The sequence below is a fragment of the Mytilus galloprovincialis genome, chromosome 7 (assembly GCF_965363235.1).
Source record: "Mytilus galloprovincialis chromosome 7, xbMytGall1.hap1.1, whole genome shotgun sequence".
NCBI classification, from domain to species: domain Eukaryota; kingdom Metazoa; phylum Mollusca; class Bivalvia; order Mytilida; family Mytilidae; genus Mytilus; species Mytilus galloprovincialis.
In genome coordinates, this window is record NC_134844.1 from 74,487,752 (window position 1) to 74,559,840 (window position 72,089).

At 32.4% G+C, this 72,089-nt stretch overlaps 1 protein-coding gene across 2 annotated transcripts; it reads left to right on the forward strand.

Moving 5' to 3' along the window:
• The first annotated feature begins 8,000 nt into the window (after window positions 1-8,000).
• LOC143083647 (uncharacterized) lies at window positions 8,001-53,472 on the forward strand. Of its 2 annotated transcripts, none has more exons than XM_076259933.1 (5): window positions 8,001-8,255; window positions 46,841-46,935; window positions 50,029-50,139; window positions 51,594-51,738; window positions 53,009-53,472. In XM_076259933.1, exons 2-5 carry the CDS (start codon window positions 46,844-46,846, stop codon window positions 53,045-53,047), a joined length of 387 nt encoding a protein of 128 aa, XP_076116048.1. In that variant the 5' UTR covers window positions 8,001-8,255; window positions 46,841-46,843; the 3' UTR covers window positions 53,048-53,472. The 2 variants fall into 2 exon arrangements, with proteins under 2 accessions (XP_076116048.1, XP_076116046.1); XM_076259931.1 differs by lacking the exon at window positions 8,001-8,255 and adding an exon at window positions 8,278-8,396.
• The last annotated feature ends 18,617 nt before the right edge of the window (window positions 53,473-72,089 follow it).

The window sequence follows — 72,089 nt, forward strand, 5'->3', positions numbered from 1 at the left end:
ATAAACTTTACCATCCCCATTTCCTTGCTTTCTTACAAATAAAAGCGTACTGTTTGTCAAAAATATGTGCATAAGTATGTAATCAGTATTTTTCATAGATTTGTAATCCAGTAGTTGAATGGTTAAAGATATTTATTTTCTTTTTGTATGGCAACAACCTGTATGTATTTGCCAAATAAATGTTTCAGAAAGAGGGCAAAGAAAGATGTCACATATTTCCCCAAAATTGGACCCAAAGTAGAATTTCAATCCCCTTTTCTAAAACAGTTTACAACTTTACATATATCTATCAAGAGATCAAGAGTGCATTTTTTTCTAACCAAAGTTTGGTAAATGTTGTGTGCCGTTTGTTATAGTTTATTAAACGTAACAGAAGTAGAAACAAATGCATCGTTTGATTAGAGGGGATTAAATTTGGAGTAATTTTTGACAATGTTTTGAGTTATGACAAACAAGAACACGTTTAGATAATTGATTTAATGTTAAAGTTAGACGCATTTGCAGCGAGTGCATAGTTTGTCAAAGTTTATGCAAACTTGCAAAAGTATGTTAGAAACAAATGATCAAAACTTGTGCTCGCGGAACAGTTTGTATCGTTACTGTTAGAAAGAATTCGCACCAAATAAAAAATATTTGTCTTTCGTCTCATTTTGTAAGAAAGTACGTCAAAAAGTTCGAATGAAAAAAAAATGACTGTAAGGTAACCTGTAGTTGTTATTGATAATTTCTGTGTCATTTGGTTTCTGTGAAGAGCTGTCTCGTTGGCAATTGTACCACATCTTCTTTTTTATGCGACAAACATTTCTAGACAAACGGAAAATATGGACAAACAAAACAGAAAATAGCCCATTTAACAGGTAAAATATAATCTTGATGTTCTTATAAACCATCTTGAGAGATAACTTAGTCACCAGCAGTCTAACAATGAATATTATTGCACAATTTCATAAATAGAATGAAATTCAAAACAGTGTGGCTGTGGCCATTGATTGACACATTAAATTCATCCATTGACTGGGACAATTTGGGTGAACGTTTGTATGTAACGACCACTGCTCACTATGTACTTTTTAAAGACACTTAAACTATGGGTTCACTAAAGGTTCTCGACACCTTAATAAAGTAATTCGAAAAATTAATCAGAAATAACACGATGTTTTGATTTATATCAATTATATAAATCAAAACATAAAGGTTATTCCTGATTAATTTTTCGAATTATTTTATAATTAAAGGCGTTAAGAAACCTTTGGTGACCCCACAGTTTAAATGTCTATCGTAGGTACGTCGTGAACAGTGGTCGTTACAGACAAACGTTCACGTAAATTGTCCCAGTCAATGGATGAATTTAATGTGTCAATCAATGGCCACAGCCACACTGTTTTGAATTTCATTCTATTTGAAAAATCCGCCGGTGCCAAAATTGCAGGATTTTCTTCCCTTCAGGAACATCTGAGATCATCAGGTTTTATTGGGTTACGTGTAGCTAAGTTTTTAGTTATCTATTTTATGTGGACTGCTGTTTCTCTTCTCGTCGGTTACCGTTTTTTCGCTATGGCTGTGTCGGGTTGTTTTTGACCGCTGAGTTTGATTGTTCCTTTGGTTTATTTTGTCTCTCTATTAAAATGTTACCTCTCCTTGCAAAAGTGAAGACACGTACTGTACATGGAGGAATTTTTGTACAGTTAAAAATAATGTTGCTAATATATTTTTAAGCATAGTTATAAGAGTTAATCAGATCTGCACACACTTTTAGAGAATCGTGTAGCAGTCATGTGGTCTCGTGTATGGCCGAGTAGAGATCGAAAAGTGGTCGAATGTGGTCGCGAAGGGATCGGGTATTGGTCGAGTTGTTCTGGGATAATATAAATGTATAAGTCGCAGTGATCTTGAAGCGATCGGGCATTGGTCGGGTTTATCTGGAAATGATCGGCCATTAGTCGAGCAAAGGTCGAAATGATCGAGTACTGAATTTTTGTATTCCGACCAAACACGATCCTTTCCCGATCATTTCGACCGCTACTCGACGAATTCTCGATCTCTTCTCGAGTGACTTGCTTCTCGATCCTTACTCGAATGTTTTTTGACATGTCAAAAACTCTCGGGTAGTAAGTCAGATCAATGACGAGTAAGGTAGACTATCCCGAACATTCTTGTCGACTGAGTCAGACCAGTCTCCCGATCACGTAATTTGTCTTGATCGGGCTTGATCGAGTTGATCTGATCAGCAGTGTAAACCTAGCTTTAGGGTACGGACCATGACATTCTTCACGATCCTTTAGATTCTGGATCGGCAAATTGTCTGATTTTTCTATCTAAAAAACGCTAAACAAATAAAAAAATTAACTAATGGAGTTTGGACCAGTCTTCTTTAATTATTTCACCCTCCAATCCTCATTCAAAAACTAAAGGGAGGGGTGCGTTAAAAAATGTTTCAAAAATTTGTTTTATTGAAATTAGGTAAAAATAAAAAATTTAATAATGAGTTCAAAATTAAAATTAACGTTTCTGAACTATGTTATATTAACAAAACTGACAAAAGTCGAAAATATTGTAATTGTCGTAAAGGTAAAGTGAACATGGCTTTACAAAATATATATGGTTGGTGCTTGATATGATTATTTAAAAAGTATATGGTAAATTTTATCATTTACATTGTAGTCATATATGTTACATGCCGAGCAATGCGGGCATTTTTTAAAAATCTGTTATCATATGTGTCAAATAAAACATGTTTATGAACCTGTTCCATCTATATATCGACTGAAATAACATCAATTTATTAATTAAAACTGAACCGTAATTACACGATGTGTATGCCATTTTTCATATAAAGGGAACGTTCAAAATCGATGTCGATCTCCAATTTGATATTAGATACGAAACAAATGCATATCAGTTTCAAATTCATTACAAATCTGATCTACATTGAACCCAAACATTTCCAATGACAGTACATATCACTTTCTTTATCATGGAATGTAAAATTAATCTAAGTATACACAAACAGAAAAATATGTTTGTCTAGACAACAATGAAAAGCAAAATCACAAAAATATTGAACTCCGCAGAAAATTCAAAACGGAAATTCGCTAATCAAATGGCAAAATCAAAAGGTGAAAGACATCAAACGAATGAACTATAACTGTCATATTCCTGACTTGGTACAGGCATTTTTTTATGTAGAAAATGGTAGATTGAACCTTGTTTTATAGCTAGCTAACCTCTCACTTGTATGACAGTCAGTTCAATTTCCATTATATTGACAACGATGCGTGAACAAAGCAAACAGGAAAGAGTCTAGCGAATATATATATATATGTAGGACTCTTAAGTGCAATGGTACTCTAAAGTACGATTGTCACGCTAAAGTGCGATGGTCTACGCTAACGTACGATGGTGTATCACGCTAAAGTGCGATGGTTGTTTGTTTGCTAAAGTACGATGGAATATCACGCTAAAGTGCGATGGCCTAAATGGGTAATGTTAAAGGGCTAAAAATGTTTAAGAACACGGATGTTACTAGACATGTTACGAAAAGGTATATTCACGACACTGCGGTTGACAAATTACACTTTAAGTGTGGGGACTGTGCCAAAACACAAAAGATATTACCTGTGTTTACATTTAATATTATTTAAGAACTGGATTGATCCTTTTGGAGGCAAATCCGTATGGAACGAATATTCAATAACATTTGTACCTAATAAGAAATATAAGACATAGATACATGTATAAATAAATTGCATAATATTTTTAAGAAACTCTAATGAAAAAAAGGGGGCAACAGAGACACGGGTTACACACGTGTGTGAATTCTTCGGCAAGCCCTTAAAAGACCTTGCAAATAATTTTAGGTATTGTAATCTATTTTATACCTACTCGTGAATATATATGCAACGGTCATTTTTATATAGTTATGAAAAGCAAACAAGGGAATGTATGTATTTTGATCCAGTTGTTTGCCACCTAAATTTTTGTCTAACGGGGCCTTTTTTAAAACACCTAAAACACGATTCTTAAACAATGTCAACTTGAATATGTTGCATTATAGTTTTCGAAAATTTACTACCGGTCGTATAGCTTCGAAGGCATGTATTTTCTTCCTTTACTTTCATCCAAATTTGTCTTTTAAATTTAAACAGTTTCAGCTCAATTTGTATTTTTTTATAAGGGGTTTGTGATTGATTGATTGTTGGTTGATTAACGTCCAGTGGCAAATATTTCATGTATGTTCAGAACGATAAGAAGTTTGTGAAAAAAATGACTCACTACTGACCGGTTGAACATCCCTGAAGAATCTGCATACACACCTTAACACCATCTTATGCAGATACATTTGTAGACTGTATTTTATTAATTCCTTAAACGTTTTGTGGAAATTGGATTAAATTTGAAAAGGCAGGACAGGAGTTTTGAGTTAAAAAAAAAGGCAGAATGAGCAACTTGGCCAAAAAATAAAAAAAGCAGGATGACAATTTATCTAAAAACAAAAGCAGGATGAATAAATTAAAAAAAAAGGCCGGACAGAATAAGACGATAAAAAGACAGGAAATATATTACAAACATGTATAAGCCCGCAGTACTTTTCATTAGCCTGTCCTAAGTCAAGGGCCTGTAGTTCAGTGATTGTCGTTCGCTACTGTCTGTAATATGTGTTCTTCGTAAATGGTTTTGTTATAAATTATTTCACATTTTCGGGATCTTTTACAGCCGACTACTAGTATACGGTATAGGTTTTTCTCATTGTCAAAGACCTTATGATTGTTAATAGATAGATTGATAGATGTTTCATAGTCAATGATACCACATCTCATTATTTTTGTAAACTTACGCGGGGAAAATATGAAACCGCACTTTAATCCAACTGCTTTCACTATCACAAGACTCCAGAGTCACTCTCAGATCTCTAAGGACTTTCGGCATAGTTTTTTTTAATAAACTTGTAATACATCAGTTGATTTTCTCAAGATTAAGAGTTGTGCGTTTTCTCTTTTTATAAATAAATGCTTTGATTCCAATTCTTTGGGTAATATATGCCCTCAATATTTCTTGGCCAACCGTAGAAAATTGACGCCAACTGCGCGGTGGGTGGCATACATTACCCACAGCGTTAGCTGCAATCGACGGAACCTCTCATGCCATTTACAGACCACAGACTGAACCTCAAGAACAATTTTACTTCGGACACAGACACAGACATTGCATTCATACACGGGTGATTGTGGAAAACAGAAATCATATAAAGTTTATTCGAAGTGGTTTCCTAGGACATCAAAATGATGTTCAACAGTATACTTTATTGCATTTAATTGGACTAGGTTTTGAGTTAGATTTCCCCCAGAATTTTGTCATCTTAGCGGATAAAATTTATCTATGTCGATCGCCCCTTGTTACCCCTAAAGATGCCATCATCTAGGAGACAAACCACCAGCAGAAAGAAGAAAATATTAAAAAAAAAATGAATTTGAGTATAATATGATATCAGAGTGTCAGGTATATGTCTAACACGCTGTAAGGTGATGATATTACAAAGCAAATGCCATATAGGATGTTAAATGATGATGTTCTAGATAAATGTGATTTGAATTAACCAAGACGCACAGGATTTAAATTTTATCTAATTAAATCTATAATAAATGTTTTGACACCGTCCCCAAATTTAAAGTCGTATTTGTCAACCTCAGCGTCGAAAATATACCTTTTCGTAACATGTCTATTAAAAAGTCTTGTTTTGCAAAAGCTAGTATGCTAAGGTTTTATAACATGTGTGAAAGGCTTTATAATTACCGATAGGCTTTAGTGATTGTTTCAAAATTTAATAGTCTGACCATGTGAAAATTGTTAAAATGGTAACTTTTGTGTGACAAAATCTATATATTCTGTGTATGATTTTTTTAAATTCGGGCGTATCAAATATTTTGATAATTAGCGTAGCTTGCAGTTCACATGTAGTCTATCCCTTATGTGAACTTCTCCCCTTAAAGTCGTCATCGTAAGTTACAAATACAAAATTGGTTCATTGTGTAACATTTAATAGTTTAAATCTGAATTTAAAGGAAAAAGAAATGCAATGTTCCCCGGGCTTTCTTCTTTTCGCAGCGAGTACAAATACAGGTTGTATTTTCCTACAATGTACAAAGTAATGTTTTAGTTTAATTTATTATTTACCTATGAAAACATGTACCTTTATTTTACCGACTTTAATTTTCAATAAAATCGACAATATTTTAACGGGGACCGCAAAGTAAACTGCAACATAAAAAATGATTTCAATAAAAATTATCCGTTTAACTTAGCTTCTAATAGAGCATTTGCATTATTCACGTATCAGGATACGTGCACGGATCGAGCTATACGTATCGAACAGGTTTGTTTACAATAATGAGTTTACCCCGATCTCAATAAAAATGTAATGCATTATATAATATTTTCATCGGGACTAACTTGACTTAATTTATCTTTTCCTCATATACGTGTTATACGATACGTCGATACGGATACGCCAGCAAATACCTGATTAATGCAAATGCTCTAATAGAAATAAGATAAGGTATACTTATGCGTATACTTGTATATCTGTATAGCAAAATGGTCGACTTCAGGACACAAGTCCTTCTATCAGCACCACCCGAAAAAAAAAAAAAAAACATTTGCCTCAGCCGACAAAGCACGGTTAGGTTTAAATTAAGTAAGTCATGGACATTTCTTACATAAATATCTATAAGCCACGTACTATATAATGTTTTCAACATTTTAGACAGTTACCGTTATATCTAACTGATAGGCACATCTTCCTCCGCCTCATTTTAAATTACATTTGTATATTTTCTTTTTTATTTGTCTGAACATTTAATATGTAAGAACACTAGCTACAATTATCCACAATCCATTATTCTTTATAATCCAAAACGACGATTTAGTTCAACAATCACGCACAGTAAATTCGCATTTATTATTTTCTTTTGGAAGAGTTTTTTAATTTGATTTTCTCAAAATAAGACCACCAAGTTTACAAAAATCTATACATGTATTTTAAATTAGATTAGTAACGAAACATTCAAAACATTTATTTTTTTCTAAATTAACTGGTACATTCATCATCGAATTGCTTAGTTATATTCAAAAACTTTTATCAATTCTACAATCCATCACTGTTTTACATTGACATTGCAATATAAAGTTTGACGTGGTCGTATTTTAAATCTGCTTCTAAGCGCAGCAACCGAAATTATAGTGTAGGACGGCAGGATTTGATATCGACAGATGTGCTACTGATGGTCTGGATGTGAATTCCTTCATTTTGTATTCTTAAATGTTTAAGGCTATTTTTTCTTTTCTTATTTGTTAGCACCTCATTTTTCTATATTTGTCATTTGTTAGCACGTCATTTTTCTCTATTTTGTTTTTCCATCTCTTTTCTTTATATTTTCCCCCTTTTATTCTCTATTTTGTAATCTCCAAATCCCCCAAATCACATGATATTAACCCTCAGAGTTGACTAAATTATAACCATCACTGGACTTGCTCTGTACTATCATTTAAATCTTTGCGTATAAAAGGAAATATCAGCGTGGAAATAACTTATATTTAAATACAGTCAATGTAAAAATAAAAATTAAAGTTGTGGCTATTCTATTTAACAAATTTGAAAAGTAAATATAGTCTTTATGACAAATTCTATCTGAGCGGAGTGGAGAAAATTTAAAATACCAATACTGAAACTAAAGCAGTCTTCCACTTTTTTCATTAAAAAAACAAGAGACAGCCTTTTTCATACAACAACATACTCCCCAATTAATAAAAATGGAGATAGAAAAATCATGACATTGAAAGTCAGAACCACATAAAAAAACTTTCGTGCAAGAATTTAATTCTTTTATTCGCCCCTTCCATTTACATTACAAGAATGTCTTTCATTGTTCACACTTCATAGAGCGACACCTGCTGAGAAATAGTGACTTCGAAGTGAACAAAATGAAGAAAATATCGAATCGTATTGGATTTCAACAATAGAAAAACCCACCACGAAGACATCCAATGTAAAGTCAATGCGTCGATAGCCAAGATACTACGTACAACGGCACGCTAAAAAGTTAGATATAGTTAATCGATCTAAAGACAGGAATCGAAGACTGTGTAGAATCCGGACAAAACAAACTATGTTATGCTATACTCCTACTGATTGTAAAAAGGTTAAATAGTCCAAGCTTATCGTTTTGATATCAGGAATTTCTCTTCTTTCTGTACACCAGGTAAGTGTGTTTAATTGTAAAGCTTATATATATATATTGAATTAACTGGTGTCTTGTCTTAAACAAAATGTAAAGGTTGAGTATTACGTAGTTGTTCTTTTCTGTGACTGGAGATCAGTTATTTAAATGTTTGCTTTTCATGTAAGTATTTCTTAATTTTATTTTTAAAAACATACTTATATTTTCAGGTCTGTTTTACTTTGAAAATATGCTTTAATATTCAGGTCTATTTTAATTTGGAAATATACTTTTATATTCAGACGGATTTTATGTTTTAATGATACTTTTAAAACATATCTTATTTATTAAATTTGTAAAATAGGATTTTATCAAATTGTGTTTATAATTTCAATCTTAAAGTATGACACGTATACTTGTAAACGCCGTATAAGTAATGATATCTTAATGTATCGGAAAGTTGCATTTGAAAATTGAAAGCATTTTCATTTATTTTGGTGATTCATTGGAAATCGTCAAATTTATTAAATAGAGTAAGTGCATAACGTTTATTTCAAATCTTTGTTTTTAAGTTAAATATATGATCACTGTATACTAAGATTACCTACTGTTGTAATATATCATTTTCGTTACCTATATTTGCTATCATTATCTATAAAGATTAATTATTGTAGTAAATAAAACTGCAATGAAGATAACACAGAAATTTATAACACATACACAAAAATAAAAGTGTTTTCTATAAAGTAAATAGGTATGAAAACGTAACTCTTTTCATCGCGTATTATTGTAAAACAAAATTAGCTGTATTATAAAAAAACAATACGTATTTTTTTTTATTTTCCTCATAGTTTATTAGTTCATATTTTTAAAGTGAATTATACGAACAATAAATTCAATCTAACTTGTCTTATATTTTTGAGATTATAAACTAAAGAAGTCGTGAAGTCATTAAAGACAACTTTGAAAAGTACTTAACAATTCTATATATGTGCATTTTTTAAGTCTAGAGCCTGTATCTAAGTTAGTGTACTTCTTTGGTGTATGTTATATATGTTTTTCGTTTTTTTTAATGAAAACTAAGGTCATTTGTGTTTTTCATTTTTGTTTTACATTTTGTTAGGAGGGCTTGGTACGTTTTATAGATGACTTAACGGTAATGTTCCTCCCCCTTTATCATCTTTCTGTTAAAGCTTTATGGGTTTACTATTAGCCGTTTCAGAATCTAAAGAATCATGGGTAATTTCATTGTTCGTACCCCAAAATGAAAATAACGCCACGTCATTGGTTAAATTTCCATTGTTTATGACATTTTTAACCAATCAGGACGTTGTGGTGTACACTTTTGAAAATATTACCCAGGATGCATTAGATTCTGAAACGGCGAATTGGTACGCTTCATTTCTCATTGAAAACTATACCACAACTTATCTTACAATTTAGATGTTGGCAAATCGTTGTAATGCTGTCAATATATACAAGTCCGGATGCAGAGTTTTCTCTCTCTGTTTAACACCCATTGGTGACATTAAAGCCATTGTTCTGCTCTTAGTATAGGGTCTTGGTCTCTTACCATTCCTCGTTTTGATTTCACAATGTATATAATTTTGAAAATAGAAAATAAACTAGAATATGTACCTGAACAAGGTGTTATAGCATTCTTCATAGTCTACACGTCAAGTTGCAAATATAAAAAAGAAGATGTGGTATGATTGCCAATGAGACAACTATCCACAAAAGACCAAAATGACACAGACATTAACAACTATAGGTCACCGTACGGCCTTCAACAATGAGCAAAGCCCATACGTGCAAGTCTTCTAAATGATAAAAGTTTTTCATGTTGTGTTAACTTTGATATCAAAAAGACCTTTAAGTTGTGTATAGAAATAAGAGAAAATTATATTTTCAACTATTTTTAACGATAACACAAAAGTATATAAAATTGAAACTTGTTTGAAGAGTAACTGTTTCTATGAAGTTTTCCTCATTTATATTTCGTAATGTATCACTATGTAATATAAACAGGGAAAAATTCAACATAATCTAAGGGACATCAGACTCTGTTTTTAAATTTCAATAATTTAATTTTGGATGTAACGCTTCTTCTGATTGGCTGACGTTATTTTGTTATGAGCTCATAGACATAATTTAGTCATGTGACCGTGACGTCATCAACGTTTTTTCATGGTTTTCTACGGTTTTAAATGGAATTTAGAATTAAATTATAAGAAATGACTGTAATATTTTTTCTGTCTATTCGAGTTAACATAAAAAATGTGGTGCACACTGTTAAATAACCCGCTACTCGCGTTATTCAGTGTGCACCACATTTTTTATGTTATTGCTTCATAGACAGAAAAAATATTACAGTCATTCCTTAAATATAAGTAAAATTGTTGATTTAATTTTGCAAAAATGTACAATACCAATTTCTCTCTGTAATCATTATATTTGTAAGCAAAGATCACAAGAAAAAAAAAACAAGTTTGTCAGTTAAAAAACGAGCAAGAAAACAAATTTAAAATAGACTGTAATCTTCAAAAGCAAAAACATTATTTTAGCAATATTTTATTTTCAATCTATTATAAGACAGCGTCTTGAGTACACTCATCATATATATCAGGATTACATTTTTGTACGTCAGACATGAGTTTAGTCTCAAAAAGACTCATCAGCTACGCAAAGTTGAAGGGCGTTGAGGACTAAAATAAATCCCGAAAGGTTTTGCCAAATACAGCTTTATAGGTAGTCTACACCTTGGGTAAAAAGTCCTAGAATTTCCAACCAATCAAAGTGTTGTAAAAAGTTAATTTATAATTATAAACATATAAATGAAATTTCATGTCAACACAGAAGCGTAAATTTATATATATATATACATAGAAGTATTATGTGGTATGGAACATATATGTATATATAGGACGTATTGGTCAATTGCGGCTGCGCTGTCTGTGTATCGATCTGAGCTGAGAGAAGTCGAGTGGTAGTATTGGTTTGTATACCGGAAATCCATTACCATAAAATGCTAGGTTGGGAAACGTTAAAACAATAACTTGAGACTGGGCCTAAATATATGACAACTACCGATATGATTGCATTTATATCTGTGTTTGTGTATATCTGAACGCATATACTAATACCATTCAGTAACAACGAAATATCAATATATACAGATTAAGGATGTACTCGGGTGAGGTTTTGGAATTTGTGTCAAATGTTCGGACTCCTTGGTGTTTTTCCATACAATACAATGCAAAATATTTTGCCCCATAACACCCATTAATTTTTTCATATAAGATTTAATAGCTCATGAAAAGTCATTTACCAAAATTTTAGAAGATTCTTGATTCTCTTTCTTTTGTTTTGAGACCCAAATAATACCAATGCAAATATAAAGTAAAAGTCAGAGTCAGCCTTTTCCCGCCATATTTTAAATCTCAAATATTTCGAAAAGGAGGTCCATGACCTATCAATATGTTTAGCTTATCTTTATCCTTAATTGATGCTCTACCAGCTTATAGTATCAATTTTAATTTCTTAATTTCTTAAATTTTACCTAACCTCACCTAAGTACATCCTTAAAGGTGAAGGCTACTAAAAGGTCCGAATGGAATACTTCCTATAGCCGATTGTAAAAGATATACCCATTTGCTACATATAACAAGGATATTTAAAAAAACAGCCACAATAATTAGTCTTTCTAACACGTGCATCCAGTTAAAGGTCACTGAATAAGGGAGTTAACACTTAGATTGTACTAAGTCTTAACCATATGCATAAAAGAAGTTAACGATAGTAGATAGTACCTGGTTTTGGTTTCAATAAAATCTACTTGAGCAAGGATTCAGTCGGAGTATCTTCCCGGTGATAATTACATAACATGTAAGTTTCACACGATTCCGAAATTTGGAGTAGCTTAGGCTTTCGTGAAGCTATAGTTACATGAAATATATGTTTCACAAGAATACTTAGTTAAATTGGCTAACAGCAACCGCTCGTCATTCAAAAAATAACCATCATGTCAACATTAAATGTTTCATTCGAGATGACACGTACTTCCAAAAAAAATTGCTCCGGAAAATTAAAGAAAAAGTTGATAAAAAATGGTCTATTTAGCATAGAAATGTAATTATCAGAAATGAAAGCTTTTTTGTTTTGTAATTTTATTAGGGTGGAAAAGAGCAAATTGTTTAGAATGAAGCGCAAAAACTGTCATTCAGTAAAGACTTTTACAACGCAATAAAATTACAAAAGGAACCATAATTCAATATCAATGACTACACGTGCATTACGTGACAATGGTAAAACCGTGCATAAAAAAAAAAAAAAAAAAAAACGTTGAACGCACGTACATTTAAAATATAAAGCGCTCCATACGAAATAACTAAGCCAGCGCTTTAACACCGTTATACATTGACAAAATTTAAGTGTTTTTCTTAATTGTTGTTATATCTTGATGTAATTTCACATGAGGGCCTCAGTGGTCTTAGCTCTTGTGGTCTAAGCGGCGACCAATAGTTGTTAATGTCTGTGTCATTTGGCCTGTTGTGGAGAGTTGTCTCATTGACAATCATATCCCATCTTCTTTTTTTATAAGTAATCGAACGACTGTATCACTGACCTGTCCACACTGAGACTTTGAGTTTGAATACTTTACATGACAGGTGCGCTCGACTCCAATCTTAATAGACTACTTGTCTAGGATTTTCAGCTTTTTCTAAAACGAAGAACCCCATGAAAATTCATAAATCGTTTAAGAGCAAAAAATCAAAAGATTTTCTTTGTACAACTAAGATTTATGCGAAATGACTTTTCATTAGCGGTTCTTTTTTTTTTAAGTCAAATGATTAGCAGAAGTTAAATTTATCAATTCAACAACTTACAATTAATAGAGGAAGCAGACACGTAGTACCGGGTTATTTTTAGCAACTTCCTGTTTATCAATTTACCAATGTGATGTCAACAGACGCTTTCGAGCTTTTTCTTGGTAGAACTTCATAAAGAATAATCACTCTTAACTTTGATTTTGCACGGATGTAGCTCGAAATTAGTAATTACATATTCTAGTTTTGAAATATTCTAAAATGCAAAACATTATGTAGCCGATCTTGGTATACCTGTATGCATATTGATAAAATAGACTTTTCTGGCCCAAACTTGTTTTGAATTGAATTGATGATGGAAGTGTTTATTTGCATTGTCTGGCTATACAACCCTCGCACAGTCGCTATTCCATTGAATTGTTTCACATTAATGCCTTTTTATTTAAGGAATGACTGTAATATTTTTTCTGTCTATGAAGAAATAACATAAAAAATTTGGTGCACACTGAATAACGCGCGTAGCGGGTTATTTAACAGTGTGCACCACATTTTTTATGCTATTTCGAATAGACAGAAAAAATATTACAGTCATTTCTTATAATTTAATTCTAAATTCCATTTTGAACCGTAGAAACCCATGAAAAAACGTTGATGACGTCACGGTCACATGACTAAATTATATATATGGGCTCATAACAAAATAACGTCAGCCAATCAGAAGACGCGTTACATCCAAAATTAAATTATAACTGAATATACGGCATGGGTTTATCTCATTGATAAAGGCTGTACAGTTGACTATGATTGCTTACGTCAACTTCATTTGAACTTTGTTGGATAGTTATTTCATTGGCAAACTTATGTTTATGTTGTTTAGTCAGGTTTTGAAACACTCAAATGTCTGCTCAAAATTAACATTTGCACATGTTATGAACCCCATCTATTTGTACATGTATGTAAGGTGGTACCTAACACTACAGGGAGATAACTCTGTAAAATCACCTAAGCGTTTTAATGACATTGTGTTGTTAAGGGAATATTAAGCTTCTTAATGATCAAAATTAGTGTTTGTCAAACTGCTATATAACCAGTGTAATTTTTCTGATAAAACGCTTGGTTCAAATTTTTTGAATTTTTTATATTTTTGTAAAAGGGTCAAAGTAAATACTTTGTCAAAATTTTATGAAAATTAAACGAGCCAAATTAATTTTAGAGAAAGTGTTGGGTACCACCTTAATTTTCTATCTAAATAATGTAGACCAACTGTCTTTAACACTATAAAAGTAATATGTTTGGAAAATGCAATGATCATATGTCTGTTTAGTATCACAGTATTTAAAAAATTCATTTAAGTAATTGTTTGATAATTTTTTAATTGCCGTTTAGGCAATATCTGCTTGATCGCTTCAGGTTTTATCGGTAGATGAAGTCAGAGTGCACAATTGAATCGAATGCTCCTGCTACGTAAGGTTTTTAACTCACAACTTCAGGGTCGACAGGCTAGTGATATTATAGCTAAACGCTTTAGTCCACGAACAATGGTATATGTAAAATGTATAAGAGTAGACATGCTACATTGCACTAACGGAATCATTGCATATAGGGGGATTTACGCAGATCGTTTAGTTTCAATACATTTATACAAATCAACTTAAACTGATCTATCATGATTATGGTTTCAACTTTTCAACAGTTAAAAATAGCAATTGCATTTCACGTTTTTTTTTTATTGAACTGGCTTTTTTCTTGAAAAAATGTTCTTCAATTTAACTTCCTCTGTTCTTTTTGTCATTCTGTTAATTTTTCATTTTGTCAGCCTTTTGATTTTGATTTTTGTGGCTACAAATGAATCTTTAACGTTTTTCTATAGATTCCATAGACCCTACTAGGTTTCTAGTAGAATAACTATCAACATTTTCAAACATGAGATTAGGTTGTAAACTTTATGATTTAATCAAACGCCTCAGGATTTAATTTTCGATTGCGAGATTAAGATCTTGACAATTTTAACGTACACGAGATCAATTTTTATCGCTAGATGTACATCTCGGTATTTAAAAACTCTCATAATTCAATTATAATTCTCATATCTATATCGAAATAAATCTGGGGATAATGTTTTGCATATTCGAATATAATAGTATTCTATTCGAAAAAAATAAATGAAAATAAAACAACAAAATTGTGCATGGGTATATATTTGTAACATAATTAGATAAAAAAAAAAAAGCATATTAATAAAAACACGAAAAAACATAAGATTGAGTGTCGCTTGCTATGCTTCCAGTGGCAAATAGTTCAGGATCACTAATGATAGACACATCGAAGAAATTACTCTCGGAATAATCAAAAGTAAAATAACTAAAATTCTGGAAAATGAATACATTACTGTTGTCTGCTCTATGGTTCGGCTGTTGTCTCTTTGACACATTCTCCATTTCCATTCTCAATTTTAATAACACCATATGCAGGAGCTGCTAAAATATTGCTACATAAAAATGGAAATATAAAAAATAAGGTATGGTACGATTACCAATGGGTCAACTCTTCACCCACCAGAGACCTATGATGAGTTTATCGTACGGCCGTCATCAATGAACGCACTGACACCGCATACTCAGCTATAAAAGGTCCTGACCTGATAAATGTAAAGGAAGTCAAGCGAGAATTTAGATACAAAACATAGAACAAAAAACTATGATACACACCAACAAGCGAAACCCACTCCTGACTTGAGACAGGCACATGAAGAATGTGGCGGGGTTAAAACATGTTTTGTTTGTTTAAAGTTCATAATAAGTAAGCTGACATAAACTATTTAGTCATAAGACTTTGATCTAAGTCATTCCTCATTGTCGATTTCAAGATGTAAATCAAGATACGAGATAGACTTAAAATTGAAAAGAAATTACCTTGTCAAATACAGGTGTCACCAAAGTAGTTGAATCAATTTTCTATATATTTTGTTTAACTGAAATAGTTACGATACTGGAATTGGTTATAAGGTAAGGTAAAGACTTCAAATTGCCAAAACTTATCTGGTTTACAGTTCGTGGCCAATATTAAGCATATTTGATTTGAATACATTGTACATCGTTTAAAGTATCCTGTGGTATTATTTTAACAGTAAGGTAAACTTACAAAGCTGTAGTAATTAGGAATTTTTGTAATGATAAATTCAAAGGAAACCAAATATTTGAGGTTAAGGCAAATAAAATTTGTTCCAAGTCTACTGATGTATTTTAAAGCAGTAACACGGCAAGTGTTGCATATGGAGCAGATCTTCTTGCTGTTACGGATATCAACCCGGGGTTTTGACTAAGGGAGCTACCATTTGATTTTTTTTGGGGGGGAAGGGGGGCTAGGACTAAATTTGAAAAAAGGCAGGACAGGCGTTTTGAAAAAAGGCAGGATGAGCAACTTGGTAAAAAATAAAAGCAGGACAAAATTTTCATCCCAGCCCCCTCCCCCTCCCCCTAAAAATCAAGTGGTAGCTCCCTAAGTTCAAGTAGCTGAGTCTTTAATTTTTTTTTTTAGAAATGTGTTTTTTATGCCGTTTACGTCTCTTTGTCGTTTATCATTTTTTTTACAACTCATTGTCAATTCCTTTTCGTCTTATAATCTTGAATATCGCTTGTGTATCATTCGCCTCTCCACGTCGGGTGTTTTATTTGTCAACAATTTGTATAAATATAACATTTATTTAACAATACCGGCGAAAAAATGTACACTGGAACGAGTGTCCAGACTTTGTTATATTTATAAAATTTGCAGTTAACACACACCTCGATGTCAGACGGCGGTGGCTTTTCAGTTTACGCTTTTTATTCACTGCAGACTTTAAGTATTTTTAAAATCTGTATTGCTCTCTGTAAACTTTTATACCATCAATAAGAAAGACAAATTTATTTTTACATACGTATTTTTATATTTAATTAGAATAGATGTATATAACTATCGTAACTAGATACATTATACTTTAAATTTACAAATATTTACGTTACAAGTCACGTTGTCTGATCGCCACTTGTTTGATAGCATTGTACCGTCAATGAACTATTATTACAAACTTTATACATTTTTGTACATGCGCACATGATCAAATTAAAATTATTAGAGTTTTTCAATTTTTACAATTGTCGCTGATTTCTATTGCATCATTATTCGTATTGAAAGTTCCATCCTTTGGTTGTTTAACTTACACCACAGCTAGACAGGGTTAAGTCGTAAATGAGACTATTCTTAGTTTTCACTTAAATCGATGATTTTATTTTAAAATGACACAACCCTGTAAAAAAGCAGGATTGATTAAGGCTATCAACATGTTAAGCATTCTAAATCCTGTTGTCAGTTTACGTCTTTATAAGGTCTTGCGCACTCAGCAATCTTTTTCACTTCAATCTATGATTTTATTTTAAAATGGTGTACCGTTTTTAAATAAGCAAGGCTATCAACATTTTAAGCAATTGCAAAATCCTTTTGATAGTTTACGACTTTATAAGGTCTTGCGCACTCAGCAATTGTTATAAATTTTCAAATCGATGATTTGTTTTTTTAATGATACATCCCTGTAATAAAGCAGGATTGATTTAGGCTATCAACATTTAAGCAATATCTAAATCCTGTTGACAGTTTACGACTTTATAAGGGCTTGCGCACTCAGCAACTTTTAAATGTCAGGTGAAAAATTACAATTGTATCCGACATCAGTGTACCTGTTCAGCATGATACCAGACAGAAACAACCTAATCCATCACTCAGCAACCACTCATTTTGTTGTGCATTTATCACACGTTTTCTGTTAGTTCCGTTGTCATTGTTTAAAGAATCTTCAAATGTAAAAGCCTCCCTCCCTTATGACAATATTGTATATTTTTAATAAGTTCAATGTCTTTGTGTCAGCAGTGTTTACAAAGTACTTAATAATCATATCAAATGATGACATTGTTGTTCCTGTTCACTGCAAGATAGGTGATACTTATTGATAAAACTGTTGCAAATTTTCAAGTTGTTTAAGTGGACGTGTTCTGACTTTCCAATACATTTTTATTCTAGGCTATCTTCCAAAAAATGAACAGAAAAAGAGTACAAAACTATTTCAGCTATTTCAAACATTATATATTGTATTTCCCCCCTGCCCATAACACATATCATCAGTCGCTCTGAAATTCTTATACAACGGCTTTAGGATGTGCGGGTAGACCAGGCGCAAGTAATTTAGTGATTGTTGTTTGTTGCTGTGTTACATATTTGATTTCTTCGTCATTTATTTTGTACATGAATTAGGCCGCTAGTTTTCGCGTATGAATTGTTTCATTTGGGGGCCTTTTATAGCTGTGTATAAGGTTTGGGCTTTGCTCATTGTTGAAGGTTGTACGGTGACATATAGTTGTCAATGTCTTTTGTGGAAATTTGTCTCATTGGCAATCATAACACATCTACTTTTTATACTTATTCTAGACTTTGTAACTTATTTGCGAGGGGTTATTAGTGCCGTCGCAATGTTAAACTGATGATAACCTCATATCAGGACAGTCAGGTGTAAAAATATTTATAATTTAAGGGGTGGACATACATGTAAAATGGACCAACATTACTGTATATAGTTATAATAAACATATTTGGTACATGTGTTTTAAATGGGCGTCTAGCATACAAAATTATAAGCTTGGTAACAATAAGAATATAAACCAGGCTGAAGCTAGCGAACAATAGCTAGCGAAAAATAAGCCAGCGAACAATAAGGCGATATATCGAGAAACTAATTATAATTACAGAACTAAGAAAATAATAATAATAATAATGACAATGACTTCACCGAAGCGTATAATTCTTATGATAACAAATCATTGTCTACAACGGGACTCGAACCCTGGACCTTTGTCACCAAAGTCTGTACTCTAAGCAACTGAGCTAAGGAGTACTTCCCTAGCTCAATCGCTAACGACTGGCTATACTACTAATAATAGTAGTACTTAAAACAAAAAGTAAAGTTATTACAAATATTACAATTGTTAAAAACAATGCTATTTACCAATTTGTTAACGATGATCTATCTCAATTACATTTGATTAATATGTTTTATGCTTTTGACGCTTGTAATAAGATATAAAAAAGGAAAATTATTGCATAGATGATCTGCGTTTTGTTCACTCAAGGATTACACATCTCTTTCTTTTCTTTGATTGCAGTAAAAATGGGTGTTACGTAAACTAAAACTTTGACAGCGTTATTTGTTTTTCTTATACTGTCTTTATTCAGATAAATAATAGTGTTTTCGTATATAATGTTCAAGTAGTGTATTAAACAAAACTACAAGATGAATAGGCTTTTACTAAACAATGCACTTATAATCACATAGCAAAGATGAGGCTCTCACAGGGTACCCCCCCCCCCCAGGTCGCAAGGTCGCTTTTAAATTCGTCGATAGGTCGTTTTTGAGGAAAATGTACAGGTCGCAGGTCGTTTTTTACAACACAGAGGACGGAAGTCGGTCGGATGTCGTTTTTTTTTCAAATTTTACAGGTCGCAGGTCGTTTTTAGAAGGCCCTCAGGTCGGAAGTCGCCTCTAAAAAGCCCGGAGGTCACATGTCGTTTTTTACCCTGCGGGAGCCACAAAGTTAATTCGTCATTTTGCGATCCTTCTTCTTGTGCGTTGTACGTTGTTCTGATTGTATTTTAAAAATTAAATTGTTTTCGTCAGTTTCAGTTGGGAAAAATCACACGTATAGTTATGCCATGTTAAACGCTCATGTTTTTAAATGATAATCGAATTTATATCGATCTTTTATCAAAGAATTAGCAACCATTGAATACCTTATAAAAAAACTCCTGAAAGCATCAACTAAAAAAGAAGCATTAATTACCAAGGGAAAATATTTTTTTTTCTGGACAAACTGAAACAAACAATTTTTTTTTTTGTCAGGGTCAAAAATAAATTATTTTTTTTCTCCAAAAACTGGAAACAAATCTTTTTTTCCAAAAAAAATCCATAGCCCCTATTATTCCGCTTATTTTTCACCAGTCCGAAGGACTACAATTTTTACGAAATACAACTCTCACCAGGATGTTAAATTTAAATATGCATATACAGAGCTGATTTAACGTGACCAAATTTGGAATAGAACAAACTTATATATAAATTAGAGGTTCAATCTTGACCTATAACAATAGCATTTTCAAAAATGACTAGAAACACAATTTCACAGACGGTCAATAAACGGCATTGTATTCCTTTGGCACAGTTAATGACAACGTACACACTTTGTCATCTACGTTAACCAAGAAGCCATTGATATGTGGGGCTGATTCAATACTCCAATGAGTCAGCAAGAAGAATGATGTCTTGATTTCGGTAATCTATTCATGTTTATGATAAATAAATAGTATACTTAATAAGCTTTTGCTTATTACGGTTAATATTTCTTATCGACGTCACTGCCTGTTTTATTTGGTAATATAAAATCTAATATTACAAAATATTCCGGAAACTTAACGTTTCTGGCGTAATCCAATATATTTCTTAGTAATTAAATGTAAACATGAATAAGGCATCTTAATGTATTTTTTTTTTATAATTGTATCCTTTCCCAAAAAATCACATTGTGTTTCATCGATTTTGTACATCACGACCTTAATACACCGAGGGTGAATAATATCAAATCACACAAAAAGAAGTATATCATTTATCTATGAGAGGATGAACATCATAAATTTGCACTTCTGGTAATTTTTTTACATGGTAACAATGAAATATGTTTCAATTACTTCGGTTATTCATATTCTGGTTGTATGCATTCACACTAACTTGTTGATTAACTTTGGATGATATTTTTTAACGCGTTGGGAATGTTTCCGTTAATTAATTTTGAAGTGCTTAAATATTTAAACATTTTTACCTGGTTGGAATTTGTGTGCATTGACACTGATCTGGCAGATTCACTATTCGAAAAGCGATCCCCCCTTCCAGTTTATAATTGATAAAGTATTGTCATTTCAATGTCTGATATTTCATTGATAAGACTTTTTTTCCGGAATCATAATCTATAAAAATGTTCTGTTTCTATTCTTATATTTTTATACTGCGTTTTGAAATATCATTATTAATTGAATAATCTTATTGAAGATCGAATTGTTCGTTCTCTCAGTAAGAATGAACGAATTTAATACTTTGTTTGACGAATAATCTTATTGAAAGTTTCTTCCATCATAAACCATTCAAAGATTCTGAAATTAGGGACCTACCATTTGATTTTTAGGGGGAGTCTAGGATGAAATTTGAAATCACATTGCAGCTGAAATCACTTGTAATAAAAAAAAACACATTATAAGTACATAATTATCTTTAAAACATTATGCATCGAATGAGACCATTTACCGACATTAACTTAAACATATCAAGCGATTAAAATAAGTTGGTTAGTCCTGTAAAAGATTTTTACAATTTGTACTCAATATTCACTAAGATCTGTCAGAATTGCAGTGTATGTCTAATAAATCAAACTTCTTTTGTTTAAACATATTTGTATTTCCCATTATAGTGAATTTGGAAATAGTATTTTTCAATTTCTTTCCACTGTGCAGGTGCGAGTGCTGCCTTTTAGCGGCATAAGCCTGCTCTTTTTCGAAATCTACAAGGGTGTCTTTTACGTGCAAGCTATTTATCTTCCCCGTCAGATTGACTAATATCGTTTCTCAAAACCATACTCGCAAAAAGTGTCAAGAGAGAGCCGGGATTCTCCCCTTTCCCGGAACGGGAATCGAACCAGAAACCGTTTTGCCTGTAGTCTAATGCGCTAACCACAAATCCACGGCTCTAATCAAACACCTTTATTTTCTCTTATTATTTTGGAACTTTATTACCATAAATTTGGATAAAGATTGAAAGAAAAATAAAAAAAGGTAATGGTGTGAAATAAATACAGAGGAAAGTTTGCAATCTCCTTTCTATAGTTTTCGAGTATAGTCAAACAAGGCACCAGTAAAACAGGAAGTATCAAACTGTGGGGACTGTTATCTGCTCTTTGGTCGGGTTGTTGTCTCTTTGACACCTTCCACATTTCCATTCTTAATTGTATTTACGTTAATGAAAAAAAGAGAAGCGAAAGATATCAAAGTGAGATTTATGCTGAGTTCACAGATGATTCGAATTCGATTCGCATTAACTAATTCGAATTAGTTTAATTCGCATTCGAAGCGTTATACGTCTTAACGTCAATTCTAATTCGAATTACAATGCGCGTCAAATTCGCTTTACTGTCCAAACGACGTTAACTTTTACTTCATATTGACAAAAGCGCACTTCTAATGCGAATTAGATAATTTTAATTAGCCAATTCGAATTCGATTCGAATTAAAAAAAGAGGACTGTGTGAACGCAAATAGCGATTCGCATTCGATTCGAATTCAATTCGAATTAAATGTACGTGTGAACGAGGCATTAAACTCAAACGTATCCTCGGAAAACTATACTAGCAATTGTCAATGAATTATTAAAATATTGCTTTTCAAACAAATAGCTAACGTATATATGTCGACAGAATACTGATTTGTCACAGTATTAGTATTTGAAGATTTTCTTATGCAATGGTATTTTTAGATGCTGTGTAAATTCAGCATGTTAATCTTAAATTTGAAGAAATAAAAAAAATTGGTATCATTATTTATCTTGAGAAAAAGAAAGGTTTAATTGAAAACATCAAATAACAACTTAGATATCGTTTTAAAGATTTACAAACTGTTTCACAAAATGTTGTATAGAGCGTGTGAAATACAATCAAAATCCAATCAACAATTCCTGTGTGTGGAAAATTAAAAAATATGGAACTGCCGCTTAGGCGAACGATAACACAAACAACAAAGCCATTGATTTAATAACTTACATGTTGGAAATTATGAAAGTTTATGGGGAAATGCTTGTGGGTTTTAAGGATACAGTATTTGAATTTTTATTTTTTAGTTTAAAAAAGACATTTCAAAGCCAGCATTGATAGTTAAAAACCTCCGTCGTTTTTACAAGTATTCAGTTCAGGCAAGAAAGTTTTTTTTCATACCTATCTCAATTTGGAGGGAAGGAGGGATTATTTATGCGATAAGTGGTTGTTGTTGGTCCATGTCTGTCATGTTTGTTTTCGTAAATTATTTTTTTAGGCCGTTAGTTTTCTCAATTGCGTTGTTTCATATTTTTCATGTCGGGATTTTTTATAGGTCGTCGACTCTACGGTATAGAATTTTATCATTGTTGAAGGCCGTACTGTTGCCTATAATTGATTACTTCCCTTTCATTTCAACGTTGGTAGATAGTTGTCTCATTAGCATTCATGCCACATCTCCTTATTTTTTTATTAATACAATAGGTAAGCCGACAGGCATGAAAAACATAGATGTGGATGTACATTGAGAAATTAGCTGGATAAGGGAATACATTTTGCCTTGGAATCATTAATGGTCAACTACGGTCGCCCTGAGATTCTATGTCCGCATTCTGATGTGTCTGTTTAATTTGTATACCACGTGCTCAACCAAACGGTAAGGGCCATTTAAGCTTGGCCGGGGTTTATTGCACGAGGCAAGTTTGAACCCTTTTTAGGGGGTTGAGTAGACAGTAAGTAAATTGGTGCTGTGCTGGCAACTTTTCACGTGGTCTTCATCAAAAGGACAATCGTTTCAAAAACAAGTAAAGGGAAAATTTATTGTTGGCTTTTTAAACAACTTCCAGTATACCCAAATCATATACATGTGCATGATAGAATACATAGAAACAAGAGAAAAATAGAAGACAAATTTACGACGCAATCTGACCTTTTCATTTTTCATAATTAAGTAAGGCAATTATTATAAAATACGTAGGTACGTATATATTTCTGATTTTGTTTTTATTTTTTAAGATTCTCCTGATAGTAAAAAAGTTGAATTTTTGTATTATTTTTCAAACTTTTTTTCTGTCTGTGTGAATACTGTTTATTACAATAGAATTACTATTCCATCGATTTACCCATAATAAATTACCCATTTTATGGTTAATGCGACATTAATTTTTTTTAATGGAATCTCTCGAAAGTTACTTTACATTTAAGATAATGATATTTTTATATTTCAAGAACTATTAGAAAAATCAATGGAAAAAGCCCAACACGTAAATTAGACGTATTACTACGTATGTACAAGCGAAAAGTGTACAAGGAGTTTCGTCTGATTTTTATTTTCTCTAAAAGTGTTTAATCTATCCATCTATCCTCTTCGCTCCTGGCGGAGCATAAGGATGCCACAAGATTCCGCCACCCAAAGTTTTAATAGTCTCACAAAATTTACTGAGTAAACTGGCTTCATGTGTATTCTTTAAGATTTTTACAACATTATTATGCGGCTGCGTTTCTCGACAAATAAGACATCCGAGAGTCTGAATTAAGGGTGGGAGAAATTTGACTACACCTTCATCTCGTTATTCTATGACATCTCAGACCCCCTTGTACTCTACTATTTCTTTATTTTGATCCTTATTCTCTATGCTTTATTTTTACGGCACCCCAGTATATATATTCTATATAATTATTGATATTTTTGATTATTTTTTTCTATTCTTTCAATTTTTTAGCATTTTTTTTGGGTTTATTATTCACTATTCTTTACACTCCATTCAGACCCTCATATATTGATGCCTATATTCATTACTAAAATTGCTATTTTTTGGCAAAGAAAAAAAGAACCTATTGTTCTGAATTCATTTCAAACCAGGAAAATTAAAAAAAAAAAAAGTGTTCACTTTTTACCGTCAATTTATATACGTATATCCTATCCAAATATCCAAATATGCGAACTTTTAGATTCTACCAATATTTTGGCCCTCAACCGCAAATTTGAGAGATATTGGAAAATTGTGAGTATATGTTTGATTTATTCACAAAATGTACACGAAGAAATCGAAAATTTTGTGGAAGGAACTATATGTATTATATGTTTCGGAGTGTGATGTTTTTTTTTTCGCTGAACTACTGCACATTTTTGTTAAGGGGTCAGCTGAATTTCGCCTCCGGGTTGATTTCAATCTTTACCCTGTAAGTGAAACACATACCAGTGAAAATGCCCCCCTCCCCCCCCCCCCCACCCCCCACCACCACCACCACATTCGGTATGTGCCAGTCAAAGGTCTGGAGTCTATAATTCAGTGGTTGTGGTTTGTTGCTGTGTTACTTTATTGTTTTTTTTTTTATTCATTATTTTATACATGAATTTTGCCGTTAGTTTTCTCCTTTAATTTGTTTTACATTTGTTATTATTTCGGGGCCATTTATAGATGTCTATGCGATATGGTCTTTCTTCATTATTGAAGACCGTACGATGACCTATTATGATCTGTGACTATTATACTAATAGCATATAATAACCCCAGGTCCGATTTCGTCTTTTGTGAAGAATTGTCTCAATGGCAATCATACCAGATCTTTTTACACCTACTACTTTGGAATAATGTTAAAAAAAAAATAAAGAAGAAGGACATTCTCAAACAAAATAAAAATTATATTGTAAGTAAAGCCATGTTTTATTCTATCAGTGTGTACATGTACATCTTTTAATGTTGGTTAAAGTCGTCTTTCGATCTAAAAACAACACCCTCCCCCTTTATATGTTTAATATGATAATTATATGCAATTTCTTGCAATTTTTTGTAACAAAAGCATGCATCATACCACATCTTTTTTTTAAATAGCACTGGATAATTATTTTGCTTTATGCATTTGTGCAGAACACTTGGTACAATCAAAAACCTGATAATAAATTGTTCAAATAAGGCCTTCGAAAATAGTGGAATTAATTACCTTTGGAGTGTCAAAAACTCGTTGGAAGTACTTGATAAATTGCATGCTTATATTGGTGATTTTGAATCTGTTCAAAGTTTTGATTTTTCTACCCTATATACCACATTGCCTCACATTCTCATTAAGAAAAAAATCACACACCTAATTAAATGGGCATTTAAAAAGTCAGAATGTGAATATATATGTTCAAACTCTTTTAGGTCATTTTTTAGTAGCAATAAACAAAAAAACTATGTCAATTGGACATGCTTTGATACTATATCTGCTCTTGAATTTTTACTAGATAACATTTTTGTTGGCTTTGGAGATTCCGTATATCGTCAGGTTATCGGAATTCCAATGGGGACTAACTGTGCACCACTTATTGCGGACCTGTTTTTGTATTGTTATGAGTTACAATTTATGACAAAAATCAGCAAAGACCCATCGAAACAACATCTGATACACAAATTTAATAATACTTTTAGATATTTGGATGATATTTTAGCTCTCAATAATGACGACTTCAGTATGTATACTAAAGAAATTTATCCTGTTGAACTTACTTTAAATAAAGCTAATACTAACAATGACCACTGCCCTTTCCTCGATCTTGATATATATATATATCATTAACGGAAAGCTTAATACTAAAATTTATGATAAAAGAGATGATTTCTCATTTTCTATCGTTAATTATCCATTTTTAGATGGTGACGTTCCCTTGTCACCATCTTACGGTGTTTATATATTTCAACTTGTACGATTCGCTCGTGTATGTAACAATGTTTTAGATTTTAACGAGAGAAATTTATGTATTACTGAAAAAATATTACACCAGGGTTTTCGATATCACAAACTAGTCAAAACATTTACTAAATTTTATCATCGGTATAAGGACATCATTCGTAAATATAGCTCAACATGCAGACTTCTTATACGTTCAGGTATTTCACATCCAATATTTTATGGAAATATTCTTTATAAAGCACAAAAATGTCAGAATTCACCTCAGAAGCTAACAAAACTTTAAAAAGACTTATTAAGAAGGGATATAGTTACGATACTGTTGTCAGGTCATTAAAGATTGCATATTTTGGCGTTAATATTGATTCACTTATAGGGTCTTTGCATCGGATCTAAACACATTTACTATTAATAAACCAGTTGTTGGCATGACACGGGTTAAGTTCTTCTCATATATGTTATGATGGTATGAATATAAACCCCTCACGGGGAGGATTGTGCCTGATATTCATATGATGAAGACATAATTTTTCAATCAGTTTAATTGAAGTCCGGAGCTGGCATGTCAGTTAACTGCTAGTAGTCTGATGTTATTTATGTATTATTGTCATTTTGTTTATTTTCTTTGGTTACATCTTCTGACATCAGATTCGGTCTTCTCTTGAACTAAATTTCAATGTGCGTATTGTTACGCGTTTACTTTTCTGCATTGGCTAGAGGTACATGGAGAGGGTTGAGATCTCACAAACATGTTTAACCCCGCCGCATTTTTGCGCCTGTCCCAAGTCAGGAGCCTCTGGCCTTTGTTAGTCTTGTATTATTTTAACTTTTAGTTTCTTGTGTATAATTTGGAGTTTAGTATGGTGTTCATTATCACTGAACTAGTATATATTTGTTTAGGGGCCAGCTGAAGGACGCCTCCGTGTGCGAGAATTTCTCGTTGCATTGAAGACCTGTTTGTGACCTTCTGCTGTTGTCTGCTCTATGGTCGGGTTGTTGTCTCTTTGGCACATTCCCCATTTCCATTCTCAATTTTATGTTATAAAATTTTGAATGTGTTTGATTTAGACTCTTTATAATATAATATTCATATTACAATACAGGATTTTGATATGAGTGGACACAATTAAAGGATTCAGCCAGTAACGTTTTTGTTGTATTTGGAAAGTTAACCATCTTATTAAGCTTCAACATTTCGTATTTTCATCTGTTTATGATCTATAAAAGAGGTTTGTCATTTTTTTGCAATTTTCATCTCCTACATTTCCGTTTGTAACGTGCACGTGTCCGCCAATTTCGAAAACGTCATTTCCTGTTGGTATGAACATCCGGTTGTAAATATAAACACTCCCTACATCTTCAGTGAGACCATGCATCTTTTTATAGAAATTAGAAAAAACACCATCAAACTTTAAGGTTTACATTAGCTTGGGATACTTTTTATGTCTCAATTTATCCTTTAATGCTAACATCCATTTGTATAAAGTATTAATTTGCAGTTAAACCTATTTTAGCCGAAGGTTATGATATAACAAAAAGTTTCTTACTATAATACTTTCGAAGCACAACTATATGATACATGTACAAAGATGATACATTTCCATAACAAGTGATATGATCCTTACATACAGCTGCTTCAATTTACATCATGTGGGCTCTGATATTGTATTCTAAAAGCGAATTTGCGTTTGGTGTACTTTAACTTTTATTTATCATATGCTTGGAAAATTTTACACAATTATTTCTAGTCTTGATTGCAATTAATGAAATATTTTATTTACAAATACAAGAACAACTATAAAAAATCGTATATGAGTTTATCTTGTGCATGTCAAGTTAGATGACATTTTTTTCTTTTTTTTCAGATGATATTTGTACACTTTTACAAAATTAGTTAATTTGGTATATAAAAACACTTAATGACTGTGATGTTCAGTATAATAAAACACCTAATGACTGGTTAATTGTGCGGGTAATAGCAAGTTTGTTGTCCCTTTGCATATCAACTATTGCTATCGGCTTTGCCTCGAGTAATAGTTGGTAACTCAGGGACATTACCCTCACACCCACTCAAAAGGTATATAATAATCATCGTCTGATAAAAATGTAACAACCTTTGTACCTTTAGAGTCTCGCACCCACGAGAGCAATGCACGGGATTTAGTTTTTCTTGGAAACTTTGGAGGTGTATTTTAAACTGCCAATGTAATGATAGAAATAAAACACTTGTTGACTTTAAGTTACATAAATATCACCAATCTTTCTATAAAAAAAACCCGTTTCGAACATCAATCTATGACTTTCAAGAGGGAGTTGACAGCCTAAATATTGGAATTGTATACTATTATTGAAGCTTAGACGATTCTATTTACACAAATTATAGGTACTGGACATTACTAATGTGACGGATAATTTCTTAATTGAATTTATGACATCGTCCCTTGACAAATTAAGTCTTTCAAACAGGAAGTAGTGTAGTGGAGTAATTATTGTTTACATTCATTCATAATCAATTGTAACATTTGAGAACATTTACGAACAATATAAATTTACCATGTAAACATTTGATTAGAGGTCGAATAGCAAAACGTTTAATTCTGTAATCGGTCATATTAGTATTAACTAAACATATACTACAGCCGACTGTGCGAGGGCTTTGTAGACAGTCAAGGTCGTTAAAAAAAATTAGTAACATAGCATACTATATTTGTACTGGATACACATCTGTTCTTCTGTTTAAATCTATAAGAAACTGTCGAGGAAGCAGCTAGAACATACTGATTTTAGGGAGCTACCATTTGATTTTTATGGGGGGGGGGGCTAGGATGAAAAATTTTGTCCTGCTTTTTTTTTAGTTGTAATCTCTGTCCTGCCTTTTTATTTTTTACTCTATTCGGTCCTGCCTTTTTTTTACTAGTTTATCCTGACTTTTTTTACACAAATTGTCATCCTGCCTTTTTTTTTAACAAATTTCTCATCCTGCCCTTTTTTTTAACTCAAAACTCCTGTCCTGCCTATTTTTTTCAAATTTCATCCTAGCCCCCCCCCATAAAAATCAAATGGTAGCTCCCTTAAGGTCTTTGATTTGACCCAACTTGCACTTTTCGCGACCACGCTACCATGAGGCTACCAAAACTGTTTATATGTGATATAGCAATTTGCAAATAATTATCTGATGTTCAGTGGTTGCCGTCTGTTTATGTGGTTCATAAGTGTTTCTCGTTTCTTAGATTATACCGTTGGTTTTCCCGTTTGAATGGTTTTACTTTACAGTAATTTTTTGGGGCCCTTTATAGCTTTGCAATTGGTGTGATCCAAGGCTCTGCGTTGAAGACCGTACCTATAATGCTTTACTATTATAAATTGTTATTTGGATGGAGAGTTGTCTCATTTGCATTCATGCCACATCTTCCTATATCTATATAATGACGATTAGCATTAAAATTTACATGGAACTTTTCTTAATTACTTTTAAACAAGTCTTGGGTCTCCTTCCATTAATAATGAAATGTCGTAAAAGTACAAATAGCAAATGCAAAACATAGGTTTAATTTGACACATTCGTAGATCGAATCCAACATTACCCACACTAAAGCCGAGCAGAATACCACGAGTCTGTGTCCAAATTAATGGAATTAGTCACAGTTATATTAAAGTATTGATGCAAATATTTTCACTCTTCAGGGTTACTTTGTAGAAGTGACGATGTACGTATAAATATAGCAATTGTACAAAAATATGAAACTATTTGTAGTATTCAAATAATCTATCATAATCATTTGGCAATTAATGCAATTAGTGTCTCTTCCATGCCGGTTTTGAACATAAAAAAACTAAATATTAAATAAACAACTCTTCTTATGCTCAGGTTGGTTGTCATATTGTGCAACACAGTTATTAATATAAAAAACCCAAAGAACTTCTTTTGTCATACAAAACACTGTCAAGCATCCAAACATGCTATAACTCCACACTGATCTGTGTCCACACTTGTTGTAGAAATCAAATAATCTTTGAAAAAATAAATTTTGATTAAATTTCACCGAACATGTCTTTCTCACATTCGTCGATAATTAATGCATTACGTATAAAATATAGATAAAATACTAGTGTATTGAAAAAGAATATCTCCTATTTCAAAAGACTGTTGATGATTTATGATTGTTGAGTTTATTTTGATTTAAAAAAAATCTACGATATGCAAGGCTGATGCCAAGGTTATGATTAGAGAGGGTTAATGAACTTAAAAAAGAAGATGCAAAAAAATTGATCTAGTTTGAAACTGTCTAACTCATTTTCATCTTTGATGTTGTAACATTTACCTGACCCAAATTCAAAATGTATGTCAGAACGTTGTGTCTTTAAGATTGATGAGAAGGAAACAAATGTGTTTTTTCATTATTTATATCAAAAGTAGTTGATAATATAGTGCTAGTCTAATATCATGAATTTGAAATTTCCTTAATTTTACATTGATTACAACGGACAATATTAGGGTTTGAACTGTATTTTTCCATCAGGAAAGTTCCAACCTCCCCCCTTTTTAAACTAAACGTCATACTTCGTAAATGAAACCACTATACCCCGAACACAAAACAAGACCATTACCGGGTTGTGATGTGCGTGTCTAAATGCAGATGATTGAGGAAACATGCATGTGTTTTAAATTATTATAAACGAAGATGATTCCAAAGGACTGTTCAATTGGAAATAAATAAATAAAAGGTATTTTCATTGAAGCAATTTAAAAGTTTTTTGAATTTGCAGTTGAATTGACGGACGGAATGACGCGAGTGTTCTATTTGTTACTAAAACCGATTTTGACGTTTGGTGCGCATGTTCACGAGAAAGTGTAAAACTATATTTTGTAATGTTTGCAACATTTTCTTGCAGTTAAGTCGCGGTTCCGGGGGGGGGGGGGGGGAATTGGGCGCTTGCTAACATGTATATGTGCGCCTGTACTAGATCAGGAGCCTGTAATTGAATGGTTGTTATTTGTTTGTTTATTTTGTTTTGTTCAGCTCGTTTGTTGTTCTGTTCCACCGCTTCATGTCATAGGTTAGGAGAGGGTTGGTGGTCCTCTTATTTGTTTAACACCGTCACATTCTGTATTTGCCTGTCTCAAGTCCAGAACCTGTAAATGAGTAATTTTCGTTTGTTGCTGTGTTACATATTTGTTTTTCGTTCATTATTTTATAAATAAATTGGGCTTTTAGTTTTCTCGTTTGAATTGTTTTACATTTGTCATTTTGGGATCTTTATAATTTACTATATGTGCGGTATGGGCTACGTTCATTGTTCAGAGTCGTACTGCGATCTATAGTTATAAATTGTTGTGTAACACTATGCAGTGATCGAAAGAAGTTTAATAGTGCGACAGTTGTGTCATTTTTGTCTCCTATGAAGAGCTGGAATAATTGGCAATCATACCACATCTTCTTTATTTATATTTTAAATTATTCAACTAAAATCAAAATCATTGTCTTTGAAATTGATTAAGAATTTTACAAATTATCGTCGTTTGAATTATTGATTACGAAAATGTATTAATAATCGACCGATTTGCACGACGTACAGTGTTTACGAACAAATGTCATGCGCTAAGCCAAACAATATCGCCTTCGTATGTACTCATAAAACTTGCATTTTAACTAGTTTACTATAAAGGAATAGACTTCGATAATTGTCAACGAACAGCAATTTCATTGTCGTTCTTCCTCCCGAAGAACAAGGAACTAGAGTAAAAATCTAAGACACGGCCTTGTTACCTATATTTATTGACCAATAGACATAAAGCTAGTTCTTAGTTGAACGATTTCAAATGGCTATCAAGATAGACGCTGAACCTTTTATACTAAATGTGTAGTGTTGCTTCCTTCTCTCTAGACATCCGTTTTATACTGATCACTCGAGTATGTTATGTGTATACTATAATAGTATGTACTTGTAACCTACATTTATGGACATACAAACAGACGCTATACTTATTGGTTGACTAATTTCAGTTGACTGTCAAGATAAATTATCGTAATAAAACGTTGGAGCTAAAGTTATATCGTAAATATGTAGTGATGCCTTGCTTCCCTGTTTCTAGACATCCGCCTTATACTATTCACTTGAGTAAGTTGTGTGTAAAGTAAGTACCTGTAACCTGTATTTATGGACAAGCAGACAGAAGCTACTTTTTGTTGCATTGGTTGACCAATTTCAAATGACAAATTATACTACTAGCAATAAAACGTTGAACCATAAGTTTTATAGTAAACATGTACATGTAGTGATGCGTCGCTTCCTTGTTTCTAGACATATGTCTGATTACTTGTAAGTTATACATATAGTAAGTACGGTGATCTCCAGTTGTTAACCTATCATGTCGTTTGGCGAAGAGTTGTACATGTCTTATTGACAATCATGCCACATCTTCTTATTCTAATAGTGAATGAAAAACGATCTATTATACGCAATACAGCTTCTCAACAAAAGAGGGGAAGATACGAAAAACCAAAAAGACAGCTAAAATTTGAGTAAAACGACTCTCTACCTCCATCCCCACAAAACTCACTCAAAAACCATACAGAACGGGGGTGAACTTATGTGTTTTTGTAGGGTCGCCAGTTCCCGGTCGGGTTCACTAGTGACATCTGCATACAGATTTAATATGGTTAACATCTGAATATGTAACAAGAACAAATTCAATATTTAACTAGACTAAGTTCTCTGAACAAATGCTTCGATTCAGAGAGAACTCAAAAATGCACACGTAAACCTTTAGTTAAATATTTAATTGTTTTATACTTGTATAAAATAAAATAAGCATTAGTGATAAACTATATAAAATGTGACTTATATGTGAGAAGTTATATAACACACACTTACAATCAGCATGGAATATTGTTTTTACAAAGTGGAGAGTAATAAAAGAAACAAAAAGGTACATCGCTCAAATATAAACCGTGTTAAAAATAAATTGATCTTGAAAGTTTATAGTCATAACTTATTATCTATAATAGCTACAATATCATAATTCAAAACGACATCTAAAAGTTTTGTGAGAAAAAAAATTGACAGTTCATTTTTTTGAAATGGCATTTTACAAATTAACAGCTTGATGATTGATGCGTTTGATTGGTTGATGGATACTCTATTTATTACGTCATTATGCTTATATCATTGAAAAATCTTTTCTTATATGTATACGTAATTGTTCCATGTCTAATAAATGTCAAACAGCTGATACTATTTCGTTGACGTGAAAAAATCATCGAAAAATTCTGACAGCAACGTCTAGATTAACAGCCTGAGCTGAATGGTTCTTATGCACTGAGAGAAAAATTATCAGCTCTTTGATCAGAAGCCAATTAATCATTTGTTGTCCGAATTACTCTCTCTCTCGTTTTACCTATCGGAGAAGGAACAATTATATAATTTTAAGTATTTTTGAAATATCTGGTCTAAAGACATGTTTGCGTCTTGGCGATATGTTACTCCTGGTTCTCCCTCCCTCCCCTCTCTCATTGTCCGTTTCTTTATCTCTAATTGTGTGTCTGTCTTTGTCTCTGTCTATCTGTCTCCTTGTCTGTATCTCTCTGTCTCTGTCTGTCTGTCTATCTGTCTCCTTGTCTGTATCTCTCTGTCTCTGTCTGTCTGTCAGTCTGTCTGTCAATCTGTCTCAGTCTATTTGTCAGTTTGTCAGTCGCTGTCTTGTCTTGTTGCTACAGTATATGCTTTACATTTTTCTTTTAAGTTATACATACAATATGTTTAAACATACCATTGATACATTAATCGATAATAAAGATTGCTTCCAATTGTTTCTATTGTATAGAATTTACAAACATGTTTATGTCGAGTACAGACGAAGCTGTCCTTTTCAATAAGGGGCGTAAAGGGGGTATCTGCACGAAAGAACGCGAAATAAAATTTTCTTTTCACGATGAAAGAACAATTAAAATTTCTTGCACGTTGATCTTTTTACCGATTTCACGAACACGGTGAATAATGAACCTTTTTCACTGCTGCACGTGGAATAAAAATGGCAAAACACATTGCACGACAATAACCCTTTACCACCTTCTTCAATGTGACGTTAGAGATGCAAATTTTTTGAATGACAAAAGTCAACTCAAATTTATGCAAATTTGAGAATAATAACCATGTACAAAATATTTAGATTTACCCTCTTTAAGTGCATATCTGATGTCTTCATCACAAAATAGTTTGCAGTTTAAAGTAGACAAAAAAAATGTGTGTTTTTTTTTTTTCTTCATTTTCCTATGATCATCAACGATGCGCAAGTCGTTGTACTCAATCTAAAAATAAACCGAAAGTGATTATGGCAATAGTGAAATATACGTTTTTTGAATCTTAATTAAAAATAATAATTGTTCTGCATCCGTCTATTGCCATACATTAATTTTACGCAAATTACAATTAATGCTAATGCTTTCTTTCATGTACACGATGTATTTGTCTTAGTTCATTTTTTCTGTCATTTTTCAATATGACGCAAAATTTATAACAAAATTTTGTCACATTGGAAAGTAATAAAATTGATGTTAAAAAAATTGTCTCCTTGTATTCATTGTGTTTTCCTTTATGTTCAGTGGGAAATATTTCATGGATATTCATTGCAAAACATAAAATTGAAACACGTGTATCAGTTGTTATATGTTAATCTGTACTATGAATTCGGATATAATTCTCTTTTTTCAAATATGGAGACGTCAGAGTTCTTGTAAGCTCTTTAATTGATAGCGTACAAAGTTAGGAAAAAAAGAACGATTTAGTTGAAAGAAACGTTTTTTAATATGAGATAATGGGGGCTAACAAAGTGGGGATGTGGGCAAAACAGTAAAAAAAAGTTGGTGGTTGGCCATGGACAATTTTTAGAAAAAGGCGGGATTCTAGAAATGTCAACCCCGTCTCATTATTAAGATTGCGCACAACACTACAGGTTTACTAACCTTGTAAAAATCTGCTGGACGTTTTAATCACGTGAAGGGAATATTCAGCTTATCAATGACAAAAAGTCGTTTTTATAAAAAAAAAAAAAAAAATAAAATTGCCTAACAGTTTTTGTTGTCTTCAAATTAGTGAATTCACAATAAACTTCTTCAAAACTACTTAAACAGTATTTTCGACATCGGCTGCCAAATGATGTCAGTGTTGAGGACGACAGTAATCGAATAGTCCTTTCCTTTTCCGTAATTTAATTTTAGAATATGATATAAACATAAAAGTTGACAAAACCGGTCGTTGACTTTGGTACATGCATTTTGACTATGATAGTGTACTTAGTATGTTGCTGTGCTCGAGTTCTGATATGACTTTTATATCAGAGTTATTATATCTTTTTTCATGTTGATTAACTGATATTTAACTGGGTAATCATTGAGAGCTTCGCTTCGGAGTTATATGCTTATTATTTCGACAATCCGACCTTATTTTTTTCAGCATTCATTTTGTTTATTGCTGAGGGATTTATGTTAAGAAACGACGCTGACTTCTAAGTCTAATTATATAACAAGACACACGTTATGGTAGTCCTTTGAGGGAGGATTGATTTTTATAATCTAATTAGTTACCTTTAATAAGAGGTTATTAACATTGTAAATCGTAATCCCAAGACAATAACTTCCGCCATTTCATATTGCACGAGCTATTTTTGAGAGGATGCACGTGCACTTGATCATTTTCTAGTTCTTCAAAGTAACACCTATTCCCTCTCGTGCAAATATGACGTCATTATCACTTGGTATAGTGACTTCAGAATCAGAAGTTTATCTTACAAAGTTATATAACATCAAAAACTTAACAATGCTCTTACACTTGACCGTATGCACATAAGATTAACATGTACTTTGATAGGTAAACAATTACTCAAATCGCAATTGTTGTAAACATTCCAAAGTGTAAATTATTTCACTAGTAGTGATAATGTATGCTTAAGAGATGCGATATCAATACACTGCGTGTTGAAAATACCACCAGTTTAAAATCTGAATATCAAATCTGTAATACCAGACAAAAGAAACACGACCAGACAGCTGGCAAAAGAACACTAAGCATACAAAGCTAAGAAAAAAGATTCCATCCATTCTCTCCCTAACAAAATCCCAGCCCGACAGCAGTGATTATTTAGGCATTATACTATTTCCGTTATATATAACTCCGTTTGGTGAACCAACGCCTGTGAATCGTTTTGGTAGAGTTCCTGAAATAGAAACCTTGTTATGCCGGGTTGTCAAATTATGCAAATGAAAACAACATTTAAGGCGAAACATGTTTAGTTTAAACATATTTTATTTGCAAATGTAGCAAAAGGGATTGGACACAAGTTATAACAACATTAGAGACGTCCTCTCCCAAACATGTAGACCTTAGATAAGAAAATTGCAGACCATTTGAAGTGATGATGTCAATTTTGCGAATTATTCTGTTGTTGACTTTTATGATAGCCAGATATCTTGTCATTCATACGGACCACCAAACTCCCCGGCAGTTCCAGTTCCGATCCACATACGGGCCCGAATACTACTCTACACTAATGGAGTAAGGGAAAACAGTTCCGGAACGGAAACGATCACTGTCCGGAGTTTGATGGAGTAAGGGAAAACAGTTCCGGAACGGAAACGATCACTGTCCGGAGTTTGACGGACCACTGACAAAAGAATGTCTTTGAAATCTCGGACTACTTCGGTTATGATTTTATGCAATCACCTGGGACTTGAGGACAACTGACAATTCGCTCTCGTTAGTAAAACCAACAGCTTCTTGATTGTAGTAACCATTAGGGAGCTACCATTTGATTTTTATGGGGGGGCTAGGATGAAAATTTTTGTCCTGCTTTTTTTTTAGTTGTAATCTCTGTCCTGCCTTTTTATTTTTTACTCTATTCGGTCCTGCCTTTTTTTTACTAGTTAATCCTGACTTTTTTTACACAAAATGTCATCCTGCCTTTTTTTTTTACCAAGTTGCTCATCCTACCTTTTTTTTTACTCAAAACTCCTGTCCTGCCTATTTTTTTCAAATTTCATCCTAGCCCCCCCCCATAAAAATCAAATGGTAGCTCCCTTATGATTTTATGCAATCACCTGGGACTTGAGGACAACTGACAATTCGCTCTCGTTAGTAAAACCGACAGCTTCTTAATTGTAGTAACCATTTGAAAGTCAACAATACTAGTATAATGAATTCATGTATTTGTTGTCTTAAGCTTGTATAACCTGTTTGCATAGAGGTTATATATATCTGAATAATTAGGATTTTGTGAAAAGAAATATTAATACTATGGAACATTTCATTTTTACAAGTTGATTAGTTTAGTTTTGCTCAAACGGCGTATGGTTGCCTACAATTGCTTACATGGTAATGTAAAAATGGAAAATGGCCATTGTTATATCATAGTTCGTTTCTGTGTGTGTAACATTTTTACGTTGTGTTTCCGTTGTGTCGTTTGTTTTCTCTTATATTTTAGTGTGAATTCACATTACTATAAGAAGACGTGTCACGGTACGTTTCTATCCCAAATTCATGTATTTTGTTTTGATGTTATATTTGTTATTCTCATCGGATTTTGTATAATGCTTAGTCTGTTTCTGTGTGTGTTACATTTTAATGTTGTGTCGTTGTTCTCCTCTTATATTTAACGACGTTTCCCTCAGTTTTGGTTTGTTACCCCGATTTTGTTTTTTGTCCATAGATTTACGAGTTTTGAACAGCGGTATACTACTGTTGCCTTTATTTACATCCATTTCACTTGATCTTTAGTGGATACAATGTACATGTATTTGTCTAATCAAGTAAAATAGAAGAGAATGATTATAAAAATCCTGTATACTTATTTCAATCTAATGTACATCTCAGGGAAGAAAACAATTGATGGCTCTTTGAACTAATATTTGTACTAAAATAGGAAATTTCCTAAGTCTATAAAATATACTGCACCAAAAGATCCAACAACATTAATTTCAAAACAATTATATAATTTAGTCTTTTAGAAATAATTATAATAAGGGGTAGTTAGTACGTCTCTGTTTAAGTTCAATAATTGAAAATCTTCTTTGAAGAAAAATTAATTGTTTAGATATTTGTGAATGTCACACCAAATGACATTATATATACCAATTGGTTTCTCACATTTCATTTTACATGGTACTTTAACGGTTACATCTCTGTTTTGCATAAAAAAAACCGTCTGCCTTTAACTTTATCTTACCGTAAAATTGCAAACTTAAATCAATATTAACTTCAGGTTCAAAGAGACAGTTGTAAAACTTTATCTACAATTATCGAAAACAATGTAATTAGCCAATTTGTAGCAATACTACTATTCGATTTAATCATTGTTAATGAATTAAACTGGTTCCTTAAGAAAACAGCAGAAAACGCAAAAACGTAACAAATCATGGCATCGGAAGTTGTTTGTCATTTTACAGCTTTTAATTATTTCAGGTAATACACAGTGTTGTTCGAAGACTCAATATCTGGTCACCAAATCATAGTTAGGTTGAAATGTGAACTTTTTTTAATACGATCATAAGTGTTAGTCTTCAAATTAAACCTTGTTTAAACCTGATGATTTAGTTTTCTGGTGGAAAGAACCTGCAATGCCAGTTTGGAGAGCTTAGTAAGCCAATGTTCACATACATATGTGCCGATTAAGAGTTTTAAAGTCTTCCAATGAGCCATAACACACGGTACAGCTCCTAGAAAAAGGCGAAACAGCAATCGTACAAACAATATTTGACACTGTGTTGATATTTTATCACCTAAAGCTGTGCCCTCTTCTTTGATTAGATCTATTATTATGTATAATGTATTTGCCACTGGACATAAAGCAATCCACAATCAATTTATGTATATATTGGTTAATTTTGGATCGGTTTACAGCTTATATCGTTTTCTAATGATAATATATATATAATATAATGCCTTAATAATAATAATCAGGAGTCCTCGATTAGAAAATAAATCGTGAACAAAAATAATTTGATTAACATGATTAAAGATCCTAATTGTCAAAGTGTTAAGACGATTTGTTCCCTGCATGTCTCGAGCATTGTTTTACGATACATTTATAATGATATTAAAGTGTGAAATTGTTTTAAAAATTTCAGATAAAATCACACATATGTGTGAAAACTTGCTATAATATTGTTTTACAAGACATTTAATGTCTATGTATCTTTATAAATGTCATAATTTCATCAAATACGCAAGCCTTTTCCTTAATGCATCAGTCTCGACGTGTCCTCGTAAGACTAGTCAATGGCGATGGAATAAAAAAAACAACGAAGTTGAAGAAATTTGAAAACCCAAAATTCTCATGAACAGGTAGGTCAAATATGGCTAAGACGATCGATTTAATTGGTAGCAAAATCTTTGTATTTTGAATAAAATAAACGTTTTCCGCAAAATTTCTGAAACAAAAACAAAATTCAGAAAAGTTACATAGTTAAATATTAAAAACAATTGACTACTATTTTCTGTCTTTTCGGGTTTTATGAACAAATAGACTCTTTTCTACTTCACATAACGTAAGTTCAAGAATGTCAATGGAACAAAAAGGGGTCACTTCATATATATGTACCAAGAACATATGTTTGATTGATTATTGGTTGCTTAGCGTCCAGTGGCAAATACTTCATGCATGTTTAGGTCGATCAAGCTGATTCGTAGATGAGAAGTAATAAATGAATACATGTTTAGCTACCATTTACCAAGAACATATGATGAATGATAGTTATAAATGTATTCAGTTCATTTATTTGCTGAATAATAATAAGTTCAGATGGTGAATCTTTAGACAATTGAGAATGTAAACGGGGAATACTAGTATATATCAAAGAGACTACAAACCGACCAAAGCGCAGATAACAGGCAAAGGAAACCAATCGGTAATAAAAGCAGTGAGAAAATCCTGCCGCGGGATGTGCCTCAGCTTCTGTAGCCTCTATATGAAAATGTGTACAGTAAAATGGACGTCTTTATATATGGTATTTCTATAGTAAAGAGAAGTAGAGGAATAATTACAATTTAGAAATCAAATCTGAAAATACGTAGATGCCTAACTATTGCGAAGTAGAGACATTTTTTTGGAGATTTCATGCTTTTTACCAAAGACAGAATGAGATTTTTCTTTGACCCGAATGAACGAGAGAGTAATGATCCATTAGCAGCAAGACCATTTTTTTTGGAACTGAAAAATATTGACGATGTGTTTTTCTTTTTCGGTAAAAAAAACAACTTTAAGAAGTCTGAATCTTGAAAAATGCCAATATTGTCGCCTATGGGACAAACATTTTATTTTGCATTCTTATGCTGTCTCATGATTGCACTGTTATATTACTAATTTGCTTCGTTCATTGAACCTATAGTACTTAATAAGTGATTCTTCCTGTTTTGTCGACTTATCCGTGTATATTTATATATCAACTTTTAAAAATTTTCCTCACGATCGTTGTTGTATCATATAGGATTTGTCAACGTTTATATCTTATAACATATATTTCAATGCTTTAACTGTCAAAAAATAAATTGATTTAAATGAAAATATTTCATTGAGGAATGTCGTATAGCACTCCTGTATCATGTTTATCAATATAATCATTAGTTTCAATGTATTTCCACTATTTTCACACTGTTTTCCTACATAGAAATCCATATCGTAGTATTGGGAAAACACGGTGTTCTCGAGTGCCAATCTACAAGTTTTCGCTTTCTTTTAAACTATGGAATATTTGTCTTAGATGTTTTTAGTGTCAATCAAATTTTACATAGAATTTCAATATTAAATCAATTTAGAATTTTTAATCCTAGTTGATAAAGTACTTGGTTTGACAGTGACACACAGACAGATTATTAATTTTTTATTAATCTGAATCTTTAGGAAGCTTGATCTAAGGTGATGGGTCGTTCCAAAACTTTTGAAATATTCCCTTGTTAGTAATTAGAATAAATTACTAAGAACTACTCTTTAATTTGTAGAACTATATCTGCATAAATCGTCAAATGTATAGAATTTTGTAATATCGATAAAATTTCACTTCACGAATGTGAGAAGCAACAAATTGTCTTGACACGACTAAAGATCTGAAGTGCATGCCCAGTACGCCCATTTAAATGTAAGGGGAATTTGGTGGGAGTTTAATCGTATTTAATGTATAAATTCACGCTTATTCTATTCTAAATGAAACGTTTTGAATTTTCTTTATGATGGACAAAAGTACCGGATAATTGGGAAGGATAGTACTACATTCGTAACTGGTAATTATATTTCTATCTTTATTTCTTCGCATTATTCGTTATGTTGGGTACACTCCACCAAACTGGGAACTATTCCCAAATTGAGTAACAAACCCTCATTTGAGTAATTATTTGATCCACCATTTTCTATATTTGAAAATGTTTATACCAAGTCAGGAATATGACAGTTGTTGTCCATTTGTTTGATGTGTTTAATCATTTGATTTTGCCATTTAATTATGGACTTTCCGTTTTGAATTTTTCTCGGAGTTCAATATTTTTGTGATTTAACTTTTTGATAGTGCTGAAATAAAAAAATGTCTTTACTCAGTATTTTTACATAAAATGGCATGTATTCATAAAAAAAAATTGGCACAAATTTATAGAAAATGGGCCCAATTCTTCCAATGAACCATCTTTTAATTTTTTGTTTTCCAAAAGACAAATAGCCCTAATGAGTAGTTTCAAGCCTTTGAAAACTTCACTATTTCAAGGTTTCTAAATTTTGAAAAACTCGAAATAAAAGAAGAATGGTTTTTTAGAAGAATTGGTTTAATTTTCTTTATGTTTGCCATTGTCACCAAAAAGACTTAGTAAAGAAAATTTTGTTTTTAACACAATCAAATGATTATTCAAATGAGAGATTGTTACTTAATTTGGGAATGGTTCTCCGTTTGGTGGGTTGGCTCCAAACTATTTTTGTTAAGGGGCCAACTGAAGCACGCCTCCGGTTTTTGGGAGTTTCTCGCTGCATTGAAGACTCATTATTGGAATTCGGCTGTTGTCTGTGTTTTGGTCGGGTTGTTGTCTCTTCGACATATTCCCCATGTCTATTCTCAATTTATTTTTTCTTGTTATACATTGTAAGGATTGGTATATTTATACATGTTTTACGAGGTCTTATGTTTCTCTAGTTGTATGCAGGAATGGCGCAAGCCCTAATGTTTATATATATTCTATAAGTGTATCTTAATGATACATACATCCTTCTTCTACTGAATAAAATGCAATTAGAACATTTCGCGAATTTGATGGATGCTAAAGAAACTTGTACAATTCAACAACATTTATTAATCATTCTGTGAATAACTAATTTACATTGTGGTTATTATAAATATGAATATTAATTTAACTGTTTTACGTAACACGAAAAATATATCAAATGGTATCAATGAAAAGGTGTTGTACAAATCGAGCAGTGCTCCACAGCTGGTGCTTCACAGCTGGAGGTTATTTTATGATGCATAAATACCCAGCTTCGGTAACTTCCATTGCTTTTTAATGGCGTTTGATTCAGTCACTTTTTATGGACTTTTCCATTAATGCGTTCGTTTTTTTTTTTTGTTTTACTTTTTTTTTGCATTAAAATATATATATATATATATGTAAGGTGTGGTTTATTATTAGTATTACTTCCAGGATTGGTTTAATAAAATCAGCATAGATTGATAAGAGTATTTTTTCATCATACTGATGAAGGATATCTGTTATCCGAAATATATATAGATACTTGAATTTATATCCTTTTTTTAAATTTTGGTGTTGTTTCTAACACTTTTTCTACGTATATTTGATTAATTTATAGGGAAAAGTATCGCTTTTCTTGACAATCCAACGCCCCATCGTGAGATATTATATTTTTAAATAAACATATCCAATAAAAAAAACATCACGTACATGTGATGAGAAAAGACTTGTACATATTTTTCTGTATTGTATAAACTTTATTGTGATAAACCGCTGTAATATATATACAAAGGTATCGTACTGTTTCACAGAAGAAGAAACATTAACAATAAATCAAAGGTGCACATGTATGTGCGTTTCGTAATTTGTACTTTATTTGGCCTTTTTTAATTAATTTTTATTCGAGCTTCACTGATGAGTCTTTTGTAGACGAACAACGCTTCTGGCGCAAATACAAAATTTCAAACCTGGTATCTATGATGAGTTAATTTCCGTATTCTTTTTTTCTTTTTATTTCTTTTTTCTCGATTCTATATATTTTAGCACCCCATTTTCTCTTTTACATTTTTTTGGTTATTCTTCACAATACGTTATCTTACTTTCCTTTTTTGATTGCGCACTTTGTTTTCTTTTGATGCCGTCTGACATGTCAATGGCATCGGGACTGAGTAAGACAGTAAGTAAGTAGGTATACTTATAAGTATTTCGAACTTATATGCCTATTATTCTCTTTTCTGTAAACCCCAATATACATGTATAGATAGACCCCGTGTATACGTACGTGTGGGCTAAGACACTTGTTGGAACGGCTGTAGGATAATAGAGAAAACTCCGAATAACTACAATCCTCTTCCCTTTCATGAATGTGACCTACCGAATTAGACTACTTACCGGATTTGCTTTAACATGAGCAACACGATCGGTGCCACATGTGGAGCAGGATCTGCTTACAATTCCGGAGCACCTGAGATCAACCCCAAGTTTTTTTGTGGGGTTCGTGTTGCTTATTCTTTAGTTTTATATGTTGTGTCATGCGTTTTATTGCTTGTCTTTTTCATTTTAGCCATGGCGTTGTCAGTTTATTTTCTATTTATGAGTTTGACTGTCCCTCTGGTATCTTTCGGCCCTCTCTTCTCTTTTAAGATAAAAAAAAAATAAGTTACTATATCGTATAACTAGTTATAAAAAGCAAGGCGTACATAAACCATATACCGTCTAAAATATAAAATCTTTATTTTTTTTTAAACAAAGTGTAATCCCACTGCATTTATCTTTGAATACAGATGCATTACAGTGATTAACTTAAAAAATACGGTTGAGTGAATTATTCACATAGAGATGGATGAACATAAAAAAGACATGAAAGTTATACAGTCGGAAGAAAAATAATTCCGGAAATTTACTTAATATATCACTTTGCTTGTCATTCAAATGGTTATATTAATATTGTAACTCTTTCATCTTAACACGTCACTTTATCGAATATTACAGTCAAGAAATGTACGGGAGACTTCCTTCTGTACAGAAGTTTATATCTTCGTTAAGCGTGAGAGGTTTATTGTTGTCAAGGAGAAAACGAATTCATGCACAAACGTATTTGATACAGCGTTAAAAAGTAGAATATCATATCGAGAAATGGATAAAACTCAATTTAAAAAAAGATGGCAGTCACACACTTCCGGTTTATTTTCCATTGCAATAAAATAGTTCATTCAACTTTTACGATTATTGTTCTGAAGTATAAAAACTACCTCATGCACAAACTTATTTGATACAGCGCAATCTTTGAAATTACAGATGACAGTCACATACTTCCGGTTTATGTTCCAGTGCAATAAAATAGTATCGGCAACACACCGCTGAGATCATTCTACTTTTACAATTATTGTTCTGGAGGATAAAAACTACTTCATGCTCAAACGTATTTGATACAGTGCTAATAAATACATGTAGAATATCATATCGAGATAGCCAAAAAAGGCAATCTTTGAAATTTAAGATGGCAGTCACACACTTCCGGTTTATTTTCCATTGCAAAAAATAGTATCAGCAACGCGCCATGGCGCTTGTTCAAATTTAAACAATTGAAGATGTAAACGTAATAAAATTATACCATCAATACATACGCATAAGTTGATTTGCGCAACTTTATACCAAGAGGACAAATTTATTGGAAAAATAAATAATCTAAACAGGTCAAGACCTTTGCCAATCAATGAAGATGTTCTATATAATGTCATCGGTTCAGAGACTCTGTATGCAATTAACAACCGCCTTCTGATTAGTCAGTAGTGTATGAGGAATTTCTTTACAATTTGACCAAAATGTTTTTTAAAGAAAAATAATTAATTTGTATCTCGTATTTTTTGTTTTCTCTTTAGCTTTACTTGATGTCTAACTTGGTTTGCCACAACTTTACAAAAAACTCACTAAACGTAAAATATTAACCACGTGTAACTAATTCTATTTAAAAAGTATAAACAGCAGAGAATACTTATGCAGGCCGGAAATAGTAATTATTTTTTTTTGTTAATCAAATATCATCGCGATTCTTATCTTAAAAGAAAACATCAATCTTTCTCGATTTCTTATTGACAGTTTTAAAATGGTAAATTAATTGAGTTTCAAAACATCGAGGCCGATTTACTATCATTTTTCACTTACGCCTAATGGATGCTATATCTAGTTTTTGATTTTGAAAAAAGTGTAATCCTTACGTTTACATTAAAATTATATTTTTTTCTGATACATTGTAGAAATCACGAAAGACTTTTTGCACGCATCAATCAACCAATTTGAGATGTTTGCTACTAAAAATATAGATAGGAATGATAGTTTCGCGCCTTATTTTTTTTAAATTAGCTATTAAAAACTTAAGTAGGAATAGATTGTCTCTAGATTTTTCTTATAAGATACATGTACATCTAACAATGGAAAATTTTATCTTTCAAACATACGAAAAAAGGAGTTATACGATTTTCAAAAAATACTTTTTATATTAAACGAAACCAATATACGAACAAAAAAATATGTTTTTTTTTAAGGCACAACATAAAACCAGAGGATTCCGATAATCTAAAACAAAGTGAAAAACAACATACTGCTTAACCTCTTATCCAGAAGGGGGCAGTTTCGGGAGTTTGAACACCCCTTTTTGTGACGATGAATGTATTTGAATCAGGACATATGGTTGGACCAATCTTCTATCCTGTTTGTAACCACCACCCCCCTTTGAAAATTGCTGGATCCGCCCCTGTAACATATGGTTTTATTTTCTTTCGTTCTTAATTTTTCTATTCTCCCTAAATTCATACGTAGAAAATTTCAGTCTGATAAAAATAATAACTTAAAAGTATGATTCTTATTTTTATTTCTATAGTGTTGAAATGACATTTGTAGTAGAGAATGCATTTTACTATTTATAGGGTATGCATTTTCCTATTCATATTATGGATATTCTATTCATGTTATGGATCTTCTATTTATAGTATGCATTTTCTATTTATAGTATGAATTTTCTTTTATAGTATGAATTTTCTATTTATAGAGTATGAATGCACCTATTGAAGGAATTTTCGTCACTGTGTCCGTATTATTATTGACAGGAATGGTCACATGTCGACCGAGACGACGATTTTGTGAGTAAGTATGAACTTAATACGATAAGTAAATTCTAATATTTTTAAGAATTACTTGTCCTCATTTGGAACATGTTCATTTTCCACGGCTAGAAAATTTCAGCATAGCGTGAACTACTGGATCTTGTATAGTATACATATTTTTTTGCATGTATTTGAAATTGCGACAAAAAACCTTCCGGAGCACCTGAGATCACCCCAGTTTTGGTTGGGTTCGTTTTGGCTTGCTAAGTCTTAAGTCTTCTATGTTTTGTCTTGTGTACCATTATTTGTCTGTTTGTCTATGTCTTTGTCTTTTGTTTTAGCCATGGCGTTGTCAGTTTATTTTCGATGCAGGGGTTTGCCTACCCTTGTGGTATCTTTTGCCCCTCTTTTATACTTGTATATTATTCGATTTCGATAGTTCATTTTTCTAGCTGCTCATATACTAAACCCAGGAAATGAACTGAAATGAGTTGACTGATTAAATTTCTAAAGAAGGTATTTCAGTACGTGTAGACAAAATTATTTAGTTTTGCTGTTACATCTCAAATGCCTTATACATAATTAAGATCTAATGAACGAAAGACTCTTAAATTATCAGCTATTATTGTACGTTTACTGTTTTCCTAAATGAATTAAATCTAGACTAAACAAAAGATATCTGCTGCTCAAATAAGATTATATATTTTCATACATGGAAAACATTATCACTTTTATACAACTTTTGTTTGGATTATTAGCTAGATAAATACTGACTACTCGAATGCTATTTATAAATATATTACTATTAACTTACATTTTAACCATCCAAAGAAAGTATTGGAAAAAGTGAAAAAAACGATGGATCTTGTATCTGCAATCATTGAAATGTTTATTTCACTTTAGATAATAATGGTTAGTTTAAAGTTTTGAGCAGACGAGATCAAAAGTGCAACAGCTCCTTCAAAGAAAGTTTTTTGTATGCTTACAATAACGTTATTTTTGTTTATGTTTGTTTATAACCAGAATACAGTTTCGTTACTACGATAAATTTTATCATCGAAACAATTATATGTAAAACACCGCGTTTAAAAACCCCATTGAAAGTTCATTATCTGAAAACAACCAGATACTCGTGTGTGGTTTTTGTGTCAGTCGTTCTATAGTTAAAATTTAACAAGCATTTATTGTATATTTATTATATATAACGGTTAAATAAAATTAATGTTTAGCATTGAAAATAAACAGAAACTCTTCATCTCGAAAGGTTTAAACTTAAAGATCAATGCGGTTCTATTTCATTTAAAGTTCAATAAACTGAACCAAGAATTTCCAATGGTATAATCAAACTTTGATAAAAATAAATTAACAGATTAAAAAAACAAAACAAAAACAAATTAAGCACACATTCCACTTGTTGTAGCAAGTTTATTAAGGTCATTGACCCATAGAATCACAGACGACAAACCAAACAACAATCAATCGATCAAGTCGCTGTGTGCTTAAAACATAAATCAACCGTGTATCTTATTGTCATATTATAGAGAGCATTGAGCAAAATTTTGTCAGGCGTTACACGACAAATACAACACGAACTGCCAAAGCAATGAAATAGATACCACATCTGTTTGATAATAAATATTTTCAATCATTGAAAACTGGTCATAACAACGTGACCTTAACCATTTTTGATTTTATCATGCATACATTGACTGTTAGGATTCATATCAATTTTTCAATTAATTTTCAAATTAAGCAGAAAATCAATTATTCTGGTTATTTTAACAAATTGTTTAGACCATTTTATCCAGTATAGGTTACGACAAAATGCATATAATAATCATCAAAGTGTCAAAGTTTTGAATAAGTCGTAATTCTAGCTGGCATTAGAAATTGTACGCGTTGATATTGGTTAATCAAACAATTCTAGTAAGCACAAATTATAAAGATAGTTGTTAAGTATATTAACAGTTAAGCTGTATCAGGGGACATTCGTCTTCTTCATGGATATTAGTTTTATTTATTGATGATATTTTGACTTAAAAATTGTAATGTAATATTTGTAATTTGTTTTTGTAAATATCTGCTATAAATCGTCCCTCTGTTTGAATCATTTCAGATTTAGGATTAAGAATTCGTTTTTTTTTATGATTAATTAAAAAAATAAATATAAAACCTCTCTAATGAAAATTACTCTTTATTAATCTCGTGGGTCCGATGCGCTTTTCTTGATTTATGTTTATGAAAAAAAAAAAAACTCTGAAAACCCAAACAAATTTAAAGCAGGGAATGTTTACCTACATGACCGAAATGGTCAAACAAAAAACAAAGTTTACCCTAAGTGCATACTTTTTCATCATATCTCGGAGCAGAGAAGGTTTGAAAAAAAAAGATGTTTCCGACAGTTCATTTTCCAATCAACAACTTTCATGTCAATATTAGCAAAAGGACACATAGGATAAACTAAACGATATACATGTAATACAACTTTTAGTAAATTGAAAAGGACAATCCGAACCGTAATTACAATGAGATTCAACAGAACACTTGATATGTATATATACTCAAAGAACCAAAAAGTCTGCAATGAACTGTCACGTGAACTGGCAAATTCGTCTATCGTTCGTATTTCCGTTGATGAAATTAGGAAATGAATTTAATTAGAAACGAATGTTAATTCTTCTCCCAAATTGTAAGGTGGAATTTGATTTTCTTAAGCAGAATTGGAATGATTGCCAATATGAAAACTATCCACTATAGACCATATAAGTAGCTGCTATTTAAGGCTCGTAAACAACTGCTGTAGGTTTCCATATGACCTTCACGATGAGCATAGTTCGTTTGGTATTTTACTTACACATGTATATCCTTTGCTTTCACATTATAGGTAGTTTTTTTGGATTTCGCTATCCCTATAAATTTAATTTAGACAAGCACCTCGGACACTATATTATTATATTATTATTTTCATTTCCATGTTTACTTACGTTGTTTTGTAAACAGATTATCAATATCAATAACCTCCGACGCCAAAGTCTATTTTAATTCTCGAAGGCTAATAACGGTGATCTAGTCCCTGGTGTAGGTATTTATCTGTTTACAATTGATATTTATCATATTATCTTGTATGTTTCAGAAATTTTCCGTTTGCACCACGTTGCCTAGGTGTCGCTGCAAAGAGAGATGTATCACACAGTTATCACATCGAGACAGATATTGATGACACATATGAAAAATTAAAGTCTTTGTAAGTTTATATAAAAAAGAAGATGTGGTATGATTGCCAATGAGACAACTGTTCACAAGAGATCAAAATGACACAGAAATTAACTATAGGTCACGGTAAGGTCTTCAACAATGAGCAAAGCTCATAGCGCATAGTCAGCTATAAAAGGCCCCGAAATGAAAATGTAAAACAATTCAAACAAGAAAACTAACGGCCTTATTTATATACAAAAATATTCATAAACTTTTTTTTTTAAATATTTTCATTCATTATATTTTCTGCATGCCTAAATGTATGTATGAGGATGTTGATGGGATTACAAAATAATGAATAAAGGACAAACAAAATAAAGAATGGAGACAAATGAACCAGAAATAAATAATAGAGATTCATGGACTAAAAGTATTAAGAATAGAGGAAAATGGCCTAAAAATTAAAGATAACAGAAATTGGCCGTCTTTTGTGGGAACATTTTGGTTGATTGTATAGGGAATAACTGAAGCATGAACGGAGCGGTCTATCTCTTAAGCAGTCAGTGGCCCCCCATTTGAACATTTCTGGATCGGCCACTGCACGATACCACTAAGATGATTTGAGCATAGATAACTGGTGACAAAATCCACTTTCGGTCCAAATTTCTAGTCAGAATTCAACAAACATTCCCAAGTTCTTAGTTTCTGCTTCCGGTCTAAATTTCTAATAGAATTCCTCAATTTTTCCCAGAATCTAAGACCTACATATTGACCTCCTCTTTTTATCCGAAATAGTTTAAGGCTTCGCATCAGTTTTTCTGTGACTTCTGAATTTCTCCCGCGAATAACGTTTATTTTGACTATATTACATGTATTACATGTATTAACGTTCAGTGGTTGTCGTCTATTTATGTGGTTCATAAGTTTTCTCGATCCTCGTTTTTAGTATAGAAGTGGGACGAAAGATACCAAAGGGACAGTCAAACTCATAAATCTAAAATAAACTGACAACGCCATGGCTAAAAATGAAAAAGACAAACAGACAAACAATAGTACACATGACACAACATAGAAAACAAAAGAATAAACAACACGAACCCCACCAAAAACTACGGGTGATCTCAGGTGCTCCGGAAGGGTAAGCAGATCCTGCTCCACATGTGGCACCCGTCGTATTGCTTATGTGATAACAAATCCGGTAAATAGTCGAATTCGGTAGGTCTCATTCATGAAAGGAAAGGGCATTGTAGTTACGACGTAAGGGACATATCCGATATCATTTGTGAAACGGTTATTCCAGATTAGAACGTTGTTTTTCCCCGTTTGAATTGTTTTACACGTGTAATTTTTGGGGCCCTTAATAGCTTGCTGTTCGGTGTGAGTCGAGGGTCCGTTTTGAAGACCGTACCTTTGACCTACAATGGTTTACTTTTATAAATTGTGACTTGGATGGAGAGTTGTCTCATTGGCACTGATACCACATCTTCCTTTTTATAATTACAGGCTAGATAAATACCACAAGGATGATACCACAGACTACTGGGACAACAAACCAGACGAAACAAATACAGAGCAATATGTTCCTGCCTACAAAGTACTCTCACATTTAATGCGACGACGACGAAACTTGGATCTGTCGGATACAACGGTAAAATAGAATACAAACAGTTTAAATACACCATTGAACATTCGTCGATTGTCTAAAAATTGATCAGACGACGACAAACATTGGATCTGTTTGCTAAAGAATAGTTGCCAATAAACAATAAATAAAAAAATTATAGTCACCATTCTGTCACTACATGGACTTAAAGTTTAGAGAATAATATTGATTTCATTCAAATATCTTCAAAAATATATTTATAAATATGTTTTATGTGTTTACGTGTTTAAGATATCCGAACATCGACTTACTATGTTGATATTTGAACTTATTAAAAAAATAGAGCAAGTTCAAAAAAAATAATCAATAACATGTGACACTTTAAAAGAAAACACAACACAAAACCACTTCATCACACTTAACCCATGCACAGCTTCGTATTTTTTCCAGGGAGGTCGCTATCCATGTTAATTATTTTTAAAATAAATTATAAAGGGATTGCTTAGCGCTCACATTCAATCCGTTGAAATGCAAGAGATTGATAAATACTTATCATAGTGTATACTTATCTTGAAATATACAGCAATTATCTATTAAAGATAAGATATCCTCCTGGTTAATTTTAAATTTGTCAATTTCAGCAACATTATTTTATTTAGTTTAAATCTCAATTAGAGCATAAAACCTTGAGTATTTATTGTTCTCCGTTTCTGCTATATTACAAAAACTTGTATTTTTTTTATTTGAGAATTGAATGGCTTTTTTGTAGTTTATTTGGGTACATTTGGTACATTACTTTGATTAAGGCATGAGTTCGTTTAACAGAAAATGTGCTGACGGTCAACTCTATAACTACCCTACAAACCGATACAAAAAAAAAAAGAGTTCATTTTAATTACAACATTTTGGTGTTAAAAAATTTAAAGAACAAGTTGACGACACCAAGGACACGTAATCTTTGAAAGAACGTATCGTTATATTTGTCGCGTTTTATTGTGATCACTTTTAATCACCACGTACATGTTACTAAAGGTACATGTATCTTTTAATCAAAATGATGGAACATCCGTATTCAATCTTAATATCCCATTCAATTACTTTTACATGTATGTATCTGAGCACCAACAAGAATATAATTCAACACATGTTAAATTGTAAAAACTGTTTAACAAAGAGTATTAAAAAAAAGACAAAACTAAACTAAACTTAACTCAAAGAAAACAAAACAAAACCAGAATAGCCCTCAAACAATTTATCTTTTTCTTTTTTCAATGAATTATTATTTACTGACATTTTATTCAATATTCTTTTATAGGTGATAGACCCGGATATATGGGTAGATTACGACGAATGAGGAGCAGACGGTACCAAGCAGAGTTACTTCCCATCTCTATTTTTGTTTTATTTCTAAAGTGTGGATAATACCTCATAAAAGTCATCTAAACAATTATAGATTCATTTTTATTCATTTTTAATTTGTTTGAAAAGTCTTTGTAAAACGCGTTTCAGAGTGTCACGTGTTTAAGACATTGATTAATAACAAATCATATGACACACCAATTACAGGAGAACGTTCTGATGCGGTGTGTTGCTGTAGTGCACAACTTGTTTCGAGCCTCTGTTTCATTTTTTTTTATTTCGTTACAATCTAGATCTGAGAGAGTATTGAAATGATATCAATTTGTGGTTTAACATAAAATAGGAGTAAATCATTTAATAAATCAATATTTTCATTGTTTTGTGGTATCTTCAAGATGTAATAAATTTTAAATTTCGAAAGTTTTGCGTAGTTTATTCATGTCATTGTTTTAGTACCACCAGAGACATATAATCTCTAATAACACACTGGATAAAATTAATATCAGGACTTTCTGCAATCACACAATGCGGCATATATAAATATGAAAAGCAATAGAGAGATCAATTCACCGCGTTAGAATCTAACGCATTCTGGGTAATATTGAAAACAGAAAGCACAAAAACGTTGTGATTGGTTTCAACGTTCTAAACAATAGAACTTAATCCTTTTCATTTGAAAATACGGAGAAGGAATTTGCCAATGGTTCCTCAGATTCAGACAAAGAAGAGTAGAAGGGCGAAAGATACCAGAGGGACAAAACTAATGAATTGAAAATAAACTGACAACGCCATAGCTAAAATATAAAAAGACAAACAAGCAAATAATAGTACAGAAGACACATTATAGAAAACTAAAGACTAAGCAACACGAACCCCACCTAAACCCGGGGAAGACCTGCACTGAAGAGTCATACAAGGAGTGCTTAGCCTAGTACAAACGTACACATAATTTACCTATCACCGTTTAGCCTTTCCTTTAAGGCGGCTCGAGGGTATAAAAAATTCAGAAAAAAATCAAACATTTGTTTTTCATTACAAATTTTATTTATTTCCTTTTGTAGTTGTTACTTTATCATATGGTACAAAAATCATTCAAAACAATCAATTCGTGTTGGCCCCAGATGACTTTCAAAATGTATACATCTTTGAAAAAGTTCCAAATTATCTCCCTTTGGTGGAAAAATGCCATTTTTTGGTTCGAAAATTGAAATATCTTTTTCAACTCATCGGTGACCTATCTTTTTTAATATAAGCTGTACTTAAACTAAATTATTGTAAAATTTTAGCGATTTCTGTAATAAATTTCTTTTTTTAATTTCGATATTACCTTTATTTCTCCTATTACTTCAACAGAAAAAAACCACCTTTACAAAAATGTATGCTTCTTTCGAAGGCAGATTGTGAGCGCAAATGAACGGTGACCCCACTTTTTTATTTTATTTTTCTATTAACTATAAGATAAAGTTCATTTATAGAAAAACATAGAGAAATCCTATATAAATGATTTAGACCCGCGAACCCCCTTAAAACATAATAATGTCCGGTCTTTTGCGCATTCAAAAATATTTGACAACTCGGCGTTTTCAGTGCAGAGATTTAATAATGTATGTAAGAATGTATGAACGCATGGCATTATAAATTCTATTAGAGTTAAATATTGGTGTATACGATGCTAGGTTAGATACAATGTAGATTGAGGACTGGTTATCGCTTCCACGTTTACCCTTGCTCTAATACAATCAAATAAATAAAGATCCGTTCTACTCTTAAAGAACTCCGACAAATTTTGGCAATAAAATGCTAATTGATGCTTTGAAATAAAACAATAATTAGATTATTTTGAAGGTGTTCCGATAATCTTAAATTTATATGAATAGCAATATGTAACCAAAAACCCCATGCACATGTTTACAGATTTAAAATAACTTTCATAAATAAGAAAGAGATACCCAGTTGTGTCTACATCTCTGAAATAAAGATTTATTCAGATTTTTTTTAGACAGTCATGCTGTCTGGATGTAGCTTTCATTGACTGCTCCCTGTAACCTTATATTTACAATCAGTGTATAAAAAAGAGAAGTTTGAAATAGCAAAAATGACGGTATATTTTGTTAAAACAAGTATTTCAAACATCATTGAGGGTTCATCTTCTATTTACACATCACATTAAACAGGCATTATTAACCAACTTGATCTATTAAAAAGATGTAGAGAGGGTCTATTGTTACCATAATTTATCTTCCAATCACCGATTCTTTTTCCAATTATATATGCATACAGGTTTTGGTAAAGGGAAACAACACAAAGTGTGTACCAACTGTTTCCCTGCATATATTACAAACTTTATGGTACCAACATAAGTCATGATTTTGGATGTTTGAATCGTGGACACATGCACTTGTTACTATCCATGGGCAGGTCGACTCACCATATAAGTAGAAGAAGGTGGCTAACGATTTTTTTTAGGTCACGACAGTCTCCGCTTCGTACGTTTTTTTGTACCCTTTTATTCAAAACAAAACATTCCTATCTTATACAGTCAAATTGATTTATTAGATACTTTCCCTTAACATAAAACATTATATGGATAAAATTGAGAATGGAAATGGGGAATGTGCCAAAGAGACAACAACCCGATAGTCGACCTGCAAACTTAAAATTCATCTATGAACATTTCAACTACAAACAGTAGCATGGGTCAATACCCTTGTATGACTTTTATTTGCATATTTAAGCATAAATTTACCTTAAAAAAAAAAACAACAGTACTTATTTGAAAGTCGTGTTTCAAATAAAACGGCCAAAAAATAAAAAAATAAAAAATACAATTAGAAACTCCAAGAATTTCAAACAGCAAGAACACAAAGTGAAATAGATCTAGAACAACAAATAATAATCCATAATCCACTAACCAGGAATAATGAAAAAAAAACATCACAGAAAACTGTTGCGACCTTTAGAAGAATATTTACTTTGCTTTTACGCTTAACCAATACGAAACCGTATATATCAATGTCTATGATAAAGTACGAAAGCTATAATGCATTTATTCTGTTTAAGTAAAGTTTGAAGAATCACAGACCGGTTCAATACGATTAAATCTTGAAATTTTCAAAAAAAAAAAAGAACTGCGGAGATAAGGTCATCTCCGTCATCAATCTGCTTCTTTTATCTATACCAATTTATTTTTGGGCAAAAAAGCTTAGGGAAAGAGGAGCAGTTTGATAGGTCTATGTATTAGGAGAAACAATTTCCTATTCTGGAGCACATCCATTCAGTCTGTGTGATACAATGTAAGAACTGTTTCATTTTCTGGCATACCTCCATTCATCCCTAGTTTATAGCTACTTAGCATATTATGTTTACGTATATGTTCAGTAATGTTGTTTTTTAGACAATAAGCAGAGAATCAGGACAAGAGTACCTACATGTATATCCGCTGGTTTAGTCCAAATAACTATGACGTCTTGAAAGGCTATTACATGTATACATTATTTCTTTGACGCCTATTATATTTTTTTTCTTTGACGCCTTACTTCAAAGTAAGGCGTCAAAGAAAAAAAATATCAAAGCCTTTCAAGACGTCATAATTATATAATAGTTCTTGAAAAACTGGTCATTATCGTGATATATGGACTGCCCACAGGACGGTGGTATTGACTAAGATATAGTGATAATGACTGAGCCGAAGGCGAGGTCATTATCGCTGTCGCAGTCAATACCACTGTCCTACGGACAGTCCATGTATCACGATAATGACCAGTTTTTCAAAAACTATTATGTTTATTTCATTGAGAAACCATGTTTTCGAAAATTCTCATAAATTCAAAATGCCTGCAGCGAACTCGAGTAGTTGTACGATTTCTATGGCAAAGAGTGAAGAACAGTCATAGTACTGCCATTCATTTTAGTGCAATTTTTCAGTATCTTTAATTTTATGATTAACGAAAACATATAATAATCAGTTCAACAACTTAAATATAATATTAAAAACAGGAACATGTTTTATAAAAGATACATCTCTCTAAACAGAGAAACCACGCCCCACCGGTCATTAACAGAGAAATCACGCCCCAACGGTCATTATCAGACGAAAACCACGCCCCAACGGTCATTATCAGACGGAAACCACGCCCCACCGGTCATTATCATGTTAAAGTTCGTTAACGACCGGTTTTCTGGTCCGTTTTTTTCTGTTAATGACCGATTGAATTTATTACTAAAGAATAATGAATTTCATGTGACCCCTTTTAATCCAATAAGAGAATCTTATTCTCAACCGATATGAAATAATTATTTTTATCGTCCTTCCCTCCGCCTATATCACCCTACTCTGTTGCTCCGTATTTTTCGTATCAAGACTTCAAAACGAGACCAGGCATTATCAGCGACGTCACAATGTGAGAGGAGAAGTTATCAGCGACGTCACAATGCGAGAGGAGACGTTATCAAGCTTGCTTTTGTCAAGCGTAAAACTGTCGGGAGAAAGAAACGACCAGTAATAGAACGATAAAAAGATAATCGGGTTTTCTTCGTATAGATATCGTAAAATATCAGCCTCTCGACACAATGTGAAACTTTTTATCTCGTTCTCTACGCTCACTCTCCAAAAAGGTTCACATTGTGGCTCACGGCTGATATTTTACGATATCAATGTGTAGAAAACCCGATAATCTATACGGAATTTGAAGTAAGGTGTCAAAGAAAAACATATAATAGCCTTTCAAGGCGTCATAATTATTTGGACTTCGAAGTAAGGTGTCAAATAAAAACATATAATAGCCTTTCAAGACGTCATAATTATTTGGACTACCACTGGTTATGATACATGTACAGTGTTGACTCATTGTCATTTTTATAAAGTCTTACATGCAGGTTACATGTACATGTATACAATCCTCTGTGGTCCCATAACAGATCGAAGTCTATACAGTCATTATAATTTACGATTTCAAATCACTACACTCTTTAAAAAAGTATGCAAATGAAGTAATCGTGAAATATGATAATGGAATGAACATTTAAATTTGGAAGGGGAGGGTGGGGTTATTGGTTGAAGGGGGAGGGGGATTATTTTTTGTGAAAAACATATTTCGTACAACGCTAGCATCAAATCATTTTTTAAACTTTACGTTTAATGTTAAAACTCTGAATCGGATTTTCCCCTTCTTTTAAACAAAATTGATTTCGTCAAAGTTGAAATAAAAAAAAAATTATTAGAAAAAACATACCCCTCGCCTCCTCAAAGTTAAATAGTCATTTCCGAAGAATGTTTAGAATAAAGAGCTGAAATTAAAATATATGTTTAAAACGATAATGCCATTAAAATTACCCTTTAACTAAATGTCCTATTAATGAAGAATAACAAATAAAAAGTACAGAAAAGCACGTCGTCTAGCCCTGTCTTAATGGCATAGTAACTATAAACTAAATTAATGTGATTTTTATTACAATTGTCCATCTATAAATGTTTCCTTACTATGACATCCAGTAGTAATTGATAATGGATGAACTAAATGTTTAAAAAAAAATAAGGTTTGTTACCAAAAAGCTATTACTAGATTTATGAAATGAAAATAAAAACAATAAAAACTAAAGATGATTATTTTTTCTTTCGTGTACAGTGGTGGGAGTGGACTGTGTCCGTTTAAGAATATGAAGTAATATACATGTATATAATATATGAGGCTCTGGATTATAGGCATTTCTTTATTCTTCAATTTTTTTCTCTCTTCTTTTTTTTTGCCAATTATTATCTATATTTCTCTGCACCCCATTCTTCTTTATTCTTTTTTTTATTTGCAGCCATTTTTTTTTGCACGGTCAGCAATTCTTCTCTATATATTCTGTAAACTCCATCCAGAGACCCTCATACATATATAAATGAAAGGATATGTGTGTTGTATACATCAATTAAACAGCATAGCAGCGACGAAGACAACTAAACTGCATGCAATGTCTATCATCTATGGGATAGTATAAAGTCTTCACAAATACAATCTTCAACCCTTTTGAAGTCTTGAAGATGTCCATCTAAATTTTTTAAGCGGTCACGATTTGAAGAAAACATATTTCTAGACTAAGTAAAGAAGTTGGCGATTCCCTTGTTTTGACAATTTTTCTCTATTCTATAAATTTTTGAGCATAATTCTCTATTCTTTATATTTTAGTCCCCCATTATTCTCTTTTCTTTTTTTCTCTATTATCTGTTTTGTTTGCCCTTATTTTGCAATTTTGTCAATTATTCAATATTATTTAAATCCGAACCCTAACAAAATTTAGAAACTAAACAATGTTTCTGCATTTATGAAATGAAATTATCAACACTGAAATTCTTGAAAAGTAGACCTCGGGAACATATAAAATCTACCGTAATTGTTGCAGTTATTTATGGTCATCGACGTATTAAAAAACAAAAATCAACAGTTCTTTCATAAACAACAAAGTATCGAGAGTCCTAAGCGAGAGCATGATGGCGATAAACCAAAGGCGTGACAAGATTGTTTTCACAGTTTTTATGAAAAGATGTTACGTCATTGTCATGGGAAAAAAGAAAAGTATTATTTATAGCACAAAACCCCATTTACATGGTGTCTGGTTGGGGTTCTCAGAAAAGAGAAAAAGGACAATGAGTGCAGAATAAAGGGCTAGGATAATAGAGATAAGATAAAAAAAAAAATAAAAAAAAAAAATAAAGAATTGAATAAGGGATCAACTATATAACTTCGAAGATGAGGTTAAGATGTTTTTCGTTTGTCTTAGTCTACATCTCTATTTGCCGTCAGCTTGACCACAATATTTTTTTCTTCATCAAATTAGGGATTAATTTATTTTTTCAGGAAAAAAGCATACCCCTCCATGAAATCAAATTGCCGTTCCCTAATAGGACGCTCAATGATTTTGATTGGTAAACAATGGGCCGAATATAATATAAAAACTAGAGAACAATTGAATAATAATTTAAGAATACAGAAATAAAGGAGCGATCAATCATCATTCACACCGACATACACCCAATGTACATGATATTGATATAACCCAAACATAAGGAAATGCAGTTTTGAGGATTTGTCATTACAAATAGACATACGGCAAAACAATAATGGTTCAATTCCAGGCAAAACGTTCATAATTACTTCAAGTTAAGTACAGACGCGCGTTTCTCTGCATGTCAGAATTTAAATTCCATACGCTGATTTTAAGTGTAGCACACAATAAGATTCAATAAAACATTAACCTAAATCTTTTGCAAGATAACGGCATATTGCGAAACTTTTTTTCTAATGTGAGTTACCTTTCTTTAACCATGTGCTAGTCAAAAAACAACAAATAGCTTTTTAATATAATGTTACATTGCAAAATCTAGAATTATGTACATCAAAATTGTATGTAGACATTCAAAACGCCTTCAGACGACGACTATTTGATTTTCAGGAGAGGGGCGGAAAGGGGAGGAGGGGCAAAGTCCCAAACTTGAAGAATGAAAATAAACATAAGACCAACCCTTCAAGATGTTGATCACCTGAGTTTGCATCTTCGAAAATTGGATATTCCCTTTCCATTCCTAAAAGTTAATCAAGACCCCCTCAATTTCCCCAAGCCCCCTTCCTGTTACAAGTGGTCCATCTTATAGTTTATAATAAACATGCACGATCCAATAATATTTTGTTTAACATATGTATGTTACACCACAGTTAAATTTGAATGAACATAAGAGATCATAATAGCCTGTACTTACATGTGAACAGAGAAAACTGTATGTATTTACCTGTTACGTATACTCTGTGTTACTAGCATTAGCTTTCCATAAAACTTGACTGGCTTAAGCATCTATTAAATAAGAGAAACTCGTTACATGAGGTATGACAAATTATGAATTGAAGTTTATGATTTCAATTAAGGCAGCAACCATTTGATTTTCTGGGGGGGGGGGGGGGGGGGGGCTATGGTTTTTTTTTCTGGACAAATTTTTTTTTTCGCCTGCGGCGAAAAACAATCTATTTTTTTCGCAACAAGTCGAAAACAATTTTTTTCTTTCAATTTTAGCATTACATATAATGGCAGCTGAGGGTGAAACAAACAATTTTTTTTTCTTAGAATCAAAAACAAATTATTTTTTTCTCCAAAAACTGGAAACAAACTTTTTTTTCCAAAAAAAACCATAGCCCCCCCCCAGAAAATCAAATGGTTGCTGCCTAAGTCTGTCAAGGAAAGAGCTTATATTGTATTTTATGCATTTGATGAGTTTGAGTGTGTCAATAAAAGTGAGCAAATGTTTAAACAAAAGCTATCTAACCAGGGGTTTTAAAGGTAAACTTTTGATCATTAATTTGAAAATTTTCCGGAAGCTTTTATGACTTGTTTGACCGTTATAGAATATACTAGAACACACCCGTGATATCGTGGGTCCGTGACTGAATTAAAGTATATAACTTTGCGCAAGCCTTATTTTAGTATTAGTATTGTCATCTGATAAAGTCATGCCGATTATAAGATACACAGTTTTCTCTGCTTTCAAATCTTCTGTTTGAACCCGTCGAACTGAAACTTATCAATTATTGGTAATTTAAATTATTTGGAAAACAAAAGGTCCTGGAATGGAGTATTTTTTAATCAACAGCATTGTCCTATATTAGTTATAAATAAAGTTGAATTCTTTGATTCGCTGTTTTACGTCATGCCCGCTTACAAATTGAAAACTGTACCTATACGCCTTATTTTTAGTCCAGATTTTTAGTATTCGTATTGTTATCTTAGAAAGTCTTACTGATTAAAATACTACAATAGGTAACAATTTGACAATTTAGTAGTGTCAACCCTGTGATTATGACCCGTGTATATAGCATATTAATCCTGAATACACCGTTTGTTGGTGCGCCTGTCAGATGCGGAACGTACAGATAAGGTAATAGGTAACAGGTGAATATACTATTGGTATCGGTATCGGACTCGACTCGGAACTTCTTAATTATTGGCAATATTAATTACGTGGAAAACAAAAGGGCCTGGAGTGGTGTAATTTTTAATCTACACCTTTGTACTATATTAGTTATATATAAAGTTGAATTCTTTGATTCGTTGTTTTTACGTGATGACGGCTGACAAATTGGACCTTGTAATTTTAGTATTATAGATTGTTTGATAAGATATGTTTCAATTTTTGTTACCAAAATCAAATCCTCTTTCTCGACTTTGAAAATTTCCAAAATACGATTTATAATTGTATTTCTACTTGCATAAAATTAGACAATGGTGTCACTAGTGAAACAGTAATTTGTAAGAATGCCAGGGGACATGAATTCAATCCGGGTTTTTGCTTTTTGATCAATATCTAGTTTGCGGTATATGGTTTTGCTATTGCTTATTTTCTTTTCAGTGGTTTCTTTTCACATGTTGTTGTTTATTTGACTGTTATAAAATAGTAGTTTCTCAGATGACGACGGATACATTTCATTGTTACACTCGCATTCCTGCCTTTAACCCTTGGATAAGACACCAACAAATAGACCTATCTCAAAGTTTGCAATTACATGAGTAACACGAAATATGCCACATGAATAGTAGGATATGCTTACCTTTTGCGGACCAAATAACAACTGTTTTTTAGTGGATTTTTTGGCAAGGTTCCTTTGTCGCAGTTTTTAATTTGATAGACTGCTGTTTGTCATTTGATTTTTTCTTAAAATTTTGATATGACGTTGGCAGTTTGTTTTCGAATTTAATGTTTGAATATTTCTTTACACCCTTTTGATGTTTGTTTTATTTACATATAACATATGATTGCCATTTTAGTATCTACGTTTCTTTTATAAGCTTGCGAATTAATCGCAAATACGAAGCGATGATTTGACACAATGTAGTTGTCATCCATGTGTATCTAACCAGCAATATTATTAATCCTTTAGCATCGGGACAATTTTATTTTAGAGTAAAAAAATCTGCCTAAAAACTCGTTTATCATTTGTATCATAAATTTACTGACTCATTGTTACATGTCTCACATATCCCTTTTTCTTGCAATAATACAGCAACTCGACATGTATTTGAATTAGATTTTAGCGACTTAAATATGATGAAGATCAACAAAAGAAGTGATTTTAATTAATTATTTACATTTAGATATTTTTCAATATTTCATTTTCATGTCGTCTCTCCATTCCACTTACAATTTCAGGATAGTTTGATTAAGATTCGTTTATAGTGACATAAACTCCAAATCTCTTACTATTTAAATCAAACGATACATAACATTGAGAAAAAAAAATATGTTGTGACCTACATATACAATTGCATATTGAAAAGAAGAACCACGTCATAAGGTATATGTAACTTGTCCAATTTTTTTTTTTTATCTTATATCACAATTTGCATTTGACTTCAGCAGACATGATCAAATCAAAAAGATTTGTCGACATAAACATGATAAACATACATCCAAAAGAACATGAAGAAAGGTAATAATAGTAATATCTACAATGAAACGACAAAACTCTCCATGGTTGACACTGTAGATTCACATTTTTTCGTGGGTACCAATTTTCGTGGATGAAGGAAACTTTCATGTTCGTGGATATCTAATTTCGTGGTTTTGTCGAAGTCTGCATATAACATGTATAAGCCTTAAAAAAATTTGTCATTCGTTGAACTTTTAATTTCGTAGTTCAACTGTACCCACGAAAGCCACGCAAATTGGTACCCAACAAATAATAATGCATCCACAGTAACGTATTTAGATATAAGACACGCCATAAATGTATGCAAACCGGTTTTCGTTTGTAACTAACAGGTGATTCCTCACTTTGTCAAAAAAAATTGCTGTCGGTCTGTCAAGACCATTTTCCTTGGTTAGTATCTGTTTGCAGTGTTTTCCATCAGGAGATATGACAACTGTATTACATGTGTTCCTTCCATTTACAAGCACGTTCCCTTTGTTGTCTACGGTTATTCCTCGTGGATCATCTAAAACTCTTTTATCTTCGAACTCCTACACTAGTCTAGTGTTTTACTGTACAAACAGCAGTTTATTCTGTGATCATCCGGATTGGTGAAGAAAATCTTGTCACCATGCGTATAGATGCAAGACAACCCCGAAGAGAGCGAGTTAGGGATTGTAGTTATACTGTAGTCTGAACAAGATATTACACGAAGGACCTTATCTGAGAGTAATATCTTGTTCATGAAGGTCCTTATCTGAGACTCGCCGCGATATAGCCTTTTTGTGCTAATGCGGCGTAAAGCAACCAACAACCAATCAATCAACCCTTATCTGAGACACAACAGACCTATGATTTACCGTCATAAGTAATGCCAAAGGTAGAACTAGGTAAGTCAATTAACTGTATTTCTTTTCTTTGGGTACGTACAACAATATTGATAAATGAATATCCAGAGGATACAGTCTCTTCGTCAAGAGGTTCAATAAATTCCACGAGATCACTGAGATGATTATGAAACAAAACAACTTCCTGAGTAGGTATTTCGTCTTTAGAATCTGGAATGAGGTTACACTCTAAAATGTCAGGCACATTAAGTTGAGTTTGTCTATCTAATGACTCGACGACTAAACGACTAAGCTTTCGACCAGATGCTTGAGATTTTCCAGAACATGTTGACGATGTAAAATCAGAGACACTCGTTGATCCAAAGTAATCGAAGAGTTCCGATTTTCCTAAGGTTCTATTCGATTGATCGTCCATTAAAGCATATACTTTTAGCCTTCTATCCGGATTGTCACTACGATACACTTCTACCGGTATTATCTTTGCACATGATTTGCCACCAAATTTATTCATGCAAATCTGTGTGCATGCTGATTGTATAGGAGTTTGAACTTCGTGTTCCAAATCAACAGGCTCCCCGCCATGACCTGATGGCTCTGTAGACTGTTGATCACGATTTTTTATGTGCAGTGCTGTAGGGTGATCTGTTTTTTCCACACTCACCACATTTGATTGCGTTAGGACAGTTCCGTTTAAAATGTGATACTGACAAGCAACATCCGAAACATAATTTGTTCAACTTTAAAAATTGTCTACGTTCTTGTATTGGCTTTGATTTAAATGTTCTACAATCATTAAGTGTATGGTTTGTACCATGAATCAAACATTTCTCACGTGGATTCACACTTTGACTCCTCTCATTTTTTGTTTCAGCGAAGTCTGTATTCCTGGTACGAACGTCATTAAGTTTCCCTTTTGTTGTTGGTAGTTTATCCTTAAAACCAGTGTTTGCCTGCTGACTGTCATATAAAGAACTTGGATTGTTCTTCACCTTACTTTGTTGCTGAATAAACTGAGCAAATACATGAAATGGCGGATATATTGTTTTGTTTTTATCGTTATAATTAACGTCCATAGTAGTCCATCGTTCCTGAAGCTGATATGGAAGCTTAGCTACGATTGGCGTTACACCAACTGATGAGTCAAAATAGGAAAATATAACCTTGTAATTGTCATTTTCTTTCACAGATGATATCTCTGACAAGATGTCTGACAGATCATACAACTTAAAATAATCTTTATTTGTAATGCGTGGAAAAGCTGCTAGTTTTGTCTTGAGTGCACTATCGATAAGCTCTGGGCTACCATACCTTTCATTCAATCTCTCCCAGATTAGCTTTAGAGCTCCTGACGGATTGTTAGTATTCGCAGCTTTGATACTTTGAACTTGTGTTTTAGAACTAGGACCAGTCCACTTTAACAATAGGTCTATTTCCTCACTTGAATCTGTATAAATCTCTTTCACTATTTTCTTGAAACTGTCCTTCCAAGATGGATAATACTCGGGTTTGTCATTAAAAATATTGAACCTTGACATTAAGAGATCACGTTTTAGCAAGAAACGTGTGAAATCAGTAGCAAGAGTTCTATCACTCGGATAAGGATGATTATCTGACACATGCGTATCTGCAATAATATTTTTTCTTGGAATGAACGAGTTGGCGTGAGGGTCTAATGTTCCACTGACATGTGTGTTTTCTTGATCGATATGAGTTGAATGTTTGTTTTCTTTATCGATATGAAATGCATCAGTGTTCAGGGGTGTGGAAATATTTGTTGTGAGCACTCGTCCCTGGGCAAGTAAAACTGAAAAGTTTACTCGTCCGGAAAATAAGTTACTTGCCCTGATGGTCCCAATAAATATTGAAGTATTCCATTGTTAGCTGAGCCTTATATATGATTCTTAGCACTGTTGTGCATCACAAACAAATGAAATCTATTTGTTTATATACATGTTAGGAAAAAATTAGGAAAGTAGGAAATGGGTTAACATCAATGGGACAGAAACCTAACATCAAATCAACCTATTAAATGACATGTAAAGGACAATTTTGCAGCAGTTTTCGAATAAAAATTGTAGCCAGTAGGAACATATACATATACTAATTTTGATGACAGTGAGTAAAGAAATTGAAACTAATTTATAGATAAATTATTGTTTTTTGGGGTTTCTTTTCAACTGACACACTTGGTTTTTTCTTGATAGTTGTCTTGATGGGCAATAAAATCGTCCCTTCTATTTACCACTTTGACAACAAATAATGTTGACCTTTCATCTTTAAATAAGACAAAACATTTATTTATTTCCCATCCTATCGTCTCGTATTGTGTTTTCGACCGTCTGACGTTTTCGACCTAATTCTACTTTCACTTCCCGTATGCTGCGCATGCCCGCATGACGTCATATTCGGCTGCTATACTTAGTAACAATAGCAAATGATACCACGTGGGGTGAAGATTTTTCAAATAAAGTTATTCTATTAAGTATTTACGTTTTTTTATTTGATATCACATTTTTGTACCCTTTTCACTAATACTAGTTTTACCTTCCAAAAGAATCGGTCTAAAATAAACGAATTTTCTAAACTTATGGCAGAGGTCTTTTTGCATGCAAAGTTAACTTCAAGGTCATTAAGTCACATGACTGTCAGGTGGTTAGATGTAATACTTAAAGTTAATTTGAATACGGAAATACGCATGCTCCTTACAGCTTTTTACCGAAAAAATAAAATATCAGTTAAATTTTATTTACAGAAAAAACAGTGTCAGTGGAAATTACAGACAATACTCACCAACCTCGCTTCACAATGGGTTAACCAAAGTATTTAACAAAAACATGAATGTATACAAGACCATACAGGGCTTCCAAAGTGCCTCATTCTGAAATGTGTACAACTTGTCCAAAAAAGACTTCAAAATAATATTTTATATCTTATAGTTGTATATTTAACCATTTAATTTTTTAAGTCATAAGTTTGATCGCCTCTAACACTTTGATATAAACTTTGGTATTAAATTTATAACCAATTCCGGATATGTACGACATGTCGTTTCCGAATTTTGACCCGTTTTTAAGATAGGTCGAAAACACAAGACGCTTGTTTTTGTCAACAAAGGTGCCATCGATCTAATGAACTCAAATGAAAAAATAAATTAAAGATCGAAATATATTTCCGATACAATCATTTTATGCACAAGTATACTAGCGACTCTCAAAATATTAGGTATGTCTATGTTCAAACATATAACAGGGAAATTCGGAAAAATATGTTAGTAGGTCGAAAATACAATACACGAGGATAGATAGCCAGGGCCAATCTGATATCCACGATGTCTGAAATTCTCGCTTCCACATTATTTTTTTTTTAATACTGCTTCTCCTCCATTTGCGTTTAAGTTTAATACTCGACTCGTTACTCTTTTTGTCTTGCTTGTCTGGTGTTTTAGTAAGTATTTATCAATCTGAATATCAATACAAAATCTAAAGAAATGACACTTCCGGTGAATGATTGATAAAACCTAATCGACGATCCCGGGTCAATGGACAAAGCCAATGCAATGTTACGCGACTCGGGTTCGCATACTTATTTTTATTTATTTTGGTAATCGGGGGGAAAAAAAGATTTTTTCCAGTTTTTGGAGAAAAAAATAATTTGTTTTTGATTCTGAGAAAAAAAAAATGTTTGTTTCACCCTCAGCTGCCACTATATGTAATGCTAAAATTGAAAGAACAAAATTGTTTTCGACTTGTCGCGAAAAAAATATATTGTTTTTCGCCAAAGGCGAAAAAAAAATTTGTCCAGAAAAAAAAACCATAGCCCCCCCCCCCCCCCCCCCAAGAAAATCAAATGGTTGCTGCCTTACTGACCATTGATTTCTTTTAAATAAATTAAACATCTTGATACGTTTTGAAATTATTCTATATTTTTGTTGGATTTGAACTTTTGTCTTGTATATTTTTTTACTTGTCCACGGGCAACTAAGACAAAAATAATTACTTGTCCGGTTGTTCAAATGTACGAGTCGGGCGAGTCGGGCATAGCATTTCCACACCCCTGGTGTTTTCTTTGTCGATCTCAATTGAACTAATTTGTTTCTGAACATGATTTATATATGCGGCAGTTTTTGATTTCGAATCAAGTGGTGGTTGATCAGGCAACACTTGTGACATATTTTCATCGCATTCATTTTGCAAAGCATTAGCCTCCGTTTCAACTGCTGCTGCTTCCTTCTGTCGAGAAAGCAGGTCTAAATCGGCTTCAATGTCGGCCTTCTTGCGTTCTACTTTTGCTGATTCTATCGACCTTTTATCTTCTATAAGAGCCTACTCCTTCAATAATAAAGTTTCTTTCTCTGCAAAATGAACTTTCACCTTTGCAGCTTCAGCTTTGGCCCTTGCTCTTGCAAGAACTGATGAAGAGGAGGAACTATGTGTTTTTCTGGATGAGTGGCTTCTCCTAGAACTTCTGCTAGCTAAGGAATTCTCTCTCTCTATAGCACGTAACTCATTAATGAATGTGTTCATTCGTTTACTTTCTGTTTCCACAAATTGCGTAAAATCTTGCATTTCACCTGATAGTTTATGAACTTCATCCATGCCTTCAGCAGTGTTAGTCCTCGAAAGAAAATCTAAGTATTCTTTACAAATTGTGTCATAACGTACAGTTCCACTCATGAATTCTGTTTTTAGCTCCTGTAATGATGTTAACTCATTTGAATACGGTTCAATGTTTCTTGCTAAAAGCTGAAGGTCACTTTTTACGATTTGCATTTTCAACAGAAATTTTCTTTGTTTGTTTTCAAAAAGTTCTTTACCACTCTCAGTAAGTGTGCGTAATCTTTTATCGGTATCCGCAGTGTTGATCATCTCGGATGTAGTACTTGACGCAGAGTCAGTATTGTCTTCTATACCAGCCATCTTGAATGCCGGGTAAGTTATATCACTAGCCAGTCAAATCTCCTTAGTCTTTTTACTGTAATGACTCCCATCTATTCTTTGCGGGCATTAAATAATGGACTTCATTAAAGATAACCGTTTTATTTATTGCCATATAATCCACTCTATTAACACAATGTAGCATGAATAACAAAGGTATGCTGGTGCTCAATGAATGATTACAAATGTTGACAGGTAAGTATAACTCCAAACTGAACGTGAACATCAAACGGTAAAAAGCTGAAAGAACAAATAAAAACTCAATATAAAACCTATCAATCAAAAAGATTTGCCAAAACATACAAAAATACAAAGTTGGCTTATGACACTAATTGTGTTCCATACATTCACATAAAAAATACAAGCATTAACAATATATCAAGTTTGGTTACATAACTGTGAGTCGAAACTGGTGTGTTCAGCTTTTAATGTGTTGAAAACTCGACAAGTATCAAAAATTATGTATGCAAATTATGACACGAATTGCTTTCCATACTTTAAAAATAACGAAATGAGGGGGGTGCTATGAATCATACAAAAATTACCAAAAAGGGTATTTGAATGTTTATAGAACATTTTTATAGTGTAAATGTTGTATCTGTGTGTTTACAAGTAATAACAAACGGTTGTGAAACAATAAAACAAATAATCTGGTGACGTGGCATATTTGTCATCATTGTCATTTACCCAACGTTTTATACGTCATCAAAACACAATACATGTTATATATGTTTACAATAAACAGTTCTTCAAATTGTCAATATGCTATAAACTTACACTGTGCCGGAATCTGGCAGATATATCAATAAATGATGCTGAATCATCAACGTGAGCATGTAAATAAGGGGAAATTACAAAAGAGGGGAAAGTAACGAAGAAGATAGTCAACTTTTGGAAACATCATGAAATAATTACGGACGAGTCAGTACACTACATGTATGTGATGTTGTTACTCTGTGTTCTTCGTGTCTAAATTCTTCTACCATTTAAAAAAAAAAAAATACTAACGTAAGAAAATGTGATATAAGTGCCAATTAGACAACTCTCCACAAGAACCCAAATGACACAGAAATTAAAAACTATAGATCACCACACGGTCCTCAACAATGAGCAAAGACAATACCACATAGCCAGCTTTAACAGGCCCCAACATAGTACATGCATGCAAGAAGCTATTGTCCAAGTTTGGTAAAAATCCAGTATAGTTTAAGAAAGTTATTAGAATTTTAAAAAGTTTAACGTTTAACGACAGAGTGAATGTTTTGTTTCCTGGCAAAAAAAACTAAGTTTAATTATAAGTAAAATACGGAAAAAGATGTTGTGTTTTTTATTTAACAAATTTACTTAAGGATACTATCTTATGATCATAAACAAGCTTCTGTCCAAGTTTGGTAGAAATCGAGGATGGTATTAGAAAGTATTTAAAATCTTTAAAACATTAACCACAGAGTAAATGTAATGTTTCCACGCAGAAAAACTAAGTCCATTTACAAGTAAAATACGGGAAAATAGGAATTTATTTTTACAAAATTTACTTCTGGAAACTATATTATGATCATACACAAGTTTCTTTCCAAGTTTCTTAGAATTCCAGCATAGTTTGAGAAAGTTATTGAAATTTCAAAAATTTTAACTACAAAGTGAATATTTGTGGACGCCGCCGTCAGTGACGACAACGACGCCGTCGTAACGCTATGTCTCGTTTTTTCGACCGAAAACGAAGGCTCGACAAAAATAAACAAACACATAAATAAATACGAGAAAACAGTTAAAGAAAAACAATACCCGACAATTGAGAAAACAATCCCGGACTTACTCAAAGACATCTGTTTTTTCAATGAAACATTTTGTTGAAAGCAAAAGTAGAAGAATAAACAAGTCAATGATATTGTGTTGTACAAGTTATTATCTTTTTCTCAACAAAAACTGTACAAGTAACTACTGGTACATTTATATTTGTACAGGTAATAACTTGTATGATGGATCATACAAGTAATTACTCATACAAAGTTTTTGTACAAGTAATAACCTGTACAAAATAATAAAATGTACACGACATATACACCAAACACACTGTATGGTTGTTTAATCGGAATGGTATATTTAAATTTACCGTCGGCATTAACGGCTATTACGTTCCCATTGATATTATTATTATTTTTGAAAAGAAATTATAGTTTATGGGCTTTCCTCGGTTTTAGTTTGTGATTCGAATTTGTTTCAATTAAAACGATTTCGGACTATTGAACAGCAGTATGCTACTGCTGCCTTTATATATTTTACAATTACCTTGCGTATTTTTAAATGCATAGACACGACTGTTTAGAATATCTATGTAATTATTGAAATGCATTTATGAAGTCTTCGTGTATCTATGTTTTTAACCGATGTTAATCATACATGAATACAACAGCTTTTCTGGTAGGATTTAGTATGTTTTCTTTTTAGATGGTGATGTTCCCTTGTCGCCATCTTAAGGTATATATACCATGTATACCTCAACTCAGTCGATTCGCTCGTATATGTATCAATGTATTTAATTTTAACAAATGGATTATCTGTATTATACCAGGGTTTTCTATATCACATACATATATATATGAAAACATTAACTAAATTATATCATCGGTACAAGGACATCATTCGTAAATATAAGTTAACAAACACATCTCAAACGGTTATTTATTTTGCATCAAATCTTTTATGATAATGTTCTATAAAAGGCACAAAAATGTCGTCTTTCACCTCAAAAGCGAACAAAACCTTGAAAACATTTATTAAGAAGGGATATAGACACGAAACTGCTGTCAGGTAATTAAAAA

Coding starts and splice junctions, on each gene's coding strand:
- LOC143083647 (XM_076259931.1), top strand. Junction 46,936..50,028: donor CCGAGACGACGATTTTGTGA/GTAAGTATGAAC, acceptor TGTATGTTTCAG/AAATTTTCCGTTTGCACCAC. Junction 50,140..51,593: donor TATGAAAAATTAAAGTCTTT/GTAAGTTTATAT, acceptor TTATAATTACAG/GCTAGATAAATACCACAAGG.